The sequence below is a fragment of the Hakea prostrata genome, chromosome 1 (genome assembly GCF_041222555.1).
Source record: "Hakea prostrata isolate BN-2017 chromosome 1, UWA_Hpros_2, whole genome shotgun sequence".
Lineage (NCBI taxonomy): Eukaryota > Viridiplantae > Streptophyta > Magnoliopsida > Proteales > Proteaceae > Hakea > Hakea prostrata.
In genome coordinates, this window is record NC_142600.1 from 60,721,348 (window position 1) to 60,792,767 (window position 71,420).

General features: G+C 38.0%; 4 protein-coding genes across 7 annotated transcripts; all 4 read right to left on the minus strand.

Annotated features, from left to right (window-relative positions):
• Positions 1-18,939: 18,939 nt before the first annotated feature.
• On the minus strand, positions 18,940-27,482 carry LOC149029263 (Protein kinase superfamily protein). 2 transcript variants are annotated; one of them, XM_089141353.1, is made up of 16 exons: positions 27,335-27,482; positions 26,682-27,250; positions 26,501-26,559; positions 24,073-24,987; positions 23,835-23,901; positions 23,672-23,734; positions 22,820-22,883; positions 22,639-22,732; positions 22,484-22,567; positions 22,320-22,409; positions 22,186-22,213; positions 21,141-21,668; positions 20,997-21,058; positions 19,904-20,013; positions 19,731-19,818; positions 18,940-19,650 (listed from the first exon to the last, which is right to left on the minus strand). In XM_089141353.1, the coding sequence occupies exons 2-16, from the start codon at positions 27,109-27,111 to the stop codon at positions 19,378-19,380; spliced, it is 2,955 nt and encodes a 984-aa protein (XP_088997479.1). In that variant the 5' UTR covers positions 27,112-27,250; positions 27,335-27,482; the 3' UTR covers positions 18,940-19,377. The 2 variants fall into 2 exon arrangements, with proteins under 2 accessions (XP_088997479.1, XP_088997474.1); XM_089141348.1 differs by having other exon boundaries at positions 22,639-22,735.
• Positions 27,483-29,501: 2,019 nt separating this feature from the next.
• LOC149029264 (uncharacterized) lies at positions 29,502-33,281 on the minus strand. 3 transcript variants are annotated; one of them, XM_089141364.1, is made up of 6 exons: positions 32,779-33,281; positions 32,603-32,701; positions 32,457-32,498; positions 30,759-30,888; positions 30,166-30,267; positions 29,503-30,074 (listed from the first exon to the last, which is right to left on the minus strand). In XM_089141364.1, exons 1-6 carry the CDS (start codon positions 33,199-33,201, stop codon positions 29,989-29,991), a joined length of 882 nt encoding a protein of 293 aa, XP_088997490.1. In that variant the 5' UTR covers positions 33,202-33,281; the 3' UTR covers positions 29,503-29,988. The 3 variants fall into 3 exon arrangements, with proteins under 3 accessions (XP_088997494.1, XP_088997490.1, XP_088997498.1); XM_089141368.1 differs by lacking the exon at positions 32,603-32,701 and having other exon boundaries at positions 29,502-30,074; XM_089141372.1 differs by lacking the exons at positions 32,457-32,498; positions 32,603-32,701.
• Positions 33,282-37,789: 4,508 nt separating this feature from the next.
• On the minus strand, positions 37,790-44,742 carry LOC149029265 (protein mago nashi homolog). Its single transcript, XM_089141378.1, has 4 exons — positions 44,672-44,742; positions 43,826-44,069; positions 43,519-43,695; positions 37,790-38,214 (listed from the first exon to the last, which is right to left on the minus strand). Exons 2-4 carry the CDS (start codon positions 44,039-44,041, stop codon positions 38,155-38,157), a joined length of 453 nt encoding a protein of 150 aa, XP_088997504.1. The 5' UTR covers positions 44,042-44,069; positions 44,672-44,742; the 3' UTR covers positions 37,790-38,154.
• A 20-nt stretch (positions 44,743-44,762) lies between these two features.
• On the minus strand, positions 44,763-47,453 carry LOC149029266 (uncharacterized). Its single transcript, XM_089141375.1, has 6 exons — positions 46,964-47,453; positions 46,790-46,878; positions 46,646-46,687; positions 45,213-45,349; positions 44,994-45,095; positions 44,763-44,899 (listed from the first exon to the last, which is right to left on the minus strand). Exons 2-6 carry the CDS (start codon positions 46,822-46,824, stop codon positions 44,763-44,765), a joined length of 453 nt encoding a protein of 150 aa, XP_088997501.1. The 5' UTR covers positions 46,825-46,878; positions 46,964-47,453.
• Between the last annotated feature and the right edge of the window lie 23,967 nt (positions 47,454-71,420).

Here is a 71,420-nt window from a genome sequence, read left to right on the forward strand (position 1 = left end):
GGTCAAGTATTGATATGGCCACGTATGTAACATTTTCACCTTTTTCTTATTTCATTAAGTGCTTAAAGTTAAATATACATTCTCTGGGTTTGCAAATTATTATGTGTGCAGCCCTTGGAATTTATTTGTAAATACTGAAGTTTTAAATCATCTGTCAACCGCACCGCTACGGTTAGAATACTAGAGTTTAAGTATTGGTTTAACATCTCGACACCGTTGTGCTTTTTTCTTTTTTTTTGGTAATAAGCATCTAGAGACCGGTTAGTAGGAGAAAAAAAGATTTTTTATTTTTTTTGGTACGAAGGAGAAAAAAAGATAGGAACGAAGGAGAAAAAAAGATAGGATGGTTAAAACTATGGAACTGAAGTGAGGGCTAGAAAAGTAAGGGTACGTTTGTTTGCGAAGGTGGGGTGAGAAAAAAGAAAATTGTGGGCTCCATGTGTAGTTGGGTGAAGGAGAAGGAAATAAAAGGAAAGAGTTTTGTGGAAAAATGATAATGGTAAATCCCACTTTTTACTTTTCCAAACTATTCCACAAAATTTCACCAAATTTGTGGGATTTTAAAAAGCCTTGGGATGGAAAAGTTGGGCTGCCACTTCACCAAACAAGCTTTCTTGAATCAAGGAAGCTTGTTTCTCACTTTTTCACCCCAAACAGCCAAACAATATACATTTTTAGGAAAAGTAGAAAAAGTTTGTTTTTTTCAAGAATTTTCCCACCCCACCTTTATTCCAGCAAACAAACGCAGTCAAGGAATGAAAAGTGAAGGAAAAATAGAACATGAAGCACAACCTTTCTTCAAGTTTTCCACAAAGTTATACCTAAAATGGTAGGATTTTTTAAGCACGAAATGGGAAAGTGGGGGGGGGGGGGGGTACTATATCAGCAGATATGCTCCTTAATTTAAGGAAGCTTGTATATTCATTCTCCCACCCTAATGGGCCAAATTAACTTAACTTTTGAAATTTCATCAGAAATAATGTAGAGTTGCAGGTCCTCAAATGGAGAGGTACCCATATGTTTTCTCTTGTCTTTTCTAGTGTTATTATGTTAGAAAAGAAATGGAGAGAGAGAGAGAGAGAGAGAGAGAGAGAGAGAGAGAGAGAGAGAGAGAGAGAGAGAGAGAGAGAGAGAGAGAGAGAGAGAGAGAGAGGGGGTAAGGAAGCAATGCATAAAATGCAAGAGAAGAAAAAAGCGGAAAGAGAGAAGAAATGAAAGGAGGTGGTGGGTCTCATCAATCTTACCAACTTCACCTATCCCCAAAGCAAATGATAAAAACATGGGGGGTGGAGGGTGGAGTTTACAAGGTAAGTCTTTCTCTTGCACCTTATAAATAGGTATAAGGGTTAAGGGTTTGACCACTGGCTGCAAAGCCAGAACAATCAGTTCAAAATCTGAGTGGTGATTTGTGGGAGGATTGGAATCTTTCTTGTTCTTTAGGGGTTTGAGAGTGTGAAGAGAGAGAGGTGTACAAGGGGTATTCGATTTTGGATGTAGAGAATGAGTTTGGTATAAATCTAAGTGTATTTCGTGTGATATTATCATCTTTATTGTCATAATGAAGTTCCCAGTTATCCCATGGATATAGGCATAGCCGAACAACATAATCCTTTGTGGTTATGATTTTGTGTAATTTCAAATGCATGTGGATCCCATATAGCACTATTCATAGGTAGAAAAATGACTTGATTTCCCCAATAGATAATACACTTTCTCCACTGCTTTTTGTCCATCCAATTTTATTCCGTAAAAAAAGTGGTCTTCTATTATATTACGAAAATCCTTTAACTTGTATTAATTTTCAAGAGGGGAAAAAAATGAAGAAGAGAGGAGAGGGTGAGGAGCAACAACAATTGATTTTGAAGTAATCAAACCATGAAGCTTTAAGTCCACGGATTCCAAAACCTTTGAAATTTGAAAGTGTCCCTTATAAATAGTGGGCACCCCCCTTTGGAGATGCCTTGAGCTTCAAGCCCTCTCCCCTACTCTAGTGCTTCCTCTTCCTTTACCTTTCCCCTTATTTATTTATTTCTTTATTTTTGATAAAAAAAATAATTTATTTGAAAGCAAAACCTCTTTTGACAGTACAATTCAAGTTATCAAACAATAAAGGCCACAATAGAAAGGAAGGAGGATTAGAATCGTTGTAAAAATATTGTTGAGTCTTTGCGCCTTTTGAAGCTAAGCAATCTGCTGCATAGTTTCCTTCTTTGAGAGTACGTTTACATTCAATCGAATCAAAGGAGGTTGCAAGGTCTCTGTTATCAAGAATGACCGATCTGATCTTCCAGTCAAGGTCTCTATTTCTTTGCTAAGTTAGATTGATCACTTCAAGATTATCTCATTCTATAATCATGTTTGATAAACCAAGATCTCTTGCCCAACATAAAGCTTTTCCAAGTGCATAAGCTTCTGCTTTAATTGCTGATATGTTACTGCATCCTTGATAAAAACAAAGAAGCATTCTACCCATGTTGTCTCTGATAATACCTCCATACCCTGCTTGCATGGAGTTATTTTGACTCCTCTTGCTTGAACCGTCAATGTTGATTTTTAGCTAGCCTTCTGGAGGGGCTCCCCATTTGATTTCTCTCTTCCTCATGTTTATCTTCTTTGTTTTTCTTCATTTGGTAGTCTTGAGTGATTTGAAATGCTTGTTGAACTATGACCCAAGGAGTGACATACTTTTTTGCATGAACTACATTGTTGCAATTCAACCAAATCAGGGGTAAGCAGTTTATATGCATCAAGAAATTTGTTGTCAAATCTAGGTTCGAAAGTGAGAGCTGTAGATGATTGAGTACCTGCTATTGTATTCCTTCATTGTTATTCCAGAAGTTTGAGTTGAGCAAGAGCCATACCTATTTGTTGATTGTACATTGAAGAAAGATAAGATTCATTTCATTTATTTCTACTTCGCATATTTGACAATGTGTAGGAATATTACATCCCATTTCTTTCAACAAAACTGGGGTTGAAAGTCTTTGATGCAATCACTTCCAACTGAAAAAAAAATTAATTTTTGGAGCTAAATGAAGATGCCAAAGTTTGAGCCATATCTTAGCTGGGATTTGACTCGAATGAGTCTGCTGCCTTCGATAAGCTAAAGCAACGATGAATTTGCCATTCAATGTTGGGGTCCATATAATTGTATCCTTGGTCTTTTGAATGGGTATATGTAATGTCAAAATCTCTTGTGCCACGTTTTCAGGCCACCACTTTCGAACTCTGTCTTTGTCCCAAGTTCTATTTTGTTCATTGATGAAGAAAGCTATTGATTTTGGGGCTTCTTCAGTAGTAGGAATTGACGCTTGATTGGGATCAATTCCAAGAATCCATGGGTCTTTCCAAGGATTGATTGATTCCCCATCACCAACTAAGTATCTTAATCCTCCTTTCATAAAATCTCTTGCTTGAATTAAAGATTTCCAACCCTAAGATGCATTGGGTTTTGCTACTACCTGAAGAAAGCTAACTTCTCTGAAATATTTCTATTTCATGATCCTTCCCCATAGAGAATTGTTGGGATTGAGGGATTGCAAGTGTTTTCATAGACTTAGTTACAAGATATGCATAACCTTTTTGGGTTGGTACAGAACGGGAGTAGCTTGGTGTAAAGATCAGGGAAGATGATGCAAGGCAATTTGATGGATGTCCTGGTTTTGGATTGTTTGTAGCACAACAACATCTTGAGATAAAAAATAGCTATCCCCAAGTAATAAGGTATAATAATTGACATACTGGGAGCCTCCTATCACAACCCAAAATAGCTTGGTCTTTTGCTCGGTCTCCATGTTGGAGGTTTTCAACACTAATAGAACTCTCTTTCTTGTATGGATCTTGGCTCTTAGGTGATGTTATTTGTTACTTATCTAGCTTTCTTGGCATTACAATAGGGCAGCTAACTTCATTGTATCTCAAGAGGATCTTGTCATTTAGCTCAATACCAAAAAAAAAAAAAAAAAAAAAAAAAAAAAAAAAAAGCCTATGAATTCAGTCTTTCGATCAATCTTGTCATTTAGAGGATGTGCATAAATCCTACCAGCTGAGTGGCTCAACTTTTCCACTAGATTAAATAGCAAAAGGGGAGATGGCAGTAGGGGGAGACTGATGAGTATTATATTCTTTTGAGATTCACAACTCTTGTATGTTGATACCAACTAGATGTGATAGTTGATGTATGTTAGAGTTATTGTTGGGAGAAGCAGAGAACTTGTGGGGCGAAGCCAATTGAGGAGAATAGACTTGGAACTGTAGATGCCCTTATTGTTCGTATCAATCTTGTTCAGAGAGAGAGAGTGTGTTATTGAATGCATCATTTTCCTCCCATTTCTAGACATGGAAATGGAACTCCCATATGATCATGATCTTTCGTGGTTCCCATTTATCTCCTATTAGAATACATACTTGTTGGAGTATCATATTTTCACTACGTGGAGGCTAACCTTCTCCTTGGTTTTTGCAAGTATTGAGTTTGTAAGACAGAAAAAAGGGTATAAAGATATTTTAGTCATAAAACAACTAAACTGATGAAAACCATTTAGTGATTAATGGTGTCCTTAATCTTTTTCAGATGCTTAAGGAAAACCAAATGCAAAATACATTATTTTTGGACAAAAAATGTCTTGAATCAATCATCAGGGGGTCTAAATGAAATTCAAATTCAACCTGTTAATGTAAGTGCTATGTTTTCACCTAGATTCTAGTACCCAGTTCGGAAGACGGACTCACACTGACATATTTTGGTGGGCAACCCGAATGACCCGTTTACCCTTGGAGTATATATATATATATATATATATATATATATATATATATATATATATATATATATATTATTGAGAGATTTGAGATATTTGGTTAGGTTTTTGGGTGAGAGTTCTTGTATCGCCATTCTTGGTGTTTGGTTGTAAGATCTCCTTTTGTTCTTCTTCTACAAAGTGAAAAACTTTTATTCTTTGCAAGTGGACTAACATACCGCATTGATGTGTGAACCAAGTTAAATTCTCTGTGTGTTTTTATTTTGTTTATATTTTGATTCACTATTTTGTGGTGTTTGCTTTGACAAACTGGTATTAGAGCTCTTAGTTGTTTTCGATCTGTATATCCATGGCTTCTACATCAACAAAATATAGCACTAAAAATTTTGACGGGAACATCAATTTCAATTTATGGCAAGTTCGGATGTTGGCGATTCTTACTCAGCAAGGAGTGAAGAAAGCTATATTTGGAAAGATGAAGAAACCTGCGACTATGTTTGAAGATAATTGGATGATATGGATGATTAAGTCCTCACTGCAGTTTAGTTATGTCTACTGAACGAAGTTCTACAAGAGTAGAGAAGACATCGGCAGAATTGTGGTCGACCTTAGAAAGCTTGTACCTCACGAAATCTTTCACTAATAGGTTGAGGTTAAAGCAACAATTATATACTTTTTTTTTTGTACAAAGGAGCTTTATTAAGCCGGAGGATGGGGATATTAATATGCCTCAACAAGAGTCGAACCCATGACCTCTTCACTAAGAGGTGTTGGTTTCACCACTAGAATAGCTTTGCGTTGGCAGCAACATGTTATATAATTTGCAATAAATAGATATTAAAATTGAGGATGAAGATTTAACCCTATTATTGTTATGTTCATTGCCTCGGTCATACAACCACTTTAAAGCCAACATAATCTATGGCAAAGAGACCATCTCAGTTGCAGATGTCAAAACTAATCTTTTGAGTAAATATAAAATTGATGATGAACTAAAAACAACCAAATCTGGGGGTGCTGGTTTGATGGTAAGTGTGAAATTCGGCCCAAACCTTGCTAGGACACCCTATTTGTTTTGGGATAAAGAAGGGCTTGTTTAATGTTAGACCTTGAAGTCGAACCTTGATTTCAATGTTGCTATCTTTGAAAGCCTTAGGAGGTCATGTCCGACCTTTTCCTTAGCGTAGATCCAATGTCCTGAAGTGAAGGAATAAGTCCTTGTAAGCCCTCTTTATGGAAGACATGGTGTTTGACCCGAAACCCATGGATTTTGAGGATATTGCTCCATACTTGGAAGCATTGTCAGTGACTGTTAAGAAACTAAGCATCGAATAGGGTTGAATTATTTGAAGTACCTAATGAACTCCCGTGCTCAATCTGAAGGTATTTCTCGAAACTAGACTTCTTGATTGACTTGTAGGAGAAAACCCCACTCAAGTTGACTCCGTATAGCCCTCTGAATCCCTGTTTGAAGTTGTTGAACTATGTTTGGCCAATCTTATTTGGTCGATCCCATCGACCAAGGTTGCCCAGCTGCGAGTTAATGACTCTTTTGGAATATTCCACCCCCTATTTATGCTAGCCTCGTGTTTTGAACCCTATTCTAATCATTGCAACACCTGAGAACGTGGGAAGGCTCCTCTTAGGCTCCTCCTTGGCTTGGGTGATGATCTTCTACAAGAATCATTGTCTCTCTTCTCTAATCTCTTCTACAAGGTGTGTAGTCTCTCACTCTCTCTCTAATCTACTTCTACCTCACCTTATTCTTGATGTTGGGGCTATGAAGAAGGTGTTGCAACCTTGCAAACACCTCTTCTAGAGTCTCTTTTGATTTCTATAAACCCCCATTCATTCTATCAATGCTATGCATCTCATATCGATTCTTAACGTTGTCTTCCTTATGAAATTCCTTCATAGCAACATGATTTCATCTCCTAAACTGATTCCTATAGTATGCTAGGTTTGATTATATGTTAGTAATCATTCATAATCTATTGCTTATCATTCTCTTTATTTAATCCCTGATTTCCCTTACAATTGCATTTGATTTCACTATGAAACTTGATGTTTAGCATATAGAACATAGGGTTTCAAATTGGGGGTTTTCAATTGGGCCATTGGATTATGATAATACTTGCTAGGTAGTGTTTTTATATTATTATTAATAATCCCTCCAAGTTTTGGATCAATTCGAGCCTTGGAAGATCGATTTCGGATAAAAAATCCCAAAATCCACTATTCTGCCTGCACTGAATTATGTTTGGTTGATCTTGCTTGGTCGATCCCATCAACCAAGGAGCATCGACCAAGCATGCTGCTGAACTTTGTTTTTCGCCATTTTGACCCATTCGACCTCTGATTTTCCCGATTTCTTCTCTAATATTTCATTTATGTTTGTCTATGGTCTTAATACCATCATTGGATCATTCTTTTGTGACTTTTGAATCATCATCATCACAGCTTAAGTTAAGGACGGTTATCGCCATATAATATAGACTGCATGACTTTTACATTGTTGTTGGCAACTTAGTAGGCTTAACTTATTAGTTGATTCTAGACATCATATGACTATTGTAGTTACCTTATGACAGTAGCACCATACTTAATTACTTTGTTTATCATGTCTATTTATGCTTGTCTTTTACTTATACACTTGATCATGAGATGTTATGACATATCTTTCAATATGATGATGTATCGTTGATATATGATATGATGTAAATAAGCATGTGATTGCTTAGGTATAATTTGGGATTTGGGAGTGTCCTATTGACGCTTCTGTCCTTGGACATCGGAGGGAATAGTATGGGATGTTCTCCGAAGATGCCCATTTACACTTTCCCGGATTATTGGATGACATACATAGGACTGTCTAGTGGTGTGGCTAGGATGTCCTTGTCGTGTCAGACCCGAATCGGAAGGGTATTGAGACCGAACGACCCGTGGTGATAGTGGGGATTTGTGGGCACTCAAGACCGGTGAAATGATCCGTGAGAGGTCATGAATCACATTGTGGGAGTCATTTATTGGTAGGGTTGCAAATGGCTAGACTTGGGCTCACGGGCACTCAAGACCGGTGAAATGATCCATGAGGGGACGTGAGTGCTTCCCGTCTACTATTTGTGGATGACTGTTTGTAAAATAAAATAACCGCAAGCGCACAGAGTCGTGTAGCTAACGGGTCGATCTCAGGGAGATATGCCACCTAGAATTCAACTTCTTAATAGTAATGCGAGAGTGGAATGATTCAATTTTTGTTAACTAATTACTTAAACTAAACCAACGATCCTAATCCATACATCTAATGCAATCGAATTGAAACGAAAAAAAATAAAGCAAACATAACTAATGCATAAATAAAAGACAGGAAAAAAATGCGAACAATAAAAATAAAAAGGAAATGCAGATGCAACACCACCCGTCACCAGAAACAGAGGCACGACTGTAGGCTTGCTCCGGTTATGTGGTCCGAGATAATGAATGAACAGGCATAAAGTAAATAATAGAAAGTAAATAACAAAGCAATAAAAGGAAAAGGAAGCCTTAACCAAAGAGAGGCACGACTGTAGGCATCTCTGATCAAGGATCCAAGGGAAGGGAGAACAGTAAGTAAATGCTGAAATTTAAATCCTAAATTAAGAATATGGAGGGGTAGATAGAAGCGGGAATGGAGGGGGGAGAGAAGACTATTGAAGAATCTTACTTACTTGCATCTTCTAAACAAAACTTGAATAAACAATTTGAACCTCAACCAACCCTAACAATCAGATCTAGAATAAACTAGATCTGCAATTGCTAGACCCAGAGAGAAAGCGAATCCTCTTGAAACTTGAACTTGAACTTGAACTTGAACTTGAAATTGCATTGATAAAACTAAAGGAATTACACTTGCATAAAAGAAAAATTACATTCAATCTTCCTAAACATTCAATCTAAAAACTAGAACTAGAACCCACAAATTAATCAAAGAACTAGAGAAAACTAGAGCAAACTAAAGAGAATAGAAAGTGCAAGACTAAAGTAAAACTAAGAGAAAGTAAAGTGTAAAACTAAAGAGAAAATCAAGTGTGTCCTAGACCTAAGAGGGAGGTAATATTTATAGAAGAATGAGAATAATTTACAAACAAGGAAAAATAATGATAATAATAATAATAAGAGTAAAATAGAAAAAGAAAAAAAAAAAAACAAATAAGGAGCAAAAAAAATTCGTTAGAAAGAAAGAGAGAAAGAAAGAGAGAGAGGGAGAGAGAATAAGTGGAGAAATAAAATAGAATAAAATAAAAACTTGCTTTTGAAGTTCACGTGGAGACAAGGTGGAAGAAAGAAAGAAAAGTGGAAGAAGGAAAGAGAAAGAAAATAAAATAAAACAAGAAATATATATATTTTGTTAACAAAAATATAGGTGGGTTGGTTATTAAGGAAATAAGAATGTAAACAAAATAGAAAGGGGGAAGAAAGAGAAGAAAACTAATTAGAGAAATAAATAAAATCTAACAAAATAAAATATTCTAAAAAAAAATAGAAAATCTTAGTCTTTGACTACTTGTGGGCCCTATACAATTCTCAATTACAATAAACAAAAATAAAATAAAAATCCTAATCTAATTTTACAATATATTCTGGAGTTGGCCCATAATTACATCTCTAGCCCATCATGCTCCAAATCAGGCCCACTTTCGCACTTGAGAATTTGAACGGACCTCTTGATGTGTAAAACCGCATGTTTAATACCCAAAACTCCAGATATTTGCTAAAGTCCTAGAAATTCATAAAATCTGCAAAAACAAGATAAAACCCAAGGTAGCTCCACTCAAAGTGTTAAAAATGCATGATTTATGCCCTAAGATTTCACACATAAATGTGCTCATCAATGACCAATAGGGTTGATGAGTCTGTAGCCCGAGAGGGAATACGCTGACTCTAGTGTGAAGGATACCGGAAAGGATCCAAGATATCTTAAATGGTTGAGGAGAAATGGACGTATCCGGATCTGACTTGATACGACTGAGCAGATGATTTGCATCGGGCTAGGCTTTACCGTGACATGCGCCAATACTTATACCAAATGGTGATGTGAGAGAATAGTGACAAATCCCCAGCCAAGGAATGTCCGAGAGGGATGCAGGACCCATTACCAACCGGCTGCCCAAGATATCTTAAATGGTTGAGGGAACCTAAGATATCTTAAATGGTTGAGGGTGTGAGCGGACCTACCCAAAGAAGTATGGTGCTATGACTTAAAGCATGCCTACAAATAGAGACTAGCATACATAGAGTTAGATTCATATTTGCATCATCTGTTTCATATCATATTGCATCATGCTATGTTTTGTATCATGTAATTTATGTTATTATGGAATAGCTTGCCTTGTTGAGTTCTTTTGAACTCACTCTTTTTTGCAATATGTTATGTTAAACTTTTCTATAGGTACTACTACTGTTGACTATGATGGTCAACACTATGAAGACCAAATTGATGACTCACACAATACTGATCATGGTGACTACGTCAGTGAAGACTATCAGTTCGAGACTGATATTTGTCAGGAGTAGATTCAGCCTGGTCTAGTTTCTTATGATTATCTTATTGAGGAAACATTGTATAAGTTAGAAGAAACTGTGACTTAGTTGATTACCTTTTTCTTTCCCTTCTTTTGAGAACTGGTTGTAACATTTACTTTATTTCGATCTACCTTCCGCGGTTGTTGTAGAATGGGTTTCCCCCTTCTTTTCACACTTTAACTATTTATTTGATTGGTATCATTTCCGTACTATGATGTTCTTTGTGATCCTTCTAAGATCCTTTATTGACTTTTATTATTAAAGAAATTGAATACAAAGATTTGTTATTGCTTTTGATTATATTATTGTGCTAAGTGGCTATGATCGTTCCTAAACTTGATCGGCGGGACCGTAAATCACTCCCCTAGGTAATCCAGATAGGGTACCCCTTGGTGGATTTAGGGTGGATGTGACAGTCAGGGGTAGAACTACTGAGAGAAATTTGGACAGTGATAAGAAGTCTAGGTCAAAATTAAATAATAAAAATTTGACCTGTAATTACTGCAAGAAAAAGGGGCATATCAAATCAAAGTGCTACAAGCTTTAGAACAAGCAGAAAACAAGTGGTGGTGCCAACCAACCAAAGAAAGAAAACTCTACAAAGTCTAGTGTTGATGAAGATGGGAGAGATTTTAAGATGCTATTGGTGTTTGATGACAGAGTTAGATCATAAGATGAATGGATCCTTGATTATAGGTGTTCCCACCATATGTGCCTTAACCGGGAGTGGCTTTCTACTTATGAACGTTTTCAAAGTAGAGTTGTGTCGAAAACAAATTAAAAAATTGTGAAGACAGGAGTTAAAAAAATGAGAAGCAGACTGAAAACAAATAAAAAAATTGAGAACAAACAATTGTCTAGAATTTTGTGAAAGAGACTTCAATGACTTCTAAAAAAATGAGAGAACTGCAAGATGCCATATAATTGTGAACACATCTTAGCAGAATAGAGTTGTGGAGCATATGACCATAACCTTATTAGAAAAGGTAAGGTGCATGTTATCAAATGCAGGACTTGGAAGGAGTAAACGAGTTGAGCCCGGGTGGTTGAAAATCGAACCTATGGAAGTGGATGACCACGATGAAGACCTGATCACTCTAATTAATGGAGTTCAAGAGCATAGAGAAAGTTAGTCCGGAAGGCACAAAAATGAGGTTTTGACATGCCTAGCAATTGATGCTAGATGACTCAAATTTCGAGATAAACTATACCATTGATTAGCCCTTGAAAAGACTTTTCTACCCTCCGAAGCCTATTGAAATCGGCATTCACACAAAGGAGAAATAGGGCTGGTTGGTCAAAGGCGGTTGATCGCCCAAATTGACTTCCCCTGCCCAGTTTCGGGGCAGATTCAGGATTGTAGGTTTAAAACAATATTTTATGTTTCTTTCTCCTCATAAACACATTGTTTATGCTAGAGGGAGGCTAAGAAGGTGGGAGAGAGGAAGAACTTGGGATTTGGAAGCTTTTTCACTCATTTGGTGGTGCTAAAGAGCAAGATACAAAGGGAATTGCCCGATAAGGTAAGAGGACTCTAAAACGGATTTTTGTTCGTGCTTGCGCGGATATCGTCGGCGCAGGCAGCAGGTTGTGTGACACATGTATGAAAAAAAAAAAACCAACAACTCAAACGAATTTAGCTTTTTTAAGATTCTTCCTTATTTGCAATCAAACACCCTTTGTTGAAACTACATTTACAAAACAAGTCCAAAATTTGGGCGAAAGTGGAAAACCAACGATTTTGCTTTCATGGGATCTGACTACCACATTTTGGTTCTTCATCCTCCTTTCACAAATGAAACTCGAGAACCAAATAATCATTTTTAGTTCTTTGAAGTCAGACCGAATTGTTCGATTCGGTTGAAGTACTAGCTTCAGTTTTGGAGGATATCGATTCTAAAAATGACATCTGTTGCTTGTATCTCAAGATATTACGCAAGTATACGTATCACAATCAAGTAATAGATGATAAGTAAAGTATCGATCACACGGAGAATTATATCCTTAACTTTCAATGTAAAAGTAAAATTAATTTAAATGAAATTAACAAGGTTGATTGGTGATTGATTAACTAAATACTCAAATGACAGGTAAAGAAAACTAAGGAACTAAAATGTAGATTAAGCAATGGAAGAAACTTAATGAGTGACAAGTGTGCTAGGAATCAAGTTTCCCTTCCCCTGAATTTTATAACACAAATACTAAAGCAATACTACAACCCCAAGATAAATCAAGAACTTGGAATGAATGGCAATATGGTATTTTCCAATACACATAAGCTAGCATCCTAAATCAACATCTGCATATTCCTATGAAGAATTGAATTATGAATGCAATTTAAACCCAATCCAATCAATGGTAATGTGAGGTAATTGGGTATTCCTACCCAACCTACTAATTAACACAACCTAATTAAAGATGATGCTAACTCACACAATTCAACAAACACCTAGACTTCATTAATTTTCCAATTAATGAAATCATAACATTCATTCAAGAAAGATCATTCAAGAACTGAAATTAGTCAATATAACATGCTGAATTCATTAACAATAAAGTGGATTGCAATAAAACTAAAGAATACATGATTAGTTACATATCAAAATTCAGGTTTAGGTACTACTATCATCCCAACACGGCTAAGATTTAGCCCATAACAGAATTCAAATGCATAAAACCAAGTATAGTTGACATGAGACTAGAAAGTAAGAAGATAGAGTTATAAAAACAAGAAGAAACTAAGGCTTCAATGCTTCCACATGAGTTCCAACTTTCTTCTCCAGCAAATCAGCAACTCCAACAGCTCCTTGCTTCCACAAGAGCTCTAGCTTTTGTTCTCTCTTCCCTCCTCTCAGCCAAGTCTCAATTCCCAACCTTGGTCGAATTATCTCCCCCCTTGCCTCTTTTCCTCTCTTCTCTTTCTTCCATAAATGTCTTCAATCATTAGGTTAGATTCTGGCCATAGGATTAGAACTTTCCTCCTGAGATCAAGGGCTGAAAACCATCATGTATTTACAAGAATTTTGTCCACTTAAGTTAGCCCTTTTTGGTCAATTCCATTTGAATTGGATCTGAGAATATTCTGCTCCGTTGTTGTAGCAATGCAGCAACAACTCTACAACAAAGTTAGATGACAGGTTCTTCTATTATGAATCTTCACCTGCATTTTCAAGAGAAAGAGAAACAGTCAAATTCATCCATAAAAAGAAGGGAAATTCATGCAATTGTGACAGTAATGAACTGAACAAAATGCAACATGTTAAGACTAAATAAGACAACACATAATGAATACTATCACTAAAACAAAGACAAAATACTCCTAAATCAAGCCGTCTCAAGTATAAAAGTTATCAATCTTAACTCTATTTCATAGAGTTATCAACATCCTTCATGGAAAAGGGTTTTTTTCTCTCTCACTACTAGGGGTCCTTCACAAAAAAGTTTCAATTAAAGTCAACAAGTTGCCTAATCACTACAATTGAAAATGGCAATCGAGAAAATTCAAGGTTAAACAATTGTGTTTTCAACACTCTCTTCCGTCTCTGTAATTAGTCCATCTTCTTCGTCGGCTTAACTGCTATTCGGACGATTTTGCTTCCTTGACTCCACATCTGATCTCTTTCTAACATGGTATTGTATTTTTGCTCTCGATCGATGCCTCTCCTTTATTTATGCCTCTCTTCTTTTCTTGTGTTTGGGTTCTCAAGCTTGAAACTAGAACTCTCTTCCTGTTTTTATTCTTCATCGGCCATCAGCCATTTTGTCAATCTTTTTATCTTCAATAGTATTCATTTTAAGTAAAGAAACATAACAAATTCAGAAATCCAAATCTTGGATGGTTCGTTGTTTATTCTTGTAGGGTATTTCTAATGAAAACCTAAAAATCTGTTGCAGAACCTATATATTTTTTGAGTTTTAATGAAATTGAAAATTTGGGCTCTTGAGTTTCATTTGTGAAAGGAGGATGATGAACTAGAATGTGGTAGTTTGATCCCATGAAAGCAAAATCGTTGTTTTTCTGCTTCCACCCAAATTTTGGACTTGTTTTGTAAATTTAGTTTCAATAAAGGGTGTTTGATTGCAAATGAGGAAGAAGCTTAAAAAGATAAATCTGTTTGAGTCGTTGGTTTTTTTTTCATACACGTGTCACAAACTGTTGCTTGAGCGGATATCTGCGCACGCGAGAACAAAATCCCTCTAAAACCTTCTTTGCAACCTCTCTTTTGAAGTATTTATGTTGGGATTTTTGCAATGTTGCGGTGGTTGTTGATGTTGGGTAGCATTGAATGCTTCTTCCTTCTTCCATTAATGTTTCCTAACCCCAATGAGAGTTGGTTTGTGCAATCCTTTGCATTTGAAACAGATTTGAACCTCTCTGAGATGTCCACAGGCAGACACGGAGAGCCCAAATTGGGGGGGGGGGGTTTTCGTTTTGTAATCAATTGGGGTGTTTGAAAGGTGTTTTGGGGACCTTAATGTTGTTAGATTGAAAACCCCAAAGCCCCATTTTGAGTTGATTTTGAAACGGAGTCAAAGTCAACCATTTTGGTCGCGATCCTTGGGGGGCGGTCGACTGGCCCAGGGAGCCCCAATCAACTGCCCCTTAGTTTGGGTGCTTGTTTCACTCCCCTTTGACCTCGGTTGATCCCCGATTGTTGCTCATTCGATTCCTCATGTTTCTAGGGTTATTTTGGGTCACTTGCACTCTCTTTTGTGGATTTCATTGAACTTTGGAGATTGATATTATCTTTGACAGGTGAAGAAAACATATTGCCATATCTTGTGTATTATTTAGTGTTGTTTAAATCTTCATTTACATCGCTATCTTATGTCTATTATGAATTGCATGTGACTTTGCGCAAATGGGAGGTAATGTGATGTTATGTTTATTTGTTATTCAAATTGTTTGAATGACGATCTTGAATTGATGTGTATGTGTGGATTGAATAGTAGGAGAATGTCCACCTATATTTGTATATCATCTAGGGTTTTGCGTTTGCATATTACCCTAGTAACTTTATATTCAGTTAGACCTGGGAACACGGTCAATAAGTGTCTAAAAGTGTTGATTAGTGAACCCCCCCGAATACTACTACCCTTTCAACATGAGTATTGAAGCTGGGTGATCCGTGATGGCAGTGGCTGGGTCTTGTGTGGATCAAACAAGCTCAATGTCATCATGAGATGGTGGAATTCCATATGTTAGGGTTGGATTCATAGGAGTCCAAAAGACAGGCTTGAGTGTCGCGAGGAGACATGAGAGACATTCACCCCAACATATGTGGATGACCATAGGGCTAAGGAATGTGATCCAAAAGATGCCTCTCGTTGAGGATACCATTCCTAGGTGGAGAAGGATATCAAACCAAGAGGGCACTAGGCATGAGGGGAGATATCCGGACCACATGTAGTACGAGACTTTATGACTTTGCGCTTGGCGTTTGGTTATCCTTAACATGCGCCAGTTCTCAGACCAATGGTGATGTGAGAGAGAGGTGACCTATCCCCAGCCATGGTTGATGTGACTTGACTCAAATACCGTGGAGAACCCAAAAGACGTGCTTGAGTATCATGAGGGGGAGTGACTGAGACCACCCAAAGGAGGTTGGTGTATAACTTAATGCTTGTTTACCATAGAGACCTCATTGTTAGAGTTAGGAGCATATTGCATGCATGCTCACTCACTCATCTCATTATATATATATGGTTATATTGACCTCATTGAGTTCTATAGAACTCAATCCTTTTATGTGTATATTCTTTTTAGATTTCACTGTAGGTTATGAGGACCTCATTTTCCTAGAGAGTCCGCTGCTGTTCGAGTCCTACGAGGGACCCATGGCAGAGGACACAGAGCTACATGGGGAGTTGTGTGCCTGTTCGGACTGTGTCTACGGAATCCAACAGTTTTGAGACATTGGAGATATCTTATGTCATAGTAGTGGCCCTAGTTTCTATGTGTTATATTCTTCTCATCCAGCCGATAGATGACGACAGTTACTTAATCTTTTGAGCCTTCGAGAAAGTAGACTTTCGCTACTAAACAATCTTTCTTAAACTTTGATATGTGATTCAACTAACTTTAGGGATGTTGGTTTAAACTTAAACTATGGATAATTTTAATAACATTTTTAATACTTGATTAATACTTGTCATTTTAATATTTTCTTGTTGTTTGATTATGCTATGTCGAGTCATGTTATGGATTTGGCCGTGAACCTTGATCCTGCAATGTATCACCCCCACGGGTATTTAGGTGTGACTTGATTTGACTAGGTGGGGTGTGACAATAGTAGGTGCAAGTATGACTGTTGTGTATACTTTAGAAGATTTTTTCATGGTTTATTCATATATTTGCTCTTATATGTTGATGATATGTTGATTGCTGTTAAAGTATAAATAAGATTATCAAGTTGACACAACAATTAAGCACTGAATTTGAAATGAAAGACTTGGGGGCAGCAAGGAAGATTCATGGTGTCGAAATCAAAAGGGATAGGAAAACAAGGAAGTATGGCTATCTCAACAAAATACATGGAAAATGTGTTGGAGCATTTTGGCATGAAAGATGCAAAACTTGTTAGCACTCCAATTGCATCTCACTTTAGACTTTTCGCTGCCTTATCACCTTAGATAGATTATGAGGTGAGTTATATGTAACGTGTTCTATACTCTAGTGCAATTGTTTCCATCATGTATGCTATGGTGTGCACTCGACCTGACATTTCACAGGTAGTTGGTGTGGTGAGTAGATACTTATCATGTCCAGGTAAAGCAGTGAAATGGATACTTAGGAATCTAAAAGGGACCTCTGGTGTGTGTTTAGAGTTTGGGAGGAATGGTGACAAGTTGACAGGGGTGTCAACGGTTTGGGTTGGGCTGGTTTCGGGCCGGGCCTAACGGTTTCGGGCTGAAAAACACTCAGACCAAACACAGCCCATTAAGAAAATAACGGTTTCGGGCCGGTGCGGTTTGGGTTCGGGCTGACTAACGGTTTGGGCTAACGGTTTAGAATTGGGTTTACTAACGGTTTGGGTTTGGGTTTATTAGCGGTATGTTTTGAGTATCTTGTTGATATGTGAAATTTATTAAGAGTATATGAATACATATAAGCATTAAGTTATTTCCAAGTCTTTTGTGTTGAGTGTTCAAAACCAAAAAGTTTTTATCTACAAAGAAATAAAACTTATAGAACTAATATACAAAAGAAAGTTGGCATCTTGATGAATTTTAGTGGGTTGTCTTTGCTTATTTTTCTCCCCCATCTTGATACTTATAAAAATGCATCAAAATAAAGCATTAAAAGATTTTCAAATGATAATACACTTGCTATATATTTTCTAAGCCCATCTTCCAAATGGCGTGTTTGCATATTCCAAAGCAAAACAATTAAGGATAACAATGGATACTTGGGGGTTTTCTTGTCTTTTACATTTAAATTTATTTTATTTTATTCCTTTATAAAGGGTTTAACGGGCTGGTTCGAGTTTGGGCTAGCAGGCCACACTCGGGCTGGCCTGGCCCAGCCCGAACCATTGCAGGCTGAGGTTGTTCAACCCAAACACAGCCCATTAAGCTTCGGTTTGGGCTGGTTCGGGCTATAGCGGGCCCGTTCAGTCCGGTTTCAACGGTTCGGGTTAGGTTTTGACACCCCTAAGTTGACAGGTTATTTTGACTTATATTATGCATATGATCTTGACAAAAGAAGGTCACTCAAAGAATGTGTTTACTTTGGGAGGTTGTGCAATCAGTTGGAAGGGTACTTATAGTTGCATTATCTACAATAGAAGTAGAGTATATAGTGATTGAAGTACTTAAAAAAGCTATTTGGCTTAAAGGCTTGATTGGAGAGCTCAACATGGTTCAGGAGGTGACTATTATCCATTGTGATAGCCATAGTATTATTCACTTGACTAGAGATCACATGTACTATGAGAGGACCAAAGCACATTGATATTCGAGATCATTATGTTAGAGAGGTAGTTGTTGAAAGCAATATCCAGGTGTTGAAGATTGGTACTGAAGACAATCCAACTGATATGTTGACAAAGCTTTTATGTACTGCTAAGTTCAATAATTGCTTGGATTTGATTGGAGTTGGCTACATTAGAGCTTGGCCCATGAAGGGACTATTGGAGAAGATGAAGATTATTTAGCTTTGTAGGAGAATTCAGGTTAAGGTGGAGATTTGTTTTGTTGTGACCCGAATTCTTGCACCAAGCTTGGAAGATGGACCCGCAATAACATTTTGGTGGGCGACCCAAATGACCCGTTTTTGGAGATCTGTGGTGGAAGCAAAGGGCTTGGGCTAATAGGCCTAAGCTCGGAGCCCACCACTTACCTTGGTCTATGGAGAGGGCGCAAGGGCGTAGCCCGCGCAGTATGGTATGACCCCACTTGATGGATCGGACCTGTTTACCCGATTGAAGTTTGTATACATGTATCCTTATGTTTGCCTATCACATTATTAGAGATTTAAGATTTCTGATTAGCATTTTGAGTGAGAGTTCTTGTAACGCCATTCTTGGCAATTGGTCGTGAGATCATCTTCTGTTCTTTTAATAGTATTTTTTTTTTCCTTTTTGCTCGTGGATATAACATACCGCATTAGTATGTAGACCACGTTAAATTCGCTATGTTTCATTTTGTTTCCATTTTGATTTGCTATTTCATGATATTTGCTTTAACAGTAAGAAAATTAGTCTAGATGAAAATTCAAATTCAACTTGTTAATGTAAGAAAAGATGAATATTACTGTGAACTAAATGGTAAAATGGAGTTACAAGTCTAATAGTGTTACAGATAGAGGGTCTGACTAATAATTTGATTTGCTTTTGGGTAGCATTAATCTTAGGAGGAACCTCAAGGGATGGTGTTGAAAATTTCCTTTAAACAAATGACAATTTACAAGATGCAACATTCAAATAAAGAAATTAAACAAAGAAATACAGGGGTTAGCATTACAACTGGTGTCAATGGGAAGCTTTGAGCTGCAACCTCCAAAGCTCCAATTAGACTTGTCATGTGAGATTGAAACTTCAAAGCAAGATGAGAATTACTTAGTCGGAAGGCAAGGACTTTCTGAATCCAAATTGATGCCCCGCCTGAGAAGCTTTTGCTTCCTCAATTTGTCATGGCACGAGGAAAAAAACTCATGCCTCAAAGCTTCTTCCGCATTGATCCTTAGTCTTGGATTCACTATTAAGCACTTGTCCACTAGATCAAAGAGTGACCTGGGGATTAGCTCGAGGAAGTCTGGTCTTTTTGTGTTCACTTCACACCACTTTTGCAGTCCAATTGATGGTAAGGCCTGTATATCTAACAGTTCCTGAATGAAAGAGAAACTTTTTAAGCAAGGCGTTCATTATTTAGTGATCACATAAACCAAAACTATGACACAATAGGTACCGTAGGGAATGAGGATTCACGGTCATGCAACTTCGCTACTTCCCATAAATCTTCGCTACCCCTGAACTTTGCAATATCCTTCAAGTTCCTGCCAGAAACAATATTGTGATCAGTGAAATGGAATTCAAGACTAAATTTACTAGTTAACTGTAATTCAGGGAACATGACTTTACTGTTCAGGATCACCAACAAATGGTGTTCTTCCAATCATCAGGTAGAGTAGGGTTACACCAGCAGACCAAACATCAGCTTTGAAACCTTGGTGAGGAGATCTGACCAAGACCTGAACAAACTACCCAACATTAGGATCATCTAATTAATGTAACGGCACTACATCTATATGCATGTGTATAGACATGTTGATACAGTACAAGGCCAGCCAAATATGCTCCTAGTAGTCCAGATGGGTGAAGTCATAACCAGCTCAAACCAAGCCCCTTTTCTGGCCATATGTCAAGCCCAATTAGTCATTGACTAGCAGCAACTAAGGAAGATCATTTGACAGGTTTAGAGGCCCATGGAGACAGTTGGCATGTGAAATATGTGACAGGATCTGTATGTTTCTAATTATCTAATTGCTATTTTCATTACAAATAGTGTTGCGCCCAAATGTAGATTACAAGTCCATAAGTGCCATAGAAACAAGTCCCAAAACTAGCCCAGCAAGGAAGGTTGTGGGTTGAGACTGCTCAGATAGGCAGAATTCAAACTTTTGGGTTTAGATATCTACAGAATGACATTTTGCTCCATCCATATGCAGAAGACAATCAAAAGAGGTAGGTAAATCTTCTCATAACATGCATTCCTCTTGCCATTACGTTTGAAACATCAAGAAAATTAAAGTGATCCTACAGTAGAATGTTAATTATTTTTCTAACGCTCATATTGTGTTTCTAATTTGTGTGACAAGTATACATAGTACATGTTTAGCTTGTCATATACATAGGGGAACTGGTTATTTATTTACAATACTAAGAAGATGGTTTTGGATAGGCATTTATGGAGAGGAGTTAACATTTTTTTTTCTGTGGATGAATGGTGGAGAAGAGTTAGAATTGACTATTTCTATTAACAATCAAATTTCTTAATAATGTTACATAAGATAGACAAATATTTTCCCATAAGATATGAATGTAGCAAAGTAATAGCGATGATATAAATGAGTTGCAAACACCAATGGTTTAAAAGAAATGGAGCATAAACAGAGGATTTAGGCAGAATTAAAGATTTACACATTAAAAGTCGTAGGGCATTGCAAAGCCTTACCTCTGGAGCCCGAAAACCCTTAGTTCCAACACAAGGGCCTTCTCTTTTGTGTTTTCCATCACCTACAGATAAGCACCCATGGTCAGTCGTTCTGGAAAATAATAGAAGTAACTATAAATTAAAAGCTTGCGTTATCATACAAACCTTTGTTCTTTAAGAGGCCAGCACCCGCAACAGCAATACCATTAGAATGAAGTGGCATTGGAGTTGGGTAGAAAAGCTTGCTTTCCACTTTCACAGGAGCAGCAGCTACCCTTTTCCTTTGAGAACCTGAAACATGAACTGCATCATGAATTGGACTTTGCATTGCCTCCTGCACCAAACTGATCAGTTCCTTCCGTCCTTGGCTTGGAAGAGGTTCCCTCAACCTCTCCGCTGAAGGAGTTCTAGTGCTTGTACCATCCTTGGTTGAGGTTATTCCAGAGCCATCTGCACCTTGGCTTCTGAATATGTTTCTGTTGCCCAACTCAAGATGGGCCTTTGGACTACTAACGTCAGCCCTCCTTTTCACATTTTTGGGTCCAAAAGTCTTTTTATCCTTTTCTGCCTCCTGATTGATAGCTTCCCAAAGTCTACCACTCAGCAACTTTCTACTTTTGGCAGTCAAAGCTGATTCGGCACTGGGAATAGCAACATAATTGAAGCCTGTGTTATATGCTGTCTTTGATTTGCCTGATCACAGAAACAGAAACATCAGCTTTTATGGTTTTGTGAACATGGAATACACTATAGAAGACAATTTTGTTGATTAGATGATATAGTTCAAATAGTGGAGGTACATGCATAAACATGACACAGAAAGCACATACATTGACAAAACAAACAACGGTGATCATTTAATAACGCGCTGGATGCCAATGAGATTGTACTAGACAGAAAATTGGAAGTGTTGATTGGAAATGTACCAAAAAGTGGTGAAAAAAGAAATGGACATCTTTCAGTTAATAAAAACCATGACTTATAAATTCAAATTAAGTTCTGATGCTAAACAGGCTTCTGCTAGCTGATAAACTCATTTAGAAGGGACAGTATTTAGCTGAGCTAGATTGATATAACTTAAGCTCCAGTTAAACATAGTTTCCAGTTGATTCTTTTATTATCCAATCCAGAGACCTCTGGAAGATAAGAACAAAGAAACAAACTAGAAGGTAAAAGGAGAAAAGCAAAAAGCAAAGCACAAGGAACTTACTTCTGTGGCTATACTTCTGTTTTAGATCCTGCAAATAGAACCAAGAAAACCATCACATATACTTTGATCAAAAGAAACTATGTTTACAAGCACAAACAAATATACTAGTGAAAGCAAGAAAATTTGTCACCGACCATGGCTAGGTTAAAGTCGATAAGGTAACCTTTGTTTAGCTTACGGGAGAAGAGAAAATTCCCAGGCTTAACATCTCTATGCACAATTCCCTGCAAATTTATGAAGATGTCAGAGACAGGAATTGAATTGACCAGGCTGCAAAAACTCAATGCAGATTTCTTACCTGGTTATGCAGACTTGATAGGGCTTTGAACATACAATAACCATACCACTGGAGCTGAAATATATCTATTTCTCTCTTCAGAACCTACAAGTTAGGGTGGAACAGGTGAGAGAGAAAAGATTAACAAGATAACTACTGAGTCATTAAATAATTACCTCAGGTCTGTCATGCTCAACATGCTCTAGAAGAAAGCAGTCTGAGTTTCCTTTCTTGAAAGAGCCCTCGTACTTGATAACAAAGTTCCTACCCCTGCTTTAAAAGAAAATGCATTTTAAATATGCAACTTGATTAAAACAAAATTAAGAATTTTCACATAGCCAGTAATATTCTTCCTACCCGAATCGCTCCAACATTTTCAGCTCATTCTTCACATGATGTTTGTGAGCATTTGCATGAGGACCTGCAGTCATAAACATGCACTAAGGATACCTTCTGCTGTACATCTACCAAGATGTAATATGAAACTAGTTATTTTCAGTATTTAATTAACATTTATATCCTTTTCAAGACATTATTATCTTGAATTCATTAATCCACCAATTTGGCCATTGAGATAAGCTTAGCTCGACAGCCAAAATCTCAGCCAGAATGGATAAAGCTGAGTGAAAAAAGAAAAAAAAGGCATTGAAAATCTAGGGACTACAGTGATGTGCATGGCCATACAAAGAGGGCTGAAAATTATGGAGGCATCTCAATACCCAAGAGGGTATTTGATGGAATTAATTTGTGAAAGTTGACATATGGGTAATCCAAACTAACATCTATCCAAGGGTCAGAATCACCACAACATCCTGCTATGTTGCTTAAAATGGAACCCTTGAGATAGAACTTATCTACATGAGTAAGTGAAATGTTGTTTTTTTTTTAAAATACAATCAGGAATAACTAGGTTGATGAAATAGCATCTGACATCACAAGTAAAATTTTCGTCGTATTGCCAAATGATAGGTACTGCCACAATATTGGACTGCTCTGACCACTCGATAGCAGAAAATTGATATCTAATAGAAATAAGCCAAGTTATGTACCCACCAAAACCAAAAAAAAAGCCCAAATTTTTTCAGTAGTTTAAATTTTATGACACTATTCAAATTTGAAGTCACATTAGAAGAAAATATTAGCTTTTACTCTTATTACAGTTACAAATTATAATCATAAAAGCACATTAAAAGCTTCTAAATATCTCACATTTTATAGCAAAAAGTTTTCCATCATCTTTTCTCCGAGCCCTGTAAACAGTGCCATAGCCACCTGCATATTTGCATGAAGAAGCATGTTTAGCATAACCATTATACTAAATTGTTGTGGGGATAATTTAGCTAGAAAACAAATGAATAAAATGTTTCAATACCTGAGCCTTCTTCTTCCTCTATGATGAAAGAATCAAAGTATTGTGGTGTCTCTGTCTCTGAATGATCCTGCAGAGTGACCATAAACCATGCTTATGAATTCCAAAACTTCCTATAGAACAGCCAGAATACCACAATTTAACCAAATCCAGCACAACTGTCAACTAGGATGACAGTTTTCAATAAACAAATTAGGGTATTATACAGCTAGAGTGCTATCGTCACTCGACTCAAGCTTACCTTGGGTAGCATTGAGGGATCAGCCTTATTTTCTTTGGTATATATGTCTTTACGGGTCAGCTTTGACTTCTGCTTCATGGACCCAAACATTTGATCTCTCTTATTTTTCTCCAGCTGCTTATCAGAGTCGACTCCTTTATTATAGTCTAATGATCCAGAAAGAACATGTGATCCTATTGTATGTGCATTCTTTTTCTGAGCTTCTAGGTTGACAAAGGATCTTGTTCTCTCCTTCAAGGCCGTAGCACACTCAGATAATGGAAAAACAGCCTGGGTTTCAACCTGGGCAGTTTTTTGCTCTTTTCTAAAAGATGCCATCAAAGTATTACTGTTCAACTCATTCACTAGCTTGAAATCCTTGCTTGGAACTTCCCTCAGTTCTGCATTATCTTCTTGTGGGACAGTGTTTCCCGGATCTTCTTTGGGAGCATCAGATTCGCAATAATTTTGCTCCTCCCAGCGACAAACCGCTTCATCAATCCCTCCATCCTCAACTAGTGTGCTCCCAGAAGCTGCACAAAAATTATTATCTTGAGTAACAGCCCCCATAACTGAAGCTCTATATTCCCCATCTACTTCTGGACAAGATGCTGCAGTCATTTTTGTTCCACTCCTTAACTCCAATCCATCCATTTGAATGTCCCTATCTACAGTAAAATTCTCCATACTTGACACCAAAGCTGGTTGCAGCTCGGGCTCATGTTCTATAATTCTTATAGGCCTACAGGGTTCGAAGTTGTGTGTATGTTCAAGTCCAAGTAACTGTTTCTGTCCAGTTAATATCTTGCATTCATTTTCAGATCCTAAACTGTAGCACTTCAAACTTTCACATAAAACCCCAGCATCCAAATCAATAAGCAAGGAGGTCTTTGGGCCCAAGTCTGTAATCATATTGTTTGCAATATTAATATGTCCCTGCACAACTGAGAGAATTCATTAACTGCCCACAATGATAAACCAGTGGATTAAAAACTAATAAATCCCAGAAAGAAAATAAATGGAGGTTGGAAACAGATAAAAAAAAACACTGTTTGTGATATCACAATGTCCCCGGACGACTCGGAGAATTCAAAAGCTGCCCATCATGATGAACCAATGGGAAAAGAGAATGTCTGCCTTTAGAATTTTAACAGGAAGAGAAAGCAAAAAGCCATGACATCCTTGTAAAGATTTTCCTGGGTCAACATCTATTGATACAGATGTTGCTGGTATAAGAAAAATGCAAAAGGTGATGAAAGGAAAAGTTATGGCCTGAAATTAAGTTATGACACCCCAAACATCCTGTTGTTAACAAAACACAAAACAAATTTTACATACAACTATCTAATTGCAGAATAATTTTTTACAAACTAAAATAAGATCCCTGGTTTTTTTCTTGATTTATAATTTCCTTTTTCTATGCAACTTCTATGTCAATCTCTTGGCTAGAAAATTTAAGAAAATTAATTTTCCCAACTAATATGGATTGACAAAGCAGTAACTAAATCATACCGTTCCAGTGCTTCTGTGGCCCTTGTTAATGAATTCAATTCATGAGAACATACTGGGGAAACTTAAGCTACCAACAATCTTGTCTATATCTAAGTAGTTCATACTAAGAGGAGAAGGACATGTGGACATGTTCTTTAGATTATGCCTTTTTGTCATAGTTTAAGGAAATCCAAATACTATGCGTTTTCCGAAGCACACAAATTGTCAAGAAGTACATGTATATAATCCTAAATATCTACTGTGAGGCAACCTACGTAGAATCTGAATTTTGGGGACATGTTCTCCAGATTATCTTTGGTTCATGTGGCCACTTTATGGCCTAAAGGAAAAAGCATCATCCCACGTAACACAGGTAAGATGTAATTTTGTCCAAAATTTGAATTGTTGACCAATGCTCATAGCAAGGGAATAGGTTAACTACGTAGCAGGCCATGTCATTGAGCTTGGCCTCTAAATACGAGAGATGGCAACCCACATGGTCATCTGTCTACCCGGAGGTCAAAAAAAGACACTTCAATAGTCACAGGTCTGATAGCTGAAGATAGTCAACAAGTACACTAACAAACCTATTACATGGGACCACAGAAACATACGGGGCATGAAATATGACATGTAAACAATCATGGGGTCCTTAATCTGTCCAGTAATCAGTTCTAGGTCAACCATCTCAAATTCGTTCATCCTCACATAGCCATTTAAATACATTTCCCCCCCTTTTTTGAAGATCAATTGATGTTAAATGTCCACATTAGGGATAGTAAGCTTCTAAGGAATATACGGCCACTGAAGCCTACCTTAAAAAACTCAATGAGATTGGACCACTCAAAATAGATAGAATCAGATCCAGGGAAAATTTATATTGAAGGAGAGAAAAAAAGAATACCTATAATAAGCAAAGTTATTTCAAGAAGAGATCGGTTAGGAATAAAACTAATACCTCAGCAGAATTGCAGTTGATCCTAGCCGCCAAAGAAAGCGAAATTTTGTTGTTTTCATCTGTTTCCAGTTCACCTTTATCAGTATATACCGTACAGGTTGGATAAACATCGATGTAAACAGAATTTCATAAATAACTTGTGAGGAAAATAAGCTAACCACTAAGAACACTTCGATCTTACTAGTTTCAGACGGCAAAAGTAATCTCCTTTTTGCACTGGAGAGCAGTACAGATATAGTATCTGGCCCCTTCCTCTTACGAAAATATGTTCGGAGAAAACTGTTGGGTAATCTCCTCGATTCAGAAACCCTAAAAGTGACCCGCGGAACAAAGCCATCAAGAGCCTTAGACACAAACTCTTGAAAAGACAAAAATGCAGCAAAAGCGACTGTGACGAACAGATCATCCGTCAAGAACAGAGGCGAATGAGGGATTGAGCAGAGGAACTGGACAAAATCAGGAGACGCATGGAATAGATTACATCTCGCGGAGAGTTCTGCAACACGAGCTGGGCGTCCTATGCTCAATAAAACAGCGAGTAGATGCCACGCTTTCTCTCTGTCTACCTCGCTCACTCCATAGTGCTCCGAGTCGGTCAAAAACCCCACCATTGCTTCCTAAAATTAAATCACTACAGCCGAAACTGAACACAATCCCAAATTTCAGATCTGAACTTGCTCACGAAAAAAATGAAGTTCCTCATCTCCCATAGATCCGTGCTTCAGATCTTCTACTAATGACAGTGAGAACCTGTTCGAGGAAACAACAGTATTAGGTTGATCAGCGTCAAGAATTATCACACTAGGTTTCCAGAAATGTGGACGAAAAGCTTACCTTTAAGAAGCTCTGATGAATTGGAACGTAAATCCCGACTACTCCAGAAAACTATGCCTGTTTGAAGAATCTCTCTCTCTAACGGCGAACTCTAATTGATTTGGGGACGACTTGAAAATGGGGGAAAATGGGTTCGGAGATTAGAAAGGAGAAGAGGCGCCAAAGCCGTTCATTCTGGGTTTTCAATATTTCACATTTTCGCTCTGACGAGTTCCCGCGCTTTTCTTAAATTGGACCCACCCAACCCGCCCCACTTTTATTTTATTTTTGTAGGGCAGCGCCGCAGCGGGAGAGGATATAGCGTGGGTCAGCAGCTTTACCAAAGGAAGACCCAACGTTTAAAATATCTCATTTTATAATAATAATAATAAATAAATAAATAAAAATAAAATTTCAAATACATTCTAAGGGCCTATTTGGTTACATGAATCAAGAGATTTCAAATCTCTGGATTCATGAATCTGAGAATTATATCTGTTTAGTTGTAAAAATCTCTAGATTCATCAAATCTAGAGATTCACCATTTTACACTAAAAACGTGAATCTATAGATTTATGGGTAAGGGGTAAAATCCAGAGATTTCAAAAAAGCTTTATATTTACACATTTATAAAAATCACATCAATCAAATAATTTTTTAAGATGAATCCACAGATTTCATTCCACAACCAAACAGCTAATTTTATAAATTATAACTCTATAGATTTCAAATTTCTGGATTCATGAATCTGAGAATTATATCCGTTTGGTTGTAAAAATCTCTAGATTCATGAAATCTAGAGATTCACTTTTTTACACTAAAAACATGAATTTGTAGATTTATGGGTAAGGGGTAAAATCCAGAGATTTCAAAAAAACTATACATTTGCACATTCACAAAAATCACGTCGATCAAATAGTTTTTTAAGATGAATCCACAGATTTCATTCCACAATCAAACATCTAATTTTATAAATTATAACTCCATAGATTTAAAATCTCTAGATATTTAAAATCTCCATACTCATGTAACCAAACAAGCCCTAAGATAACTGGCAAAAAGCAAAAGCATCCTAAAACTTTTTCAAATTGGCCTTCACATTTTTCTCGTATGTGTTTCTTAGATGAAATGATGAATATAAATTTAGTTGTGTTATTCAATATCTTATTTAATCTTATAGTATAAAATGATGAATGGAGAAAGAAAAAGAAGAAAGAACTCATCGATCAATAAAGAAAATGAAATTTAACATTCTATTTTACTATGGCCGAAATTATAATGTTACCAGAGATTAAGGGCGATTTAGGAATAGTGAAATTATTTATTAATGACTTAACAAACTAATGGAGTGTACTATTTTACAAATTTTAAAAATATTTTGAGGGATTGTTGCTGATCTGACATAGTTTTAAGGTGTCAGTATTTTGTATCAATTGTCTTGGGATATCTCTTAAATTTCTCTATAAATAAATAAATGAATACAAATTTACAATAAAATTATTTAAAAAAAACAATCTACAACAAAAGAGGTCATTTCAATTTAGTACTTTTCAAATTTCTTTGTCTAAGTATTGAACTTGTTTACATGAAGCCCAAATTCCAAAAAAGTGTATTTTATGGTGGTACACATCTAATAAATTCATTGGGTAAACATAGAGATATGTGTAACACAACTTAAACATGAATGCCCACTTACCACTCTAAAGGGTGAATGCAACATCGAAGGTTACATAACTTAAACTTGGATGCCCGCTTACCACACTAAAAGGTGAATCCAACACTGAAGGCTTTCACCCTCTCTTGACAGTAATTTTATAACATTTCACTAGTGAGAGGTGGAAGGAGTTAGGGAAAAAAGTAGGCAGAGGGGGTGGGGTTTATGGGCTCAAATGTGCAATTGAAAAATTGACCCCAAGATCTTTCGGAAAACTTATGTTCTAAATTCTTTGAATAAAAGTACCTTCCTAAAGACCAAAAAGAAGAAATCTCCTGAGACACATGATCTTAATCGGCTGATTGAGCATGCAAACACATCCATATTCTCTACTTTCGAAAGCCGCAGTTACCTTAGCGATATACCGATCTAATGGTTGATGGCCGACCTCGGGTCAAAATTCGAGGTCCCCTATGAAGCTTTGGATCGTAAAATTTGACTTTCATAAAGAGTTTAGAATGAGTGTTTTTATTTTATCATATTAAATGATGTTATATTGAAAAAGCTTATTCAAATGTCTCAAGTTTGTAAATAAACATGAGACTCTTGTTATTTGTCATGGTGGACTTACATGGTGATGATTGCACACTATGGTTGCTAGGTACATTGTGATGTGAGTGTTGCTTATGTAGAGAGAAAGTGTAATGTAACAATAAAGAGCATGTTTGGTAATACTTTATGGGATGGGTTCAGCTGGCAAAATACCGCACCTTGTAAATAAGAGGTCAAGAATTCGGATCTCCTTGAGGTCAGGGCATTTTCCTTTATAGCTATTCTTGAACCCTAATACCTCAGCTCCCAAAATAGAATGTGAGATTGAAATTTGAAGTTGAAGTGACAAAAAAAAATGCAAGGCAAATCTCTTCCTTGCCAAAGAAAGAGAGCTCACGAGAGAAAAAAAAAAAATCTTTCTTTGCAGTGATTTCAAGGGCAGGGGAGGATTCATCCGATGTGAGGTGAGCTACAACAAAGAATGGAGATTTGAGTCATCAAACTCAAGCTGAATGCTGTCAAGGAAACTCAGCATCAATTCTAAGCTTTTCTCATCTGAAAAACAAGAAAGCAAGAGGAAAATCAAATCACATTGAAATCAATTTTATTCCATCATTAGAAACAGAGACAAAGAAGAGAAAGCTACCAAGTCTTGGAATTGTATGGCCCTTCCGATGATGAATCGTTACTGGGTTGATGAATGATTCCAACAATCTAATACCGTGTGGCTTCATGAAGTCCATCTCCCCTAGAACCACATCAAAATAGTCAAATCATTTATAGTTGCACGTCCAAATTAAGAATCTCAACATGTTTTACATTAATTTCACCGGTCTAAGGCTCTTTTTGGTATCAATTCTCATTCTCTATTATGTCTATTCAAAAGAAATAAGTACAGGAATTCATTATTGGTCAAGAATGAAAAATGGTTTGGTAAATTTTGTCAAAAATAAATTATAAAATGAAAAATAAGTTTGGTGTCAAAATAAAAAATTATTAAAAAATGATACTGAACAAGTGAGAAAAGAGGAAAAAAATTTTTGATTTTTATAAAAGAATATGTATTGATTATTTTACCCTCATCTTAACTATAAAACTTTAAGTAAACTTGCACATAAATAAAAAGAATAAAACTGATAATAGATGCCAAACAATTTAAATAATGAAAATTTCTCATAATTGAGAATGATAATTGATACCAAAAAGAACCTAAATGTCGTTGGAATAGAGAGAAGGTACCAAGGAAGTGAACTGAGGGACATTCAATAGGAGTGGAATAAGCTTTTTCTGCGAATGAAGCTAACGTGAATTTCGCTCCTCCAATCACGATCAGACACTTTATCTTAGGAACCTTCCCCAGTGCCATACCCTGTTTTTGTTGGAAAGTTTTTCAAATTTCAAATTATTAGAATGAATAAAAATAAAGGGAATTTTTCAGTGGCATCTCAAAGTTAACTTTAGAATTAATAAAACCCTTTAAGTAATCCAATTTATCCAAACCCCCTATTTTAACACTGTTTAGTCACAGTTAGTTTTATTTATCTATTCCCAATATTTATCATCAAATCTTAAGTTTAAAAACACTACTCATACATTATACATTGCCAACTCTGTGAAGATTTACAGAGAGAAAGAAGTCATAAATGGTAAAAGAAGAAGAAATGAATTGAGTGTAAGGTTTTTGGTTCAAGATTATTCTTTTTTTTTTTTTTTTAACTTTAACTTTCTTACATGAACATTTAACAATGATTTCCTAATGACAGAGGGTGTCATTGATACATTTTCACCCTATAAAGGGGTCCAATTGATAAATTGGAACTCAAGGGGTAGCATTAATTTTTAGGGGTTACTCAAGAGATGGCGTTAAAATTTTTCCCAAATAATAATAATGAACAAAATAAAAAATAACTCTAGCAAGTATAATGTTGCAAGCTTGGGCTTGAAGTCGTTTTGATCCACTCTAAGTCTGAATAGGGTCTGGGCTCAAATTATGATCGTGTGGCTAAATCAAGATCTCAGTGCCAAGTCTAGACTAGGTTAGTGTTGAGTTTTGACTTAGCTTGCTTGGCCTAGCTTGACCCCATCATCGTGTATGATATTTTTAGAAAAATATATTAAAAAAATAGAATTATTGCATGGTTTGAATGTATTTTGGTTAGGGTCGGGATTAAGGTTGAACATTTGACCTAACTAGCTCGGGTCGAGCCGAACTTGGACATGCAAGGTTAGCTTTATATACAGTTTCAAAAGTTTGACCCAACCCAACCTTGTTTTTTTTTTTTTTTGGTAATCAAGTTTTCATTAAGAAGCAGGGGCAAGAAGGAAAACTAAACATAGACTCCGTAACCAATCAGAGGAACATGGCCAAAAACTCGAGCCCTGAACCGAGTAGGCCATCCTTGTTAGAGCACACAAATAATCGATTCATTTGGATCTTCAACAAATGGAAACAAGATACAAGAATTCAAGGGGCACACGTTGGGATCCTCTACCTCGACGGGGGAAGAGCGAGTAGGCCATCCTTGTTAGAGCACACAAATAATCGATTCATTTGGATCTTCAACAAATGGAAACAAGATACAAGAATTCAAGGGGCACATGTTGGGATCCTCTACCTCGACGGGGGAAGAGGATTGTGCTCTCCTCACACAATTACTGTCACATGTGTAAAAGAGGAACCTACTTATGGTTGATGGACTCCTAATTTCGATCAACTCCCTCCTAATTTTGATCAACTCCACCGTCGGGAGAGAACAATATGCTAATTGCTACCCGACACTTTTGAACTTTACATCGCCGGTGAGGCCCACATGGGACCCACTGGGATTCTCAATTTATAGATTTCAAACTTTCAATTGAGTATTACCCCCAAGAAAATAGAGAAAAAATAACTTTTAATTCAGAAAAAAAGAGTTAAAAGAAGGGGAGAGTAGGCACCTTCGACTGCAAACCTGGCAAAGCAGCAGAGAGAATTGCTCCCTGAACACCAACCACCAACCACAATGTTAGGTCGCATAAATCAAAGCAACAAAAATTGAACTTTTTATTCACGGAAAGAATGGGAGAGGGAAAAAATGGAGAACCTGGGAGAAACCCATGAGACCATCGATGGGTCCCTGCTTGATTATACTCTCTTCGATGTAATCAAGACACTCTTTGAAGTTCCTATACTCTGAGAAACCCTAACCCCAAAAATTTCGATTTCAAATTCTAATAGAAAAAAAGAAGAAAAATTCGATGATAATGATGAGTAACTTACTTTGTCGAATTGGAACCACTCGTAATATGGAGGATCAAATATGCCTTCAACATCAGATTTCCCTTCCGCAGGGAAAGGTCCATCGAGGAAAACAAGATCCATCCTCTCCAGAACCGATTCCGGCCACTTATGAACCTGTTTCTTCATGATTTCACCACTGGTTCTGAAGCCATGAAGGCATAGAAATCTGGGTTTCCTCTGCTCCGGTTGTTCTTTGTTTCCCATCTCTTCCAAAACCAAAAATTTATCACTTCCATTGAAGCTGGAGGAACTCCTATTAAGGTTTTTATTACGCCATGACAACTGGGGAAGAATCGGATTGCCTTCGATTTTATTTGGGAACGTAAATCTGAAGCGGGTAAAAGGGTAGGGATCAATTCTGGCTGAAGCTACAAGATCAACGCATGAGAATCTTGTAACCATCACGGCATGAATGCAGAAGCAAATGGAGAGAAACGACTTTGGGGTTGTAAAATACTAAAATTTGTCATTCACAAATAGACCTCCAGGCTCCAGCCAACAGAAGTGGTTTGATCATCTTCTGGTTCAACCAAGTTGATGTAGTATTAGGCCAGTTAGGTATGTTTTCTATTTCAAATTTAGATTGATTTCGTTAATAACTTGTAAATGGGTTTTTTGTTGATAAGAAACTAAAATCTTTTATGTTGAATTAATAATATTTCAACAATAAGAGAGCTTTTTCAAAATTTCATTTTTTTTAGTAATATTTTTCAAAATTTCATTTATGAGATATATCTTTGGGAAAAAATGGTGCTTTAGTGGTGGTGGTGATAGGTTGAGAAAGAGTTACAAAAAGGTGGCCGTGCAGCTTCCTTTGTTTTTGGTAAAAAGGTAAAGTCTTAATTTATTTAAAATTTAAAACCACGAGGAAATTTACAGCCTACATACCAGCTAAGATTGGCCAAAATAGAAAACGTGGGGGTGGGGATTGGGGGGGGGGGGGGGGGAGAACAACTAAAAAATGAGTGTTGATTTGTTGTTTCATACAGTGCTAATGAGTATATTACATTGTTAAGGGCTTGTTTGGTTACATGAATTCAGAGATTTTAAATCTCTGGATTCACAAATGGGAGATTTTTAGCCGTTTCGTTATGTGAATCCATAGATTCATGAAATCTAGAGATTCAACTTTTTACACTAAAAACGTGAATCTGTAGATTTAGGTATGATGTGAAATCCAGAGATTTCACCCCTACTAAAGCGTCCAACATTTGAACCATAATTCAATAAATATTTTCTTAAGATAAATCTACAAATTTCATTCCAAAAATTCAAGCTAACCAAACAGTTAATTTTATGAATCATGACTCCAGAGATTTGAAGTCTATAGATTTGAAATCTCTAGATTTTTTAAATCTCCAGACTCAAGTAACCAAACAGGCCCTAATAAATGAATCAAGAGATTTCAAATCTGTGGATTCATGAATGCGAGATTTATACCCATTTGGTTGTGAAAATCTTTAAATTCATGAAATCTAGAAATTCATCTTTTTACACTAAAAATGTGAATCTGTAGATTTATTGGTATGGGGTGAAATCTCATTCCTACTTTAAAAATACTAAACATTTGCGTATTCACAAAAATCACTAATGAATCCACAAATTTCATTCCACATATATTCAGTTAACCAAACATTTGATTTTATAATTATGACTCCATAGATTTGAAGTCTCTAGATATTTAAAATCTCCATACTCATATAACCAAGGTCTAGAGACTGAAAGCCTGTATTGAGATCTTGAATATCTTGAACCATATGAATGATCTTCAACGGCCCCTGTTGGGAATGAGCTTTCGGCTTCAAGAGATGAATGAGGAACATGTTATTTCCTTCAACAGTTATTTGATGTAGATCTTTTATTTTGCTAGTAGTACAACACTTCGAATGGCCAAGGATTCAGTCATTAGAGATGATTGATTACCAAATTCTAAAGCAAAACAAAAGATCATTTTTCCTCTCCAATCTCGTGCTATTCCTCCATAACTAGCTTTACCAAATTCAGTTAAGGCCGACCCATCCACATTAATTTTGATCCATCCTTCATTAGATTCAATCCATTTAATTTGCCTCATTTCCTCTGATTTTGGTGTTTATTTGATGGTTAAACAAATTTCCTCATTCAAACGTGATGCTGACCTAAAAATTTGCTGGGGGGGTGGGGGGGGTCTTAGAAGGATTACTGGATACTGTAGATGTGTAATTAGTCCAAATCGACCATGGACGACCATAGAGAGTTGAGATGCAGGAGCATATTTTTCGTCCATTTCTCACAGTGTTTGTTTTCCATTATTAGTCTTTGGATTTGACTATGAAGATCCAAATCAAGGTCCCACAAACTGAACTCCATCATATCCTAGATCTATTTACTTAAATTGCATTGAAGGAAAATATTTGAAACACTAACCTGTGAGATGCCACAAGTAGAGCAAAAATCTAGAATTTGACATCCTCTTTGCAACAATAAATCACATGTTGGAAGTTTTTGGTGTAGAACTTTCCACAAGAAGTTGTTGATTTTTGGGGCCAACGGGAAGTGCCATAGTCGCAGCCAAAACTTATCCTCTGGAATTGTTGCATCTGAGGTTGCCAATTTGGATGTTGATTTTACTATGTGTATCCTATTTGCTGTTGGAAACCAAACAATTCTGTCAGCTCAGTCTGTAACAGGGAGCTAGATTTACAAAATTTGATTAACAATTTCAGGTGGTCACCAATGGCTAACTTTCTCTTCCATCCATAACCATTGAAGATGAAGTCTTTCCACCAAAGATGGTGCAAGTTGCTGATTAGGAAATGGAGCCTGAGAAGGTTGAATATTAAGTATCCAAAAGTTGGACCAAGGGTTGATACTTCTTCCATTCCCCACTTGTTTGAAAAGTCCATTAACAAGTAGATTTCTAGCCCAAATAATTGATTTCCATCCCCAAGAGTTAGTAGGCTTTGCTTTTGCTTCCAAAAACTTTTTTCCTTCATCACTTTGCTCTAAAGAGAATGGGGAGGTGAGAGAAGTTCCCAGGCTTCCCTAGATAGAAGAGTTTGATTCATTTTTCCAAAATTTCTAATGTTCAAACCACCATATCTCTTTGGTTGGCATATAGTTTCCCAATTGATGGTGTGTACCAGTGAGCCTTCCCTTTCTACCAGTAAAAAGTCCTCATCATTAAGTCTAGATCCTATAAGACAACGCTTGGAACTTTGGAGCATGACATGAAGTGTTAAGGCATCACACTCACTGTAGCTTGAATTCAGATTGTTTTCCTAGCTATGCTTAGGCATTTAGTTTTTCACCCTTGCAACCTTGTGTTGACTCTTTGAAAGAGGGTGTCACAATGATGCTTTTGCAATTTACCACTTATAAGTTGTATGCCAAGATAGACATCGAGCTCTGAGGTGGGGTTGATATGGAAGTGGGAAGAGAGCTCTCCTTTCACAAAAGAAGAAAGTGCTTGGGCTGTAATGGGCTCTAGTTTTTTAAACATTTAGTTGCCACCCTGAGAAAGAACAATATATTTGAATTATTTTTTGAAACGTAGCTGCTTCATTATTGGTTGCTTGACTAAAGAGTATTAGGTCATCAGGTAATGATAGATGAGACATGCTTTCTCCTCCTCTAGAAAGTTTGATACCCTTTATCTTCTTTTGCATTCTTGCCAATTCTAGTTGAGATGACAAAACTTCTCCACAAAGTATAAAAATATATGAGGAGAGAGGAACTCCTTATTTCAGTCCCCTTGAAGGTGTGAAGAAATCTTGTGGGTAACCATTAAGGACCATGGAGTACAATGCAACTTCAATGGTTGGTTTAGTTGGCAAAAAACCGTAGAAAGAAGCTCAGAGTTCGAATTTCCTTAGGACCAAGGAAAAATTTTCGTATATGTAAAAAGGCTACCCTGAAGATGTAGTTGAGGTGCACATAAAGTGGCCTAAATGAACCTTAGCCCCACACACCCCCCCCCAAAAAAAAAGAAAGAAAGTAGTGAAGGTGGCATGGCATGGAAATGGTGAGGGTAGTAGGAAGAAAATGTTTATTTTATCAACTATTTCAATATATCTTCTTCATTTGATATATTTTTTTGGTAAAAATTCATTTATTCAGTACGCATCAAACACATTGAATCAGAGAAAACAATCTCCGACAATCATGAAGTAGAGCTGGGCCATAATTGGTATGCGAAACCGACTTGGCTCTCTTGGCCGGAGAATCAACCACTACATTGGCTTCTCTGTGAATGAAAACAAAGTTACAACTTAAAAAACGATCAGCAAGAGCCTATACATCCTCAGAAATATGCTGAACAGAGAAAGGAATTGAAGCTTTAGCACCCCCTCTAGAATTGAATCAGCAACTATTTGACTCCACAATCACATGCTCATGAAGTTTCCAAGAACCTCTAAAATTCTCTGACTTAGCAATTACTACTAAGTCCTTGTAAGCTTCAACAGCATGAGAAATAACCTCGCTAGGTTCCCATCTCCTAACCCCAAACACCAAGTCATTTCAAGCCTTCCAGATGCTCTAAGCCACAAAACTAATAAGCTCTTGACTTTAGACTTTCCTACTCTGAGGCTTGATTAAAGAATGAAAAACTGCCATTGATCAAACCAGTCACATTGAAAGACTGCCATTGATCAAACCAGTTACACTGAAAGAGACTACTTCATTTGATTTCACTCTTGTTCCTTTTTAATGAATAAATGATTAATTTGATACAAAATATATTAACTTATGTTGGCACAAGCAAAATGTTTGAGACAAAACTTTGATGTAATTTTACTTCAATAATTTTTTTTGAGAAATTTACATCCACAGATTTCATTCCACAACCAAACAATTAATTTTATGAATTATAATTCCATAGATTTGAAATCTCTAGATATTTTTCCAAACTCATGTAACCAAACAGGCCCTTAAAACATTCTCTTGGTGCTTCTCCTTTCTATGAATGAGATGTCAAGAAAAATAAAAGGCCGTAAGATACAAAATATGGAATAAATACAGGCCACAACTGTTCCAAACCCAGAAAATAAGCTCAAAGTTTTATTGGCAAAGAGAGGAGGCAGTCAAGGACTTCTTAAAATAGATGATGAGATACTTAGGACAAACACGCAGAAGAATACTTCATCAAGAGTTCACTTTCATAATAATGAGTTTTCCAGTAACTCTCACACCCCCTTTACCATCCAAACAATTCAATAGTCAGATAAAACCAAAAGGATACAAGACATGAAAACATCTAAATTGAACAAGGGCCAAGAAACCAACATGGAGGCCTACATATCCAGGTATCCATCAAACTCAAAATAAAGTTCCTTCAAGATCTTGGGTCATTGCAGCGAAAGCTCTGCCCGCAGCTTATATTGGTTTTATTTTAAAATGGAGCGAGATAAGTGAGAACACAAAGCTCTTGAGATCCTGCAAAAACAGACAACGAAATTATTGTATCATGGAAGTTGAAAAACAAACTCCATACAGTTTAATATTTAAACCATAAGAAATATCACATTACATGTCTTGAATCTAAAATCTAGATAATCCAAACAGAATACAAGTAGTTTCCAAACAAATCACCCTCAAAACAAACAGGTCGTCACAGAAAAAATGTGCAACTATCCCCACCGAAGTAAAGAGAACAGATGCACACTGAATGATGACAGAAAATCAACAAACTAGTCCATTGAAACCAATATCAACTATATGTTTCCAATTAAATACTGATAATAAACACAGTGGTCCATGGAAACCATTATCAACCATATCCGGAATGCAGTAACGATATTTTGAAACACACACTTGACCTTGTCTTGTTTAAATAAGAGACCGTACCAAGAAGGTATCACTCTCTCGATGATCTTCATGGGCACATCCAGCCTAGGGATGCCAGTGGACTTGAATTTTCAATGCCTCTATGTACCCCACATACCATCCCCAACAAAATAGATAAGATCTTCGAGACCATGAAAATCTGGATCCTCTACAGACGAGATGGCATACAAGAAACAAGAGATGCATAGTTTCGACCAAACCAGCAGAGCTTTACTGAATATTTTGTGAATCTTGGCAAAATCTCAGTAAAATCTCAAGTATTTCAAGAATCTCGACAATGTAGCCTCAAGTGAATGAGGGTTTTACTTAAAAAAAAAAGAAAAGAAGAAGAAGAAGTGAATGAGGGTCGGTTCTTCCAAGATTTTTAGATGATCAGCAGCCAATAACTAGTCGACTGAAGTACATTACTATTTAGGGCTAAAACAGAACTCTGAACTGAATTTGATTCTCAAATTAAACCTCTGTCTCTGATTTTTAAGACTGATCTGAACTCCCAATTAGATTCTCCCTTTCTGACTTGTTTCTGTAACAGCTGGCTGACCCAAACTCCTCAGTTCTGGAAATTAGGGTTAGGGTTTATAGGAAGCATGGATTGGCCTCATTTAGGATTTTTATAACTCTTGGGTGGGGTATAACAGGAACTGGTCTAGGGACACAGATTTAGGGTAAGGATGTTACGGTTCTAGAAGGAAAATTAAATAATAATTTTTTTTTTGTAAAAGAATTAAGTGAATATGGAGTTAGGGTTTTGAAGGGCTAGGGTTTAGGATTACTGTTTCAGAAGTAGAGTTCTTAGGGGCTCAGCCTAAACTGGTTCAGGTCTTAGGTTGGGGTGAAGACTGAATTTTTAAATCAAGTCTGATTCATGAGATTAGGACCTGTGTTTCTGAATATTTCAGGGACCCAAAGAGCTGGTTTGTTTCCCCTTGGAAGCTGCAAAAAGGTTAGGTATCATGGGTCTCAGACTAGGGTCTGAATAGGTCTAGGGTTACGGTTGTAGAGGTCTCGGGTTAGGGCTGTAAGTGGTCTAGGGTTGGGGTTCTCCAAACAGAAAATTAAAAGAGTGGAAGGGAAATAAGTGCTGACTTGTTACTGACCTGTATCTAAGTCTAGTGACGGCTGAGATGGTGATGGAGTTGGGAAGGCAGGTTACAAGCACTGCAGGAGAATCCTTCAAGTAGAACTCCTAGGTTGCTTAATCACGTGAGGTCCCTTACCACCGATGAGAAGTTTTACTAACACCTTGCTCTTAGGCTGCAACACTCCATTATCTCTTACAAGCACATGCTTCTAGTTATAGCTGTAAAACTGACTCTCCTAGTTGTACTCACCATACTAATCGAAATTCAGATAGGACTCTTATAACTAAACTACAAGGACTCATTATCATTATCCTAGATTCATTTAGGCTCTTAAACTAAAATAAAACATAAAAAGAAGACTATTCTGCCCTTACAACTGAAGTTGTCAGAATTTACATAACTAAATCAATTAAACTTTATGAAACAACTTATTTTTCATGCTTGCCCTAGATGTTAAACTCTTAGATCCATAGATTAGGCCCATGATTACAAAAACATATTAAAGGCTCAACACTTATATCTATCAACCCAAAGTTGATTTCAAAGGAAAATAGGCCAATTTGGTGTTGGAGCTACATGAACTCTCCACATCTTGAAAAAAAATTCACCCTTGAATCTCGTAGTGATGTTGGGGGGAGTAACATTTTTGTAGCAGCTTGTCCCATTCCTCGGCAAAACTCAGGCAATGTAGGAATACTAAATGAAGCTTTCAGCTCCAGGAGCTTTCTCTTCAAAGAACTATGGAGGCATAACAAACTTGATATATTCACGTTCAAAATCAGCAGCCATGCTCTTGGGGTCTTCTTTAATTACATCTCCAGCTGGTGTTATTGCTTTGACCATGCTTTTGCAAGCTTTTGTAGTACCATCTTCAGTTTTCATGACCTTTTCATCAAGCGCTTGACTGACTTCTTCATCTTCCATTGTTTTGGCATTGTGGTCTATAACAATCTCTACTAAAATTAATTTGGCTGACATAGGCAGCAGCCCTTCTGTGGGCTGTTTGGGCACAATTTCATATTGTATTTCCATCATTCTTTTCCTTATCAAAATTTGCCTTGATTCCTTCAAGTATCTGCTCCCTCGGTCTTTCTATGAGAGAACAAGTTTCTTTAACCCTCTTATCAAAACTTTCCACCTTTTTTATGTCTTTGTTACCATTCCCCATCACTAAGAACTTGGATATGAGAATTATTCTGATATTGGTTTCTAGAGCAATGCGCACGGGATTGACACCCCAAGCCTGATTTCTTCTCTTTTCTTCCTCCCACAATCACCTTCAACCATTCAAGTTGATGTTCAAGGTTCTTCTGCAACAACAGTCAGTTTACAATACCCCCAGCCCCATAATTCTACTAATCCTTGACAATCTCAAACCTTAGCGTCCCCTTTTGTTTTATTCATTTTGTTCAAGAACTAAATCATTCACAACCATTCCAGTCATTAAAAGACCTCCATTTGATTGAACATTTTCCTGCCCCTGTAGCTAAATCAGTCCTGATTGTAGTGTAGTCCCCATCTCTAAAACTCTGGAAACCCCTCTCTAGTTTGTCCATAAAACCCTGAAATTCATACACAACCCAACTATTACTTCCTCCATTCTCCTAACAAAACCATTCAAGTTTGGTTGCATTCTGAACGACCTCAAATCCCTCATTCTTCACTTTCTGAAAACCCGAATCCTAACCCTTCATTGCTGGAATCTCCAATCCAAAAACACTCCACCATCCACAAAACCCCAAACCTTCACCGGTGGACTCCTTATGTCAACGTAACATAACCCTAGCATCAAACCCTAACCTAGTTTTGACTGACCAACCTGGGCTTACTAGGTCATAGTAGTCCTGATTATTGACTCCTAGGTGCAGTCCGTCAATCTAAGAATGCATTTGCTGGACTCGTAGACACCTAATATAATGAAACATAAACACTTGAATAATAATTATAAGCAAAGAAAGATCTAACTAAATCAAAATCCCAAATTTCTGTGAATCGCGTACTTTAGGCCCATTAAAGTGCCTCATTACATTTAATACCCATTGTGGACCAACGGCCCAACATTCATAAGACCCAAGCTAAGTCATATGTCCACTTTTTTCTTTAATCTGTATCATTTGGCTTCAGGATTTGGATTATATTCATGTACTGGGTCTTCTTCTTTATGCACTTCTAGCAATTCTTACTGTTTCCACATAATTTGTAAAACTCTATTGTATATTTCTTGTTAGAACATACTGTGTAGGAAACTTAGGAGGACCCCATGTCATACTCATCTGGATGCACCTGTGACCATCTTGCATAGGGGTCCTAAGATTCTTCTTTTCCATCTCATTTATTTATGAGTCTTTTACATGTACCCCACTTAAGTTGGACCAAAACTCGTGTTGGCTCCCTTAAGTGGCCTAAATTACGTACAACCCACAACTAAATTATGTCTAGCCCACGACACAACTGTGGGCTAGACGTAATCTAGTTACACGTAATTTAAGCCACTTAAGGGAGCCAACACAAGTTTAGGCCCAACTTAAGTGGGGTACACATAACACACTCTTTATTCTTTTTGTTTTTTATTTTTGGTTTACCTATTCTCACTTACAAGAAGTGTTTCATTTTCAATCTTAATTTCAGGTAGACAGTAAGGGTTTCCTTTGGGTTACTTTACTAATACCTATTATCATACACCTAATTCATGTGCAACTTTGTTAAACTTAATATGAATGGCCATTTACCTGATTTCTCACTCGCAAAATTTAACTTGAGCTTATATGAAGAAGTAAGATTTATTTTTCCCATGTAAATAGGTTAAGATGAAGTTGACAGATGAACTGTTCTCATGATGCTTAGACTGTTGAGTAATCAATTCATCAAATAGCCTTAACTGAAGTATTCCCTTGAAGGAAGTAAGGGGTGAACTATTCTTGAGATGCTGAACGTACTTATATCAAACTGGATTTACATGGTCATGACCCATTTCCTGGAATTTGGAGATTGCCGTATGTTTAAGGGATAGATGCCAACCACATAAAAACAACTCATCCACTACTAGTAACCTATTGAAAAAGAAATTTTAAAGATGTTACAGCCCGAGAATCAGAACCAACTCTCTAGAATGATGAGACAATGTGTATTTTTCACCCAATGAAAATTATAACAGAAACACAATAACTCAGAGCTTTAATTCAATGAGTGGGAAACAATGGCATTCATGCATTAACCAAAGCCAAGGTACTGAACACAAATAAAAACACTTCAATGTATGGCCTGCTTTTTCCCACGTAAGTAGGTTAACCGCATCTTCTATAAACAAAGAATAATACAGCTTTTATTATTGTGGACGTTCATTAAACCATGAAATGGAAAATATCATAACTAATTGCTCAACCCCCATAACTACATACCAAATGTGTTATAGTACAAGATATCACAAGATATAGCATCAAAGATATGTTGAGATGTAACATATTTCAGAGCAAACCACATAGACAGATAGAAGCATGTTTCAACTAGTTCTGCTATGGTAAAGAGTTGGATAAAGGGGAAAAAAGCCATCCCTAATCTGTTAAGTATTTCTTCCTACGTGCAGGTTTAGAAGGTCGAGTTCTCCTCGAACCCTCTAGAGCTGCAATGGGTATGCGTTATGTGTTTTACATCAGCAGGATAATGCATTCATATTCAGACACAAAGAGCTATCCCATGGAAAATTTATACAAGCAAAAGTGATTTTTAGAGACAGATACATGCAATGAAAATTGAAAGCAAATGGCAGAAAATCCAAACACAGGAAAGGCAATAAAAGGGAAAAGAAGGTTACTTGGACAAGGTAATAGAATATGCGAAGCCCTTCGGGATCTTTGCTGCTCTGAACATCCAGAAGAGACCCAATCTTCGAAGTAGTGAAAGAGATGTGCTCGTTCCCCATCACAATCTCAATCTCTTGTCGCCCAACGCGGTCCGGTTCTGGCCAATTGTTATCATCTTCCTTCATTATCTGAAGCATCAAGATGCACCCAAGTCCACAAACTCGTTCATTCAAAAAGGAAAGAAATAAAACTCTACATATACAAAAAAGAAAAAACCCTAATAAAGAAAAATAAAAAAGAAAGGTAGGAAAATCATACCCCGCTTTCAGAAATTATTCTCCGACATTCCTTAAGAACAGCGGGGGTGAGGAAAACTTCCTTCCGGATCATAGTATCTTTCTTGTAGTTAGAGTTATTGACATACCGAAGCTTCCCATCAGGGCAAAACTCGAACTCCAAGAACTCATGTCCGAACCTGCCTCTGTGGCCTACATAGTACCTCAGATAGAACTCACCATTGTCTTCCCCTGCCATCTCTCTCTCTCTCGATGAGTGGGGAGACCTAAGAAATTGGAGAGAATAAGAATTCTATTTGCCGCAGAGAATATCAACAAGAGGAAGGGTGTTGATGCTCTTAACCCAAATTCGAGTTAGGAACCTGAACCAACTCGTTAAAACCAAAATTAAACCAATTGAATACGAGTGTTGCTTTTGTTGGGAGAAAGTGTAATGTAATAAGTAGGAGCTCATCTGGTAACGGTCCAAGGGGAAGGGTCAGTTGGCAAAGACCAACAACTTAATAAGAGGTCAAGAATTTGGATCTCCTTGATGTTGGGGGCATTTCCCCTTATATATAAAGCTATCCCTGAGAATTAATTTTTAAATTTTTTTGTTGTTGTTGGAAATCATCAAACCAATCATAGCGACTGGGTCCACAGGCCCCCAGGGGAGGGGAAGCTGTGGAGGGATGAAGGTTCGAACCCATGACCTCCTTGGACTTACTGCATCTACATAGGAGGTTGCTATCATAATGCTAGAAGCACATCCACCCCTAAGGATTAATTGAGATGTGTGTAAGCTCACCCTAACACCTTAGCTCCCAAAAAGTATGTGCGATTGAAAATTGACATTTAAACGACCAAAAACTGCAAGCCAAAGCTCTACCTTTCCAAAAAGAGAGAGAGCTCAAAGAGAAAGAAATCTTTCTTTGCAGTGATTACAAGGGCAGTGGAGGATTGCTCAGAAGTGGAGTGAGCTACAATAAAGAATGGAAATTTGAGTATTCCAACTCAAAATGCTGTCCTCTATTCTTCTCTGGAGGAAGTTCATGACCAGACACCTTAAGATGAATGCTGTCTAGGAAGCTCAACATCAATTCCAAGCTTGTCTCATCTGAACAAAAGAAAGCAAGAGGAAAATAACATCAAATCGTATTAAAACCGACCTTGTTCCATCAATAAAAACAGAGACTGAGAGAGAAAGCTACCAAGCCTTGGAATAGTATGGCCCTTCGGATGATGAATCATTACTGGGTTGATGAATGACTGCAAGAATCTAACACCATGTGGCTTCATGAAGTCCATCTCCCCTGTAATCACATCAAAATAGTCAAATCGTATATACTTATACCTCCCAATTAAAAATCTCATCAGGTTTACTGATTAATTTCTCTGGTCCAAATATGGTTGGTTGAGAGAGAAGGTACCAAGGAAGTGAATTGAGGGACATTCAATAGGAGCGGAATAAGCTTTTTCTGCCAATGAAGCTGACTTGAACTTTGCTCCTCCAATCACAATCACACACTTTATCTTAGGAACATTCTCCAGTGATATACCCTGTTTTCTGTTGGATTTTTTTTTCAAATTTCAAATCATTAGAATGAATAACAATAATAGGGAAATTTTCAGTCCCATCCCCTGAGTTACCCTTAGTATTAATGCTATCCCCTGAGCCCCTATTATTAACACTGTTTAGTCTCAGTTAGTTTTTATCTATCCATTCCCAATATTACCTCCACATTCTAAGTTTAAAAACATTACCCATAAACCATATCTACCAATCCTTGTGAGGATTTACAATTGGAGAGGAAGAAGCCATAGAAGGTAACGGAAGAAAAACGAATCAAGCCTAAGGTTTTTGGTTCAAGGTTATTCTTGTGTTTTTGAAAAAGTTTTAACTTGCTTACATCAGCAATTGACAGTGATTTCGTAATGACAGGGGGTGTCATTGATATATATTTTTTTATCCTGTAGGGGTTTGATTGATAAAATGAAACTCAGGGGGAAGCATTAATTTTAAGGGGTAACTCAAGGAGTGGCCCTGAAAATTTCCCAAAAATAATAATAATGAATAAAAACAAAAACAACAGAAGTGAGAATAAGGTTGCAAGTTTGGGCTTGAATTCGTCTTGGTCCATTTTAAGTATGAATAGGGCTCGCCCTGTGGGTAAGTCAAGACCTCAGTGCCAAGTCTAGACTCTTAACTAGGTCAGGGTTGAGTTTTGACTTAGCTTGCTTGGCCTAGCTTGACCCCATCATCATGTATGATATTTTTAGAAAGTATTTCATTGTGGTTAGGGTCAAGATTAAGGTTGAACATTTGACCTAACTAGCTTGGGTCGAGTCTGATCTATTGAGTCATGGTCAAACTTGAATATTCAAGGTTAGGATATATGAATTCAAAAGCTTGACTCAACCCAACCTTATTAGGGCACACAAATAGACGATTAATTGGCATTGTCACCCGATCGAAACTAAATACAAGAATTCAAGGGGCACAAATTGGGATCCTTTACCTCCTCCTCCCCCCCCCCCTCCAAGGATATTGGGATTGGGATCCTTTACCTCTCTTCTCCCCAGGGAAAAGGATAGTGGGCTTTGGGTAGAGGATTGTGCTTCTTTCACACTTTTAGCACTATGTGTAAGAGAGGGACCCACTAATGTTTGGTGGACTCCTCGTATGTGGTGGAGAGGGACCCACTTATGGTTGATGGACTCCCGTACGTGGTGGAGGGGTGTGAGGGGAGCACAAATCTCTACCCGACGTCTAGAGGATCCAGACAAATAAACCAGGGAAATTTACTAAGATGTCAAACTTTCAATTGAGACAAGAAGAGGAAAAGAATGAGAGGATAGGCACCTTTGCCTGCAGACCTGGCAAAGCAGCTGAGAGAATTGCTCCCTGAACACCACCCACCAACCAGAATGTTAGGTTGCATAAATCAAGCAAGAAAAACTGAACTTTTTATTCACAGAAAGAAAGGAAGAAGGGAAAATGGAGAACCTGGGAGAAACCCATAACACCATCGATGGGTCCATGCTTGATTATACTCTCTTCGATGTAATCAAGACACCCTTCGAAGTTCCTATACTCTGAAAAACCGTAAACCCAAAAATTCGACTTCAAATTCTAGTTGGAAGAAGGAAAAAACAACGATAATAATGATGAGTAACTTACTTTGTCGAACTGGAACCACTCGTAATATGGAGGATCAAATATGCCTTCAACAGAAGACTTCCCTTCCGCAGGGAAAAGCTTATCGAGGAAAACAAGATGGAAAACAAGTTCCATCCTCTCCAGAACCGATTTCGGCCACTTATGGACTGTTTCTTCAAGATTTCACCACTGGTTCTGAAGCCATGAAGGCATGCAAATCTGGGTTTCCGGTTGTTTTGTTGTTTCCGATCTCTTCCAAAACCAAATATCTCTAGCTTCCATTGAAGCTATAGGAACACCGGTTAAGGTTTTTATTACACCATGACAACTGAGGGCCTTTGATTTTATTTGGGAACCAAAATCAAAAGTGGGTTAAAGGGTTTGAATCAATTCTGGCCGAAGCTACAAGATCACCGCATGAGAATCTTGTAATCATCGCAGCCAGAATGCAGAAGCAAATGGAGAAAGACGAGTAACTTTCGGGTTGTAAATTGTAATTCACAAAATCCACTAGCAGTTTGACCATCTCCTGGTTCAAAGTGTTCAACTAAGTTATTTAGGATTAGGCCAATGTAGGTGTTGTGACTAAAATATCCACTGTCGGTTTATACCGGTCAAACCAATCTTAGCCGGGTTCGATTGAGAGATAAAGGAAGGATGATCAGCGACGTCCAAAGAAGAGCGATGATCTGATGGCTATGATTGAAAAGGTGTTATAAGCGGGAAAGCTAGTATAAAAGCAAGGGAAGATTCGTTAGAAGGTAAATCTCTTGAATCAACCAAACTCTAAACTCACTCTGATTGAACTCCATTAGAAGCACTTTAGAAGCTCCAGAGAGCTCTGAAGCATAAACTGAACCATACTGACTAGATCGTCGGAGACGAGACGCCGATTAAGATGATCGGCTCCGTTTCTTACTGGTATTCTATTTCTTTCAGGAGTGAGAGGTTGATCGATCGAAGAGCAAACCAGATCGAATCAGATCTGAGGAGTTCGGTGCAGAAAACTACGGTTCAAGGCGATTGGCAGAAATAGCACCAACATTTTGGCGCCGTTTGTGGGAAAAGAAACTGGAACAAGTTCAGAACATAAGCTATGGCTCAATCACTTGAGCGGGAGGAAGAATTACCGATAGAAATGGCGGAAACAAGCCAGAGGGAGCCGAGGAGAGTAAATCCAAAAAGAAGAACGAGAGAAGTGGTTCCGATATCACAAATCCCGATGATGCAGACTCGACAGAGGCAGAGAATGATAGAACATCATTCACCTCGTCCAACTGATCAGTTCGAAAGGCAAGAGAAGCAATTGGCGGATACATTGGTGACATCTTGTCCAGAGCTAGACCCAAATCTGATCACTGAACGATTTGAGAGCATGCAGCATCAAATCCTGGAGACACAAAATCTGATGAGGACATTCATCAAGCAAATTGGAGTCCATCCTGAGGAAAGAGTTCCGATCTCATTAGCTGGAAGATCTCGAACTTTTTCCCGAGCAAAGACGACCTCTGTCCCGAATTCTCAGATTTAGAAGTCAGGAGGAAGCCGAAGAAGATCAATTCTTAAGGAAGGATCAGGAGAGAGTGCGGATCCAAACTATATTCCACTGGAGACCGAAGATCGAGGATCATCCAAGGATGATCAATTGAGTCATATCTGGAGCAAAAAGAGTAGAAGTGTTGGAGATCAGAGAGATAAGAAGGAAATAGGAAGATCAGGAGATAGCAGATCTGAAGTTCATGGATCGGAAATCAGTAAAAGATTTCGTATCCTTGACGATCAAATTCAGCAACTGGCGAACAAAGATGAGGGAGAAAAAGTTGAGGAAATGATGAACCAAAATCCATTTGCTAAAGATATTATGTCAGCACCATTGCCGCGCAATTTTAAACTTCCGACATTCACGATGTATGATGGAAGCACAGATCCAATGGAACACCTGGCTTAGTTCAATTCTGTTATGATGCTGGCAGGTAATTCTAATGTTTTAAAGTGTCAGTCATTTCCATCTTCGTTGAAAGGATCTGCAACAACTTGGTTCTTCAACTTATTACTAGATTCCATTAAGGATTTTAAGGATTTGACGAACGTATTCTTGTCAAGGTTCCAAAGTAGTATGAAGAGTAGCAAAACTATTGATAATTTGGCTGCAATCCATAAAAAATCAGGAGAATCAGTTCGAAGTTACATGAAGCGATTCAATCAGGAATCAATTCAAATTAAAATTTTGAATGAGGCAGTAGCATATGACGCTATGTTCAGAGGTCTATTAGATGAGCATCTTTTGGAATTCCTGATCATGAACAAGCAGGCGAATATTGCGGAACTGACGACTCGCTGGAACCAGTATGCAAATATGAAGGACATTCTTCAGGCAAGAAAAGAAACTGATAGCAATGGAGTTAAAAAGAAAGATGATGGAGTTGTGAGATCTGATCAGAGAGATCAGAGAGATCGGAGGAATAACAGGAATTTTCCAAGAAATATTCCTTATCGTCAATACAAAAGGGACATTCCAAGACCATTCCAGGAAAACTATACTCCTCTCAACACAAGAAGATTAGAAATTCTGATGCGAATTCAGCATCAAGGAATTATGAAGTGGCCATTACCAATGATAGCAAAGGCGGACGAGAGGAATCCGAATAGATTCTGTAGATATCACAAGGATCATGGTCATGATACTGATGATTGCAGAATTTTGAAAAATGAAATTGAGCGATTAATCAGTCAGGGGAGGTTGGATCAATTTGTTCAAAGGAGAAATGGAGGCAATAGAAGAAATGCCGCTGATCAGCCAAGAAGGTGGAATAATCAAACACCAGCGAGAGAAGACCGACCTAAGGGAGATTTTCAGTACAACTCTCCAGATGAAAATGTTAAACAACAGGAAAATCAGCAAGTTCAGCAAGTTCAACAGAAGCAGTCTCCTGTCATGACCATCTTGGGAAGTTTAGATTTGAATTCAATTTCAAAGTCTAATGCACATGCCAGGTATGTAAGTGCTGTCGAATCTCATGATATTCCTAGAAGAATCAAAATGATGAAGGAGATAGTCTTCACGGAGGAGGAAATGGAAGGAATTCAGGAGCCACATGATGATGCCATTGTGGTAGTCATTGAGGTGGCAAACAGGGATATTCACAGGGTTCTGGTCGATACAGGATCATCTGTAGACATAATGTCTTATGAAGCTTTTCAGCGATTGAAGTTGACAGTCAAGATAAAACCTTGCGGTACGAGGCTATTTGGATTTTCTGGAGAATCTACTTCGGTAGAAGGAACTGTGGAGCTAACAATAACACTGGGAACACATCCACAAACGGTAACTACGGTTACTAAATTTTTGTTGATAAAAAGTCTATCAGCATACAATATAATTCTCGGGAGACCAACGTTGAATGCTATTGGGGCAATAGTTTCGACGAGACATTTGAAGGTCAAATTCCCAACTGAAGGAGGTATTGGACAATGCAAATCGGATCAGAAAACTTCAAGGCAAAGCTATACAACTTTTTTGAAGGATTCAAAAGCACAAGGTAAGGCACTTGCTCTTACTGTGGAAGTTATGGATAACAGGGATGAAGAAAAAAATTCAAAGAGGTGAACCAGTAAAAAAGCTGGAGAAAATTTGTTTTGGTTTGGAGAATCCAGAAAAAGGAACCATGATAGGAGCTGATCAGAACAGTCAGGACAAGGAGCAATTAAGAGAATTTCTTCAGCAAAACGTAGATGTCTTCGCTTGGTCAGCACAAGACATGCTGGGTTTAAGTAGAGAAGTGGCGGAGCATTGCCTATGGATAGATAAATCTATCAAGCCAGTGAAACAGAGGCGAAGGAATTTCTCATCAGAAAAGCATGATGCAATTAAAGTTGAAGTGGACAAGCTCAGGAAATCTGAGTTTATTGAGCAAATTGAATGTCCAAGGTGGCTAGCAAATGTGGTAATGGTGAAAAAGCATAATGGAAAATGGTGAATGTGTGTAGATTACACTGATTTGAACAAGGCATGTCCTAAGGATTGCTATCCTTTGCCACGAATTGATCAGTTGATCGATGCTACATCAGGTCAGCAAATGTTGAGCTTTATGGACGCTTATTCAGGTTATAATCAAATTCTTATGAAGAAGGAGGACCAACCTCATACAACATTCATGACCAATCGGGAAAGCTATTGTTATAAGGTTATGCCTTTTGGGTTAAAAAATGCAGGTGCAACATACCAAAGGGCGATGAACAAGCTGTTTGTTGATCAGATTGGAAGAAATATGGAGGTTTATGTAGACGATCTTCTTGTGAAAAGTCAATTTAGATCTGATCATCTTGTTGATTTAAGGGAGTGCTTTGATGTACTAAGGAGAAATGGAATGAGACTCAATCCTGAGAAGTGTGCGTTTGGGGTTTCATCTGGTAAATTCCTTGGTTACATGGTCACGCAGAGGGGTATTGAGGCAAATCTAGAAAAAATTAGGGCTATCTTGAATATGATGGCACCCAGCAGTATGAAAGAAATTCAAAGCTTAACAGGAAGAGTTGCGGGCATTAAGTAGATTTATATCAAGATCAGGAGATAAGTGTGCACCATTCTTCAGGGCGTTGAAAAATCTAAATGCACTAAACGAATTTAAATGGTCAGAGGACTGTCAGAATTCATTTGAAGAGCTGAAGAGGAGGCTAACCAGTCCACCAGTTTTATCTCGACCAAAGCCCGGAGAGAGTTTGCAGATATATCTATCTTCTTCGAAGGCGGTACTAAGCGCGGTATTAATCCGGGAAGAAGGTACTGTCCAAAATCCTATCTACTTTGTAAGTCATACATTGTTAGATGCAGAATCTAGATATCCAGAATTTGAGAAGCAGGCTTTCGCCTTAATAATAGCAGCCAGGAAGCTTAGACCTTATTTTCAGGCTCATCCAATTATTGTTCTTACTAATTGGCCTTTAAAGAAAATACTGCATAAGCCTGATCTGGCGGGGAGAATGGTATCATGGGCAGTAGAGTTAACAGAATATGATATAGATTATAAACCTAGAACTGCAATAAAGGCACAAGTTTTGGCTGATTTTATTGCTGAAAGTATTTCATCACCGAAGGAAGAAAAAGATTCTAGTGAGGTGTCTTCTGTGTGGACCTTACATGTAGATGGGTCAAGTCATTCACAGGGATCAGGAGCAGGGGTAATTTTACAAAGTCCGTTCGGATTTGTAATTCAGAATGCACTTCGGTTTAATTTTCATGCTTCAAACAATGAAGCAAAGTATGAAGCTCTTATTGCAGGTTTACGATTGGCCAGATCCCTTTGTGTACAAAGCATTGAAGTAAAAAGTGATTCTGAGCTGGTGGTCAGTCAAGTCACGGGAGCGTATGATGCGAAAGATGATCGAATAGTCAGCTATCTTAAAAAAGTATGGCAATGTAAGGAGTGGTTTACACAATTCTCAGTCACGAGGATATCCCGAAATCAAAATAATGAAGCAGATTCTCTGGCAAAATTGGCATCTGCAAAATCTATTTCTATTCCACAAGCTGTATATTATGAGGAGCTAAATATTCCGGCATATTCAGAGGCCGAGATAATGGAAATTGATGCAGAGATATCTTGGATGGACCCTATTATACAATATCTGAAGGATGGTATTCTTCCTGAAGATAGGGAAAATGCCAGAACTGTGAAAAGAAGAGCTGCCAGGTTTATTCTAAAGAATGAGCTATTATATAAAAGAACAGTTTCTGGGCCACTTTTGAAATGTTTGGGACCCTCTGATGCCCTTTATGCCTTATCAAAGGTCCATGAAGGAATCTGCGGAAACCACTTAGGTGGGAAAGCTTTGGCTTATAAAATTCTAAGGCAAGGATTTTATTGGTCACGCATGCAATCTGAGGCGATTGAATATGTAAGAAGGTGTCATCAATGTCAGATTCATGCACCAATTCAAAGCCAGCCAGCAGAGCAACTAACATCAATTCTTAATCCCCTTCCATTTGCTATGTGGGGTATGGATTTGTTAGGGCCTTTTCCTGTTACAACTGGAGGGAAAATGTTCGTAGTGGCCGCAATCGATTATTTCACTAAATGGGTAGAAGCAGAAGCCCAGGCAACAACTACCACAAGTCAAATTGAAAAGTTCTTCAGAAATCATGTCATATTCAGATATGGCCTGCCAAAGATTCTACTGACTGATCATGGACCACAATTTGACAATGAAAGATTCAAGGAATTCTGTGCAGACTATCATATTGAATGCAAGCACTCATCTGTGGCATATCCTCAATGCAATGGTCAAATTGAGGTAACCAACAGAACACTTTTGCAAGGAATAAAAAGGAGGCTGGATGAAGCACATAGCTTGTGGATCGATGAACTACCTCATGTACTATGGGCGTATAGGACTACGGTCAGGACTCCAACAGGAGAAACACCTTTTAGACTAGCATATGGGTCAGAGGCGTTGGCTCTAGTGGAGGTTATGGTAGGATCAAACAGATATGAAGGATTTGATCCAGTAGCTAATGAAGAAGGATTGCGAGCAAATCTTGAATTCTTAGATGAAGTCAGAGAAAAAGCCTTATACCGCAATATAGAATATCAGAGGAGAACATCGGCGTATTATAATGCTCGAGTCAGACCTAAATCTTTCAGAGTGGGAGATTTGGTTTTGAGGAAAAAATCAGCATCAGATCCAAGAAATTGTGGAAAACTTTCTGCAAACTGGGAGAGGCCATATGTGGTGACAAAAACGTGAGCCAGAAACTCATATTGGCTGAAAGATGCTCATGGGAGCTGTTTGAAACGACTGTGGAATATAATTCACCTTAAGAAATATTATTAGTAGAAAGGAGACAGGATTTTCTGGTATTCTTGGAGAAATCATCTTATTAAGCGTGGTCATCTAAAATTTCTTCTTCATTATTAATCCAAAGAACATTTTTTGCGAACTAGTCTTCTGATCATGCCATTTCAACGCTGATCCAGGGTCATTCCTTTTGAGGGTGATCCCGACTTTCCGAAGTCAGTCCCAAGTTGTCACATCCTCCCAGCCGGTACCCTAACTGGCATACCCGAGAGTGTGATCCACAGCCTCGAAGATCAAGTATCGAGGAAATCATCCTCCCACATATACAATAACATAATCATAAACAGGAAATAATCAAGGTTTAATATTATAACAAAAGATTAAAGTCAAGAAATGAATAATCAATATAATCAGAGTGCGAAAAATGATACCAGATGTAATCACATCAAAAGAAGTAGAGTGAGGCGGAAACTCGCTCCACAAAATACAGCGGAACGCAGAATGTAAGTCTAAAAGAAATAACAACTAAATCGAAGGAACTAAGAGAAATAACTAAACATCAGGGTTTTCTATTCTATAGATAACGTCTTCAAAATAGTGGACTTCATCAATCCATTTGAGACGTTCCACATATACGTTGTCTTTAATCCTAGTACGCAGCTTGATCAACTGAGGGATCATCAGAGTAATCTTGATTGTTGCCAACACCTTGCGTGTAGTACGCTTCATCGGCTTGCGCTTCATTGTACTGTTCACCATAGTAATCAGTACCTATAGAATAGTCTAACAAAAACAATGTATAAAAGGAATGAGTTTCGAAGAAACTCAGTAAGGTAGTTAATCCATAACAACATAAATAACATGGAAGCAAACCATAACAAGATGCAATGCAATATGAAACAAGTAATGTATGTATGCATCTAAACTCTATGTATGCTGGTCTCTATGGCAGACATGCTTTAAGTCATAGCACCGTACTTCTTTGGGTAGGTCAAACACACAACGCCTTTTGGTAGTGGGTCCGGCATCCCTCAGGACAAACCATGGCCAGGGGGTTAAGTCAACACACTCTCTCACAACCATTTGGCATAAGTACCGGCGCATGTCAGGGAAAACCCTAGCCCAATGCAAGTCATCTACTCAGTTACATCAACTCAGGTCCAGATACTTCCATTCCTCGCCCCTGGAGATCCTTTCCGGTATCCTTTCCACTAGAGTCCTAATAGTCCCGGACTACGGACTCATCAACCCTATTGGTTATCCACATATGGTAAATGGGAAGCTCTCATGTCCTCTCACGGGTTGGTTACCGGTCTTAAGCGCCCATGAGCCCAAGTCTAGCCATATGCAACCCTCTAATACATGGCCCCCACAATGTGATTCCTGTCCTCTCACAGGTTGGTTACCGGTCTTGAGCGCCCGTGAATCCCCATTGCTGCCACGGGTCTTTCGGTCTCAATACCCTTCTAAATCGGGTCTGATATAACAGGGGTACAACCTAACCAAACACTGCTAGACAGCCCTAGGTATGACAACCAATGATTCGGGAAAGTGTCGGTGGGCAACCCCGGAAACATCCCATACTATTTCTGATAATGTCCAAGGATAGAAGTGTCAAAAGGACACCTCCCAATCCCAAACCAAACTTAATCAAACACAGTCTCAGATCAGTCATGACATATACAATCAGCAACTCATTATATAAAAGAGAATGTAAAGTCATGATCAATTCATAAAACAATATAGTAATAAGCAATCTCACATAAGTCTAAGTAATAAAAGAAACATGATAAAGAGCTACTGTTCTCACAATAGTACATCAGAATATAAAGTGTACAAACAATAAACAACTCATAGTTTTGTAAAGTAGAAACCAGAGAGTATGCAATCTATGTAGTTAAGGAGATAACTGTCCTTACCTTCTAATTCATAAAGGAACTTAGATAATCAAGTAAGACCTTGACTAAACCTGAGAAAAGAGTCTTAAACAAGTGTATACTATGAGTTAGGAAAGATACATAGAAGGAAAGATCACAATTCAATCAAAACAGACCAAGAATGGGGTTGCTGTACCCATTGGTCGACTGATTGGTCTACTATCCCAGTCGACCAATGAGTCGACCAACAGAGACAGTAGCCTTAAAAAATCAGAATTTTTAGAATATGAATCCGAATTTGGTGGTTCAAAAGGGTACAAAATAAGGGGGAAACTTTAATGGAAACATCTAAGTCTATAGAGGACAACAAACCATTAATCAAATCAAGTTTCCAGGTCACAACTCAGGAACCAGAAAGTTAACCTAATTAGGTTAAACATGGATTATGAAGGAAAAATATAATATGATCAAGGGTAAGGAATTAAAGATTAATAGGTTACAATTCTAGTAAAGAAAATAAAGTGAGAGTCTTCTAACATGATCAAAATAGGGGTTCTTGATTTTACCCAAGAAATTAGGGTTTCACCCTTTTTGGCTCCCATGAAAAGGTTGAGAGTTCCGGATGAAGGGAGGTAAATTGATAGTCAAAACTAACAAGAAGAATCATTCAATGATAAAGTTTAGGTTCATATAAATTTTACCCAAGAGGTTTCCCTCTCATGGGGAATTACCAAAGGTTCTCCAGATGACCACACAAGGTTAGGGTTTCAAGGGTTAGGGTTTCTAGGATTCAACTGGCAAGGGTTGAGATCATGATGATGATCATAGATCTCAAGGAACATGATGAGATCATGGAATAGATGGTTGCAAGAATGCAACATCATCTTCCTGATCTCAATCAAGAACAAATTCAAGAAAAGAAAATCAGAGATAGAGAGGAAAGATATCATACACATACCTTTGATGCGGGAGGATGAAGATTGCTTGAGTTCTTGCGAGATATCAACCAAGGATGCAAGGGAATCGATTAGAATAGGGTTCTAACTCGTTCCAGAGGCTTAGGAGGTAGATGAGGCGCAGTATTCCCGAGATTAGAATTAAATAGAGTAGCCACGATTTAAATTTCAAAAACAGAATCAATTGGTTGATTGATTGGTCGACTGGTCCAATCGACCAATGAGTCGACCAATCAGAACAACAACTTCAAAACAGGGAATTGAAGGCTCAGATCAAGTCCAAACATCAAGGGGTTTTGCACACACCTAAAGTGACATACCTACTAGGTAGAAATGCCTTCGAACCAATACAGAGAGCACTCCAAGTCCATCAACTAATCCAATCTTCATCAGGGTGCAGTTTCCATAGAAGGGACACTGACATCCACACTCAAGGATTCCACTCCAGCCATCAAGTCTTCTACTGAAATGGCCCAAAGCAGACTTCTTGCCTTACTTCAGGTTGTTGGACCTACAAACAACAGGGTTTCCGTGTCAGGGTTAGGGCTGGGTTTCACACAAGTGGCCAGCTTTACGAAGTCTGATCATGCCATTTCAGCGCTGATCCAGGGTCATTCCTTCCGAGGGTGATCCCGACTTTCCGAAGTCAGGCCCAAGTGGCCAGCCTTACGAGGTCACGTCATGCCTTTTCAACGCTGAGGGTCATTCCTTCCGAGGATGATCCCGGCTTTTCGAAGTCAGGCTCAAGTAGACAGCCATCTGAGGCGTGATTATGCTAGCTGATTCGGATCATTCCTTCCGAGGATGGTCCCGACTCTTCGTGAGTTAGGCTCAAGTAGCCAGCCTTCTGAGGCCTGGTCATGCTTTCCGAAGTTGATCACGAATCATTCCTTCCGAGGGTGGTCCTGACTCTTTGTGAGTTAGGCTCAAGTAGCCAGCCTTCCGAGGCCTGGTCATGCTTTCTGAAGCTGATCACGGATCATTCCTTCCGAGGATGATCCCGACTTTACGTAAGTCAGGCTCAGGTAGCCAGGTCATGCTAAGCTAATCACGGATCATTCCTTCCGAGGATGATCCCGGATCACTCCTTCCGAGGATGATCCCAACTTTCCGAAGTCAGGCTTTAGTAGCCATCTTTCTAAGGCAGCATCTCTCTAAGACAACATTTGGATCGAGAACAATGGAATTAATCAATAAAATAACTCAAGGATCAGGTTATATGGAAGACTATTTATCGAAATTCAAAGATTTTCTATAAATCATCATCTCAAAGTATCTGGATCGGTATTAAGGTTTCTATCAAATATTTTCTCTTCGGACATATCTCAGCAGAAGTCAATGAAGAATACAAGTTTGATCAGAGATATATACATCTAATCAATTATGAGTTGGTCAAAAGATGATAGCTAGCATTATAAAAGATACTATTCTGTCAAAGCCAAAAAGAGCAAAAGAAAGGAAGAAAATTTCATTAATATAAAAGATTGACAAGTTCAAAAACCTCATATGCAGAGGGGTAAACAAAGAGGGAAAAAGGTAAGTTCATAAACAAAAAGAGTGTATTCTTCAAACTTGTGATTTTGCAGACGGATCAACATCTGCAACATTACCAGATGGATCAACATCAGCAGTATCATTAGCAGCAGTCTCTTTATCATCTTGAATGGGTGAGTTATCATCACCATTGTTATCTGAATCATTGGCAGAATGGTCTTGGCCAGAATTGGAAGACTCACTAATATCATTGTCAGAATCATCTTCTGATGAGCAATCAGAGTTGGGGTATCTCAAGTTCCTAAGGTCAAAAAAGGTTCTGGATGGGAGAAATTCTGAAGATAACAGTTTGAAATCTATATTAGGATGAATCTTGAGGATTTCTGAAAAGATTTGATCAGAGCAATCCTTCACCATATTCTTGCAAAATTCGAGGAATGTTGGATTATCTCCAACTTCCTTCACTGAGGAGGTAACCGAATTTAAGACTATCTGATTTTCACTTTGTATTCTTTTCTTCTCTACTTCAAATTGTCTTCTCTCTGCTTCTAAATCTTCATGCAGTAAAGTTTTGAATTTTAAAGTTTCATCCAAGAGAACATGAAGACTTTCCTTTTCTTTAGAAACCAAACCAAGGGAAACCTCAAGATTATCTCTTTCTGCTGTCACCTCACTGAGTCTCAATCCCAAACCATCATTTTTATCCTCTAAAGCAGACTTTTCCTGTAAAATTGAGCTGAAAGCTTTCACATGGTATTCTTGAGCCAACTCTAAAGTTGTATTCAGCTTTTCAATCTCATTGAACTTTTCCTAAAGTTCATTCTTTTCTTTCTCAATACTTTGTGACCAGACCAAGGCTCTGGTTAGCTTTCCTTTAAAATCCTCTCTTTCATTTGTGGCAATCCTGGCCCTGTCAAGGGCATCATTCTTTAACATTTCAAGCTGAAGGAGCTCATCCCTATAATTCAAAATAGCATCTCTCAACATAGAAATCTCTTCCTGCAATTCAGCACAATGGTCAGAGAAAAGTTCATAGTCAGTGTGCAAACTATCAAGATCATTCATCAAATCAATCTCTCTGAACTCAGCATCTGTTAATTTTCTCTTTGAAGAGTCCAATTTTCTCCGAAGATCTTGTACCTCATTGACCATCTCGAAATTCCTTTTGATCAGTTCATCATTTTCCTAGGACAAAGTTTTTTCCCTCTCCAACACTTCAGAAAATGCATTGAAGGCAGCCCCAAAACATCTGTAGATCAACCAATATATATTAAAAACAATATAAATAATTAGATCAATAGTAAATTAATTCTAAATAGAAGAATGGGAAAAAGGTCTATTTCTTACCCCCACCCGTGTGAGTAAAGATCAGAGTCAGACATTCGAGCAGTTTTCCTCTTGTCACGGGGGATTCTGCCTTTTGTGCCCCACTCTCTGGCAGCTTCCCAATTGCGGCTAGCCGTATGATTTTCTTTCAAAAACCACTCAGGGTGGAAAGGATTTCCAGAGTCACCAATGCTCATGGTATCATCAGGCTGGTCAGGGACTGGTTGGAGATCAGCTATCTTAAGAATGTTCTCAGGATTTACATTTACAACAGCATCATTTGAACCAGTCTGCATGATGATATGTTCTTGGTCTTCATGACCATTCTGAGGATCAATTACCATAAGAGCTTCAGGTGGGGTAGCATTATTCTCTGGTGGAACAACTTCATGAATTTCCTCGGGAGGGAAAATATTCTGATTATTTTCCTCCAAGGGAGGAGCATCTTGATCATTTTCTTCAAAAGGGGGAACATTGGTATCTGGGGCAACAACATCCAACATAGGGATGGATAAAGGTCAAACAGAAACGGAGGGTTCATTCGCATGGTCCTTGGCAGCAACATCCAAGGGAGAGACAGGCATATCAACATTTACATCACACAATTGGTCAGCAATTTCCTCAATAATATCACCTGCAGCATGTATTAATATGTCTTCAGCAATTCTCTTCAGATGATTAGGAGAATAGTCAAAAAAGTCCTTACCTCAATCTTCATCCTCAACCATCTTTTCTGGGAAGATAGAAGTATCGTGGGGTAAATCAGCTGATGTGTGTGACAGTAAGCTTTCTCTATTTTCTTCAGCATTAGCCTCGGTGGCAGTAGGAATTTCTTCATGTGGATTATTTTCTTCAGTGGGGACTTCTGCAGGAGCAGTATGGAATTCTTTTCTTTTCTTCTTCTTCTTCTTCTTCGAGCCAGACGAACCTTGGTCAGAAACTGGACCTGTAGACCTAAGTCTGCATCTCAGTGTATTAGAAGTTCTGGAGGTCCTCGCCTTGGGACCAGGGGTCTTGCTTGCAACAGTCTTCTGGAGCCTGGACGGTTTTTTCTCGATCAGGGGAAGTTTCCTTTTCAACAGGTTTTCTTTTTGAAGGGTGACAGGCAGTGTGTTTCCTTTTCTTGGAGGGTTTGGTAACCCTGGAGTCAGATTTCTTTTCTTCTAAAACAATTCTTCGGAGATCAGCAACACTAGGGACCGGACGAGAAACTATTTCTGATGATAAAAATATATGATGATGAATAAGGATTACAAAAAAGAGAGAAAATAATGGGAAAGGAAAGAAAGATATGCTGTTGTTACTATCTTTACTTGGAAAGAGGCCGTGACTGATAAGACTTGCATTTGTTTTCAACTTGGCTGCATCTATTGGAGTTCCAGTGGGAATCAGACTCCAAGTTTCTCGGTCGTACTCAATAAGTTCGGGACGCACTTCCAGAGGGGATAAGGATTCAAAGGAATGTAAACACCATCGAGACCGAAAGTTTGATACGGAATGGCACAGAAGAAATATTTTTCCCGCCATTGCTTGTTGTCATGAGGAATGGAGGAATCAATGAAAATTTTGGACTCTCTTCCCAGTTCATTCAAAATGCAGGTTCTTCTGGAAAAATGAAGGTATCCGAGTTCGCGGGATACTTTCAGGGTGTAGTAATTTCTGAAAAGGTCAACAGAGGGGATACGATTCATCTGGAGGATAGAAGCAAAAAAACAGTAAACTAGTCTCCAACTGTTTGGAGTAAGTTAAGAAGGGCAGACATGATAGTAGTCCAATAAAGATTGAACTATGGGGATCAAGGGGATTCTAAAACCTGAGTCAAGATGATCAAGGTAAATAGTGATAACTCCTGGATCAACTGAGTAGGGACGGTCGGAAGATTCGGGAACCCATATTCTGGCATCAGAAGGGAAATGGTAACTTTCCAAATAAGAGTCCAGATGGGACTTCTTTATTTTGGTGGGATACCACTCGGGACCAGCATAGGTTGTAAATAATGATGGCTTCATCGTGAGCATATGGAATAGGTTTCCAGTCTGAAGGATTATGCTGAGAGGAGGAAGCACCGGATACGTCTTTCATTCGCTCGTCGTTTGGAGGTATATCAGATTGAGCAGAGGTACTGGGCATTGAAGGGTTGGAAGCAGGATCCATGGCGGAGACAGGAAAGGAAGAAGAAGTAAACTTGAAAGATAAAATCTGAAAATGGCGGATAGGTATGTTTGATATTCTCGAAGGAGGAGAGCAGAGTACGGAAAGGAGCAGGTGACAGTTGACAGATATATATAAAGAATGAAGGAAGATTTCTTGAAAAGAGGGGGAAATGCACGATGGTCCAAAATCGATGGTCATTACCTTTCATAACTGACACGTGGGATCAATCGGTGAATGTATGAAAATTGCAGTTGAAAAGGAGGATGATGTGTGAAAAGGTAGGGGAACAGTATGATGGTAATACATGGGAAAAAGACGAAATTTATGATCAAGCGGCAGTAACGTTAAGGAAGATGGAAAGTTATATTTGAAAATTCATAAAAGTCTGACAGGAAAGTGATTTCAGTCGGCTTTAAGATAATTTGGGGGGTGAGTACAGTAATATAATGATTACGCAAGGCAATTCAAATATTATATTCAACCATTGCAGAGGACATAATTTCACAAGAGACATGGTCATAAATCGATTTTCAAGTTAATGATGATATGGTGACTTGGAATCAAAGTTTTGAAGAAATCAAGGGTTATCTGGGGAAAAGGCGTAATGACTGAGCAAGGAATACTGTATGATTTTGACAGGAAGGATTAAACCTACTGATCAGAGTCTCATATAAGTTCAACCTGATCAGTAGGCTTGGGGGCTTATGTTGTGACTAAAATATCCACTGCCGGTTTATACCGGTCAAACCAATCTTAGCCGGGTTCAATTGAGAGATGAAGGAAGGATGATCAGCGACGTCCAAAGAGGAGCGATGATCTGATGGCTATGATTGAAAAGGTGTTATAAGCGGGAAAGCTAGTATAAAAGCGAGGGAAGATTCGTTAGAAGGTAAGTCTCTTGAATCAACCAAACTCTAAACTCACTCTGATTGAACTCCATTAGAAGCACTTTAGAAGCTCCAGAGAGCTCTGAAGCATAACTGAACCATACTGACTAGATCGTCAGAGACGAGACGCCGATCAAGATGATCGGCTCCGTTTCTTACTGGTATTCTATTTCTTTCAGGAGTGAGAGGTTGATCGATCGAAGAGCAAACCAGATCGAATCAGATCTGAGGAGTTCGGTGCGGAAAACTACGGTTCAAGGCGATCGGCAGAAATAGCACCAACAGTAGGTATGTTTTTAAGAATAATCTTTGTAGTATAAAGCTTTCCATGGAGTCATCTTTCTTATCATAATCAAAATCATGTATATACAATTTCATGTAAGGCTTTGATATTCATGGGTTCTAATCGATTTTATGCATAAGCCAATGAAACCATTATTTTAGTACTAAGACTAAAACATAAGCATGAGGAGGCATTTAATGTCAATGACTTCCCCAAGAAATATCTAGCAAAAATATAGCTATCTTGACCAAAAACTGAAATCTCAACACTAAAATTTCTTATTGAAGAATTTGATGCTATCATTATCTTTTGTTTCAAGGATATGGAATTAAGTTTTAAGACATGAAGATTAATCACATTCAATTAGTAAATGATTGAGGGTATTTTAGGCATAATAAAGGAAGCCATCCTCCATGAGCATGATTAATCATTTTCTCTTGGTGATGATTTAGGAGAATATAGAATTATGATTTAAGACATGATGGTTAATCAAATTTTATTACTAAATGATTGGTGTATTATAGTGAATGATTAAGCATACTTTATACATAGAAAATGTAACCATCCTTCATGAGTTCGTGCTTTGATTTAATATATTTATATCTATATTTTAATGGAGAGGGAGAACGCTTAGTTAAAATAGAGGGAGAACATTTAGTTCCCGTTTTCTTGCCCTAGTCATTAATTTAAATAGATTTTACCTTTTAATCCTGATCGTTGGATCAATCAATGAGTCTTATTTGCGACTGTATGATCTTATGGTTTTACTTCCCTAATCCGTGTTATTTCACATTCCTTCTTGGGCACGATCACTTATCCCAATTCTAGCGGGATCATATCTTTTACCATAGTGGTTTGGTCTTCCATAACGGTTAAGTTTCTTCATGCTTAAGTAACCTTTGGATTAGCTATTCGCTTTGGTCCTGACCGGGCAAACCGACCGACCATAGTTCGACTCAACTGGCTTATTATTATTATTTCTATTCATCATGAGCCTTAAGACCAAACAGTTAGGATTTTGAAGCCGATCATTTGGTTTGTCTTTCTCGATCATCGATTATGAACGTTGTTGGTAGAAGACCGAACAATCACTCTCCTCCCGAGTGCCATCCAAGAGTCACATTTATTGTCAGGACTGTTACGTCCTCTTAAGACGCATTTGTCCAGCGCATTTCAACCTATGCTTGCCATGTGTTTATTTGGAACAAGCACCATCATGGCCCCAGCTTCTCAAACCGTCGCTCGTCCAAAAGCGTTGATATTCAACTCTCTCAAGATACTGAGACCCAACCGTATGCCCTTCACAAAATTTCTTACTCTTGAGGGTGACAATGGGTTTGTGTCATCTTCAACCTTCAAGCTTTGAGATTTTCATACAAGTTTCTTAAGCAAGCAAGTACTACTTTTCCTTTACATTTTCCTTGGATATTTCTTTTTGGCCTTCCCCAGCTTACCTTCTCCCCCCTCCCTTTTGAAGTCCAATATTGTCTTTGATACTTGCTCTCTAGATCAAGTTCCGGAAGAATTCATATTTTAAGAAAATTTTCCTAAGCATGGGATTAATTCCCTGAGCATTGGAACCCAATCCCGACCATCATTGTCACTATTTTTTTTAAGTTTTGAATTGCGCGATGGGAGCGACGATGCCTTCTTTTCGTGTTGAAAAGTCTTCAAGTGTTGATACTTAGTAGGTCTTAGTTGGGATATTACTGATGCCTTTCTTAGAAAAATACACTGATTTTTCCAAGTATTTCGTGGCTCTTAGTCGGGACGTTCCTGAGGCCCTCCTAGAAAAATACACTGATTTTTCTAAGTGTTTGTGGGTCTTAGTAGGGGCGTTCTTGAGGCCCTCCTTAGAAAAATACACTCTGATTTTTCTAAGTGTTTGTGGGTCTTATCCTTCTACGAAGCCCAATTTGTTAAGTCTTACTCGGGAAACCCGAAGACTTTATGGGGTCTTCTTACTAGGAAAATTCTGAAGCCTTTCTTGTGGGTCTCATTCTTTTGTGAAGCCCAAATTCTTAGGTATTACTCGGGAAACCCGAAGAGTTTATGGGGTCTTACTTGGAAAATTCCGAAGCCTTTCTTGTGGGTCTTATTCTTTTGCGATACCTAATTTATTAGGTCTTACTCGGGAAGCCTGAAGCCTTTCTTGTGGGTCTTATTCTTTTGTGAGGCCCAATTTTTTAGGTCTTACTCAAAAAATTCCGAAGCCTTTCTTGTGGGTCTTATCTTTTTTGAAGCCCAATTCTTAGGTCTTACTCGGGAAGCCCAAAGTCTTTAGTGGTCTTACTCTTTTGCTAACCCCAATTTTTTAGGTCTTACTTGGGAAGCCCAAAGCCTTTAGTGGGTCTTACTCTTTTGCAAACCCCAATTTCTTAGGTCTTACTCGGGAAACCCGAAGCCTTTATGGGGTCTTACTCAAAAAATTCCAAAGACTTTCTTGTGGGTCTTATTCTTTTGCGAAGCCCAATTTTTCTTATGTTTAACTCGGAAGCCTAAAGCCTTTTTTATTTATAAGCTGCAATTCAATGATGTAGCTTTTCTAATCCACATTCTGCTTCACCTTGTAAATACTTCAAAAATTTCTCTTTTAGCATCTTAATTCTCAAGAATATAATGCCCAGGGGCAGACCCACTAAGGCCCCCCCCCCTTTGGATTTTAAATTTTTTTCTATTCCCTGAATTTTTTCATTTTTTATATTAATTTCCTTCATTTTTTCAGTTTTTTTCTCTTCTCACATGTGAAATATCACTATTTGGTCTGCCCCTCAATATTGAGAATAATTTTCAAAGGTAAAATAATGGGTATAAATGTCATCCCTAGTTAAAAATTAACTCCTCAATCCCTATTTATTCTCCCCTCTCTTCTCTCACATCTTTTCGATCTTCCTATTTATTCTCTTCTCTTTCTATAAACGTGGGTTAAACGATATTTTTTTTCGCTAAAAGGATCATTATATTAAGTGAAGAAGAAAAAGAAAAAAACACATCAATTAGTACCTTATGAGGAACCAACCTCAATTACCCGCAACAATTGTTGCCCCCAATACCTTCCTCACTGGGTTCCTACTCGATTAGAAAATTACTAACTTATCAAAAACGAAATCTAGGACGTCTAGAGGCATCCAAATCAAGTTCATTAAGGATAGAAGCTGACCAAGGAATGTTAGTATCCGAAGTACCTGTCCTAGCTGCTGAATTTGCCAAAAAATCTTCTACTGTATTAGTTTCACGATAGCAATGTGAAATCTTCCATTCTATAATCATCAAATATTCTTGTAACTCTCTCCACAGATGAAAGATATACCAATGTATTTTCTTTTGCTGTATTAAAGTCACCACAGCTTTAGAATCACTTTTTACCCAAAGCTTAGTAATTTGTAAATGCCTTGCCCAACTCAATCCATGAATGAAAGTTTCCAATTCAGCCTCAAAGTTGGTTTTAGCATCTAAAAAAACACTGAAATTGAAAACCATCACAACAACTTCATTTCGAAAAACTCCTCCACCGCTAGCCCTTCCTGGATTGCCCAGAGAAGACCCATCAATATTTAGTTTTACCCATCCTACAGCAAGAGGACACCAAAAAATTTCTTGTGGAGGAGCAGCACCAATGACAGAAAAGTTAATGCCCAATCTTTTTGCATCCAAAAAATGGTAGGAGTTACACTTCTCCCATCCATTTTAAAGCCAAACTGTACTAAATCTGAAAAAAAATTAAACTCACCACCTCATCAGTCCTGAAATTTAAATTTTCAAACTGGATTTGATTGCGGACCAACCAAAGGAAGTATAAAAGCAAATAACATCCATTAATCCAAGCAGTCCATAAAGGAGACTGTGAAGCCTGTTGTTTCCAAGCCTTGAACGACTCTACAATCGAATCTGTTACTGTCTAGCTATTGTTGGGTTCGGCCCATAGCCCATTAAAGCCATGTGGGGCCCAACTTTAAGTGAAGCAATAGGGTTTCAAAAGAAACCCTATTGCCGCCTCACTCTCCTATATATATGGTTGCCGCATAAGAAAGATGAGAGAAAAAAAGAGAAGAAGAATAGAAGCCGCATAAGCGGAGAGAGAAAGAAAAAAGAAAAAAAGAAGAAGAAAAAGCCGCATAAGAGGAGAGAGAGAAAAACGTGAAAAAGAGGGAGAGAGAGCCGGAGCGGGAGAAGAAAAGAAAGAGGGAGATTTTTCTGGTTTCTCCGGCGAATCCGACGGTGATACGTTGCCGAAATGAAGTGAGATTTGAAGGGAATGGTCGTGGCACCTAGCTCTTCATATCCAACGGTCAGAATATCATTCTACCATAGTTCTCAGGAAGCCTCTCTAGGGACTTTTCTCCATTCTCTCTATGATTCCATTTATTTGATGATTTTGAGTTCCTTTAGTGTTATCTAGAGATGGGATATTGATTGTGTAATCATTATTATTATCATTTAGTGATAGTGGAAGTTTTGGGTGGACTCCGATAACGGTCTCGTGGTTTTTTCCCTTGCGGGTTTTCCATGTTAAAATTCCTATGTATCTATTGTAGCTTGTGTATTGAATGCTTGATCCATTATAACTGTGTTTATTTCTTTAATTTACACTAGCATATTATTTAGCCCCATCAAAGTGGTATCAGAGCTTGGTTGATAGCTATGTAAATTAAAATGGAAAGTACCTCAAGTACTATGATTAAGCTTAATGGATCAAATTGGTTGATTTGGAAGCCTATGATGGAAGATCTATTATTTTGTAGAGATTTATATGAACATGTTGAAGGTGATATTAATCGACCATCAGAGATATCTGAAGTTGAGTGGACCAAATTAAATAGGAAAACTATTGACACGATCCGACAGTGGTTGGACATTAGTGTTTTCCATCATGTTGCGAATGAGACATCGGCGGAAGAACTTTGGAAAAAGTTAGCGAGTATCTATGAAAGGAAAACAGCTGGGAATAAAGCTTTTCTGATGAGAAAGCTTGTTAACATGAAGTTGAAGGAAAATACTTCAGTTACTGAACACTTGAATGAATATCAAAGCATAGTGAATCAGTTGAACATAATGAGGTTGAAGCTTGAAGATGAGTTGCAAGCTTTATTATTATTGAGTTCCTTACCAGATTCTTGGGAGACTTTGGTTGTATCAGTTAGCAATTCTGCTCCAGAGGGTAAACTATCATTGAGCATGGTTACCAGTGCATTGTTGAATGAAGAGCCAAGAAGGAAGTCCATGGGTTTAAATGATGCACAAGCACTTGTCATAGAGAACAGGGGGAGGAGCAGAGACAAGTTTAACAAAGGTCATGATAAAGCCAAGAGTCGTGGTAAATCAAAAGATAGATCAAAATCTAGAGAAAATTCAAGTGTTACCATTCTGGTAAAGAGGGACATATGAAAAGAAATTGTAGAATTTGGAAAAGAGAGCAAGTGAAGAGAGCAGTTAGAAGAAAGATGATGATAATAACACCGCCTCTATAGCATCTGATGATGCTCTAGTTCTTCTTCCTTTTGGTGATGATCAGTGTTTGCATGTGTCAGATCACCAGGTTGAGTGAATTATTGATACAGGAGCTTTTTATCATGCTACTCCTATTAAAGAGTCCTTCACTAAATACAAAGCAGGAGACTTTGGAACTGTGAAGATGGGGAACACTAGTGCGTGCAATATTGTGGGTATTGGTGATGTTTGTATAGTGACAAACATGGGCTACACACTTACTTTGGAAGATGTACGACATGTTCTTGACTTGCGTCTCAATTTGATCTCGGGGATTGCCTTGGATAGAAAAGGATTTGAGAGTATCTTCAGTAATGAAAAATGGAAGCTCACCAAGGGATCATTGGTGATTGCTAGAGGAGATGTCTGTTGCTCTTTGTACAAGACAAGAGTGAAAATATGTGAAGGTGCATTGAATGCAGCACAGGATGATTCCTTACCTGATCTATGGCATAGGAGACTAGGTCACATGAGTGACAAGGGGCTACAGGTTCTGGCAAAGAAGTCATTGATTCTTCTTGCCAAAGGTATGTTTTTGAATCCTTGTGATTATTGTTTATTTGTCAAACAACATAGAGTTTCATTTCAAAAGCATCATGGTAGGAAGTCAAATTTATTAGAATTGGTATATTCTGATATTTGTGGTCCATTTGAGGTTCCATCGTTAGGAGGTAATAGATATTTTATTACTTTCATTGATGATGCATCACGAAAGGTGTGGTTGTTTTTGTTGAAATCCAAAAACCAGACACTCCATTATTTTCAGCAGTTCCATGTCATGATCGAAAGAGAAACAGGAAAATCTTTGAAGTGTCTTTGCAATGATAATGGAGGAGAGTACACATCAAAAGAGTTCAAGAGCTATTGTTCTAAGTATGGCATCAGATATGAGAAAACAGTTCCTGGAACCCCTCAACATAATGGGGTAGCAGAGAGATACAACCGAACCATTGTTGAGAAAGTAAGATGCATGTTGAAGATGGCTATGTTGCCAAAGCCATTTTGGGGAGAAGCAGCCAACACTGCTTGTTATCTGATGAACAGGTCTCCATCAGCTCCTTTAGAGTCTGATATTCCAGAAAGGGTATGGAGAGGGAAGGATGCCTCCTACTCTCATCTGAAAGTGTTTGGTTGCAAGGCATTTGCACATATACCAAAGGAGCAAAGATCAAAGCTTGATGACAAGGCGGTTCCTTGCATATTCTTGGGATATGGAAATGAAGAGTTTGGGTACAGATTATGGGATCCAGAAAAGAAGAAGGCTTTCAGAAGTAGAGATGTAATATTTCGTGAAGTTGAAAATATTACACACTTTGAGAAGTCTGAGAAGCCTACTCATGTTGAGAATGTTATGTTTGATCCCACATCCGTTTCAGGAGGAGAACCTACTCATGAAGAACAGGTTGACCTTAATGATACTGAGATTGTGACAGATGATTCTATGGATCATGAAGATATTGAGTAGGGGGAGCAACCCCCACAAGAAGAGGTTGTAGAATCTCAAGTGAGGCAGTCCACAAGAGAGCATAGACCAACACAAAAGTATCCCAGTTCTGAGTATATTCTTCTTACTGATTAGGGGGAGCCCGAAAGCTTTCAGGAAGCAATGATCCACAGTGATAAAATTAGTTGGATGAAAGCTATGCAAGAAGAGATGAGTTTCTTGCATAAGAATCATACTTATGAGTTGGTAACACTTCCTAAAGGCAGAAAAACATTGAGGAACAAATGGGTATATAAGATAAAGAGAGATGCATCTGAGAAGCTAGTGAAGCACAAGGCTCGTTTGGTGGTGAAAGGGTTCGGACAGAAGAAGGGCATTGACTTTGATGAGATCTTCTCTCCAGTTGTAAAATTGATATCCATTCGAGTCATTTTGGGTTTAGTAGCTAGCATGGATCTTGAGCTTGAACAGTTAGATGTGAAAACTGCATTTCTTCATGGTGACTTAAACGAAGAAATTTATATGATGCAACCAGAAGGGTTTGAAGTCAAAGGGAAGGAGCACTTGGTATGCAAGTTAAAGAAGAATCTTTATGGACTAAAGCAGGCACCAAGGCAGTGGTACAAGAAGTTTGACTCACTTATGGTGGCTATTGGGTATAAGAGGACTCAAGCAGATCATTGTGTATACTTCAGAAAATTTCCAGATGATAAGTTCACTGTTCTTTTCCTTTATGTTGATGATATGTTGATCATTGGGCAAGATGCATATATGATTAAGAAGTTGAAAGAACAGTTGTTCAAGTCCTTTGATATGAAGGACTTAGGGCCAGCTAGACAAATATTGGGCATGCAGATTGTTCGTGACAGGAAGGCTAGGAAATTATGGTTGTCACAAGAAAAATATGTTGAACGAGTGCTTAAAAGGTTCAACATGCAGGGTGCTAAGCCTGTAAGCACTTCTCTTGCCAGTCACTTTAAATTGAGTAATTAGTCATGTTCATCTACCAGTCAAGAAAGAGAAGCAATGCCAGGTATTCCTTACTCTTCTGCAGTTGGTAGTCTTATGTATGCCATGGTCTGCACTAGACAAGACATTGCACATGCAGTTAGTGTTGTGAGCAGGTTTCTTGATAATCCAGAGAGAGATTATTGGGAAGCTGTGAAATGGATCTTCAGATTTTTGAGAGGACGTTCCAAATTGTGTTTATGTTTTGGAGGTTTAGATCCAGTCTTGGAAGGGTATACTAATTCTGACATGGCGGGTGACCTTGATTGTAGAAAATCAACTTCAGGGTATTTGTTTACTTTTGCAGGGGGAGCTGTCTCTTGGCAGTCCAAACTACAGAAATGTGTGGCTTTGTCTACAACTAAGGTTGAATACATCGCCGCTGCAGAAGCAGGGAAAGAAATGTTGTGGTTGAAAAGATTTCTCCAAGAATTGGGTTTGAAGCAAGACAAGTATGTGCTATACTGTGATAGTCAGAGTGCTATTGACTTGAGCAAGAACTCTACATATCACTCTCGCACAAAGCACATTGATGTGAGATATCATTGGTTGAGTGATGTGGTGGAAAATGAGTTGTTGAAGATTGTGAAAGTTCACACTGATAAGAATGCCTTTGATATGTTAACAAAGATTGTTACTCGAGAGAAGTTTGAGGTGTGCAAGGAGCTTGTGCACATGGATTCCTAGTAAGGAGTCAAGTTGTGGTTTCCTCCCTCATGGGCACGGAGGGGGAGATTTGTTGGGTCCGGCCCATGGCCCATTAAGCC

Coding starts and splice junctions, on each gene's coding strand:
- LOC149029266 (XM_089141375.1), bottom strand. CDS start 46,824: ATGGACCCATCGATGGTGTTATGGGTTTCTCCCAG. Junction 45,350..46,645: donor TGCCAGGTCTGCAGGCAAAG/GTGCCTATCCTC, acceptor AAAATCCAACAG/AAAACAGGGTATATCACTGG. Junction 44,900..44,993: donor CCATACTATTCCAAGGCTTG/GTAGCTTTCTCT, acceptor TCTTTTGTTCAG/ATGAGACAAGCTTGGAATTG.
- LOC149029264 (XM_089141364.1), bottom strand. CDS start 33,201: ATGGTTACAAGATTCTCATGCGTTGATCTTGTAGCTTCAGCCAGAATT. Junction 30,889..32,456: donor TGCCAGGTTTGCAGTCGAAG/GTGCCTACTCTC, acceptor CAACAAAAACAG/GGTATGGCACTGGGGAAGGT. Junction 30,268..30,758: donor TCCCTCAGTTCACTTCCTTG/GTACCTTCTCTC, acceptor ATGTGGTTCTAG/GGGAGATGGACTTCATGAAG.
- LOC149029265 (XM_089141378.1), bottom strand. CDS start 44,041: ATGGCAGGGGAAGACAATGGTGAGTTCTATCTGAGGTACTATGTAGGC. Junction 43,696..43,825: donor GAATAATTTCTGAAAGCGGG/GTATGATTTTCC, acceptor TTGATGCTTCAG/ATAATGAAGGAAGATGATAA. Junction 38,215..43,518: donor TATTCTATTACCTTGTCCAA/GTAACCTTCTTT, acceptor CTGTTTTTGCAG/GATCTCAAGAGCTTTGTGTT.
- LOC149029263 (XM_089141348.1), bottom strand. CDS start 27,111: ATGGTGGGGTTTTTGACCGACTCGGAGCACTATGGAGTGAGCGAGGTA. Junction 22,736..22,819: donor AAAATGTTGGAGCGATTCGG/GTAGGAAGAATA, acceptor TTTCTTTTAAAG/CAGGGGTAGGAACTTTGTTA. Junction 21,059..21,140: donor TGGCCTCTTAAAGAACAAAG/GTTTGTATGATA, acceptor GCTTATCTGTAG/GTGATGGAAAACACAAAAGA.